Source organism: Macaca thibetana, chromosome 6 (assembly GCF_024542745.1).
Source record: "Macaca thibetana thibetana isolate TM-01 chromosome 6, ASM2454274v1, whole genome shotgun sequence".
Classification (NCBI taxonomy): domain Eukaryota; kingdom Metazoa; phylum Chordata; class Mammalia; order Primates; family Cercopithecidae; genus Macaca; species Macaca thibetana.
The window spans coordinates 64,155,567-64,227,655 of NC_065583.1; the positions used below are offsets into that span (position 1 = coordinate 64,155,567).

The 72,089-nt window shown below is 35.6% G+C and overlaps 1 long non-coding RNA gene across 1 annotated transcript; it reads right to left on the bottom strand.

The window, feature by feature from the left end:
* Window positions 1-6,717: 6,717 nt before the first annotated feature.
* Window positions 6,718-46,267, bottom strand: LOC126956425 (uncharacterized). Its single transcript, XR_007726332.1, has 3 exons — window positions 45,523-46,267; window positions 15,462-15,577; window positions 6,718-6,884 (listed from the first exon to the last, which is right to left on the bottom strand). It is a non-coding gene; the product is annotated as an uncharacterized LOC126956425 (long non-coding RNA).
* Window positions 46,268-72,089: the final 25,822 nt, after the last annotated feature.

Sequence of the window (72,089 nt, forward strand, 5' to 3'; positions counted from 1 at the left end):
GGGGGAGGGGCGCCCGCCATTGCTGAGGCTTAAGTAGGTAAACAAAGCTGCTGGGAAGCTCGAACTGGGTGGAGCTCACAGCAGCTCAAGGAAACCTGCCTGTCTCTGTAGACTCCACCTCTGGGGACAGGGTAATAACAAACGCAGCTGAAACCTCTGCAGACGCAAACGACTCTGTCTGACAGCTTTGAAGAGAGCAGTGGATCTCCCAGCATGGAGGTTGAGATCTGAGAAGGGACAGACTCCCTGCTCAAGTGGGTCCCTGACCCCTGAGTAGCCTAACTGGGAGACATCCTCCACTAGGGGCACTCTGACACCCCACACATCACAGGGTGGAGTACACCCCTGAGAGGAAGCTTCCAAAGCAAGAATCAGACAGGTACACTCGCTGTTGAGAAATATTCTATCTTCTGCAGCCTCTGCTGCTGATACCCAGGCAAACAGGGTCTGGAGTGGACCTCAAGCAATCTCCAACAGACCTACAGCTGAGGGTCCTGACTGTTAGAAGGAAAACTATCAAACAGGAAGGACACCTACACCAAAACCCCATCAGTACATCACCATCATCAAAGACCAGAGGCAGATAAAACCACAAAGATGGGGAAAAAGCAGGGCAGAAAAGCTGGAAATTAAAAAAATAAGAGCGCATCTCCCCCGGCAAAGGAGCGCAGCTCATCGCCAGCAACAGATCAAAGCTGGACGGAGAATGACTTTGACGAGATGAGAGAAGAAGGCTTCAGTCCATCAAATTTCTCAGAGCTAAAGGAGGAATTACGTACCCAGCACAAAGAAACTAAAAATCTTGAAAAAAAAGTGGAAGAATTGATGGCTAGAGTAATTAATGCAGAGAAGGTCATAAACGAAATGAAAGAGATGAAAACCATGACACGAGAAATACGTGACAAATGCACAAGCTTTAGTAACCGACTCGATCAACTGGAAGAAAGAGTATCTGCGATTGAGGATCAAATGAATGAAATGAAGCGAGAAGAGAAACCAAAACGAAAAAGAAGAAAAAGAAATGAACAAAGCCTGCAAGAAGTATGGGATTATGTAAAAAGACCAAATCTACGTCTGATTGGGGTGCCTGAAAGTGAGGGGGAAAATGGAACCAAGTTGGAAAACACTCTTCAGGATATCATCCAGGAGAACTTCCCCAACCTAGTAGGGCAGGCCAACATTCAAATCCAGGAAATACAGAGAACGCCACAAAGATACTCCTCGAGAAGAGCAACTCCAAGATACATAATTGCCAGATTCACCAAAGTTGAAATGAAGGAAAAAATCTTAAGGGCAGCCAGAGAGAAAGGTCGGGTTACCCACAAAGGGAAGCCCATCAGACTAACAGCAGATCTCTCGGCAGAAACTCTACAAGCCAGAAGAGAGTGGGGGCCAATATTCAACATTCTTAAAGAAAAGAATTTTAAATCCAGAATTTCATATCCAGCCAAACTAAGTTTCATAAGTGAAGGAGAAATAAAATCCTTTACAGATAAGCAAATGCTTAGAGATTTTGTCACCACTAGGCCTGCCTTACAAGAGACCCTGAAGGAAGCACTAAACATGGAAAGGAACAACCGGTACCAGCCATTGCAAAAACATGCCAAAATGTAAAGACCATCGAAGCTAGGAAGAAACTGCATCAACTAACGAGCAAAATAACCAGTTAATATCATAATGGCAGGATCAAGTTCACACATAACAATCTTAAACTTAAATGTAAATGGACTAAATGCTCCAATTAAAAGACACAGACTGGCAAACTGGATCAAGAGTCAAGACCCATCAGTCTGCTGTATTCAGGAGACCCATCTCACACACAGAGACATACATAGGCTCAACATAAAGGGATGGAGGAAGATTTACCAAGCAAATGGAGAACAAAAAAAAGCGGGGGTTGCAAAACTAGTCTCTGATAAAACAGACTTTAAACCATCAAAGATCAAAAGAGACAAAGAAGGCCATTACATAATGGTAAAGGGATCAATTCAACAGGAAGAGCTAACTATCCTAAATATATATGCACCCAATACAGGAGCACCCAGATTCATAAAGCAAGTCCTTAGAGACTTACAAAGAGACTTAGACTCCCATACAATATAATGAGAGACTTCAACACTCCACTGTCAACATTAGACAGATCAACGAGACAGAAAGTTAACAAGGATATCCAGGAATTGAACTCATCTCTGCAGCAAGCAGACCTAATAGACATCTATAGAACTCTCCACCCCAAATCAACAGAATATACATTCTTCTCAGCACCACATCATACTTACTCCAAAATCGACCACGTAATTGGAAGTAAAGCACTCCTCAGCAAATGTACAAGAACAGAAATTATAACAAACTGTCTCTCAGACCACAGTGCAATCAAACTAGAACTCAGGACTAAGAAACTCAATCAAAACCACTCAACTACATGGAAACTGAACAACCTGCTCCTGAATGACTACTGGGTACATAACGAAATGAAGGCAGAAATAAAGATGTTCTTTGAAACCAATAAGAACAAAGATACAACATACCAGAATCTCTGGGACACATTTAAAGCAGTGTGTAGAGGGAAATTTATAGCACTAAATGCCCACAAGAGAAAGCAGGAAAGATCTAAAATTGACACTCTAACATCGCAATTAAAAGAACTAGAGAAGCAAGAGCAAACACATTCGAAAGCTAGCAGAAGGCAAGAAATAACTAAGATCAGAGCAGAATTGAAGGAGATAGAGACACAAAAAAACTCTCCAAAAAATCAATGAATCCAGGAGTTGGTTTTTTGAAAAGATCAACAAAATTGACAGACCACTAGCAAGACTAATAAAGAAGAAAAGAGAGAAGAATCAAATCAATGCAATTAAAAATGATAAAGGGGATATCACCACCGACCCCACAGAAATACAAAGTACCATCAGAGAATACTATAAACACCTCTACGCAAATAAACTGGAAAATCTAGAAGAAATGGATAATTTCCTGGACACTTACACTCTTCCAAGACTAAACCAGGAAGAAGTTGAATCCCTGAATAGACCAATAGCAGGCTCTGAAATTGAGGCAATAATTAATAGCCTACCAACCAAAAAAAGTCCAGGACCAGATGGATTCACAGCTGAATTCTACCAGAGGTACAAGGAGGAGTTGGTACCATTCCTTCTGAAACTATTCCAATCAATAGAAAAAGAAGGAATCTTCCCTAACTCATTTTATGAGGCCAACATCATCCTGATACCAAAGACTGGCAGAAACACAACAAAAAAAGAGAATTTTAGACCAATATCCCTGATGAATATCAATGCAAAAATCCTCAATAAAATACTGGCAAACCAGATTCAGCAACACATCAAAAAGCTTATCCACCATGATCAAGTGGGCTTCATCCCTGGGATGCAAGGCTGGTTCAACATTCGCAAATCAATAAACATAATCCAGCATATAAACAGAACCAAAGACAAGAACCACATGATTATCTCAATAGATGCAGAAAAGGCTTTTGACAAAATTCAACAGCCCTTCATGCTAAAAACGCTCAATAAATTCGGTATTGATGGAACGTACCTCAAAATAATAAGAGCTATTTCTGACAAACCTACGGCCAATATCATACTGAATGGGCAAAAACTGGAAAAATTCCCTTTGAAAACTGGCACAAGACAGGGATGCCCTCTCTCACCACTCCTATTCAACATAGTGTTGGAAGTTCTGGCTAGGGCAATTAGGCAAGAGAAAGAAATCAAGGGTATTCAGTTAGGAAAAGAAGAAGTCAAATTGTCCCTGTTTGCAGATGACATGATTGTATATTTAGAAAACCCCATTGTCTCAGCCCAAAATCTCCTTAAGCTGATAAGTAACTTCAGCAAAGTCTCAGGATACAAAATTAATGTGCAAAAATCACAAGCATTCTTATACACCAGTAACAGACAAACAGAGAGCCAAATCAGGAATGAACTTCCATTCACAATTGCTTCAAAGAGAATCAAATACCTAGGAATCCAACTTACAAGGGATGTAAAGGACCTCTTCAACGAGAACTACAAACCACTGCTCAGTGAAATAAAAGAGGACACAAACAAATGGAAGAACATACCATGCTCATGGATAGGAAGAATCAATATAGTGAAAATGGCCATACTGCCCAAGGTAATTTATAGATTCAATGCCATCCCCATCAAGCTACCAATGAGTTTCTTCACAGAATTGGAAAAAACTGCTTTAAAGTTCATATGGAACCAAAAAAGAGCCCGCATCTCCAAGACAATCCTAAGTCAAAAGGACAAAGCTGGAGGCATCACGCTACCTGACTTCAAACTATACTACAAGGCTACAGTAACCAAAACAGCATGGTACTGGTACCAAAACAGAGATATAGACCAATGGAACAGAACAGAGTCCTCAGAAATAATACCACACATCTACAGCCATCTGATCTTTGACAAACCTGAGAGAAACAAGAAATGGGGGAAGGATTCCCTATTTAATAAATGGTGCTGGGAAAATTGGTTAGCCATAAGTAGAAAGCTGAAACTGGATCCTTTCCTTACTCCTTATACGAAAATTAATTCAAGATGGATTAGAGACTTAAATGTTAGACCTAATACCATAAAAATCCTAGAGGAAAACCTAGGTAGTACCATTCAGGACATAGGCATGTGCAAAGACTTCATGTCTAAAACACCAAAAGCAACGGCAGCAAAAGCCAAAATTGACAAATGGGATCTCATTAAACTAAAGAGCTTCTGCACAGCAAAAGAAACTACCATCAGAGTGAACAGGCAACCTACAGAATGGGAGAAAATTTTTGCAATCTACTCATCTGACAAAGGGCTAATATCCAGAACCTACAAAGAACTCAAACAAATTTACAAGAAAAAAACAAACAACCCCATCAAAAAGTGGGCAAAGGATATGAACAGACATTTCTCAAAACAAGACATTCATACAGCCAACAGACACATGAAAAAATGCTCATCATCACTGGCCATCAGAGAAATGCAAATCAAAACCACAATGAGATACCATCTCATACCAGTTAGAATGGCCATCATTAAAAAGTCAGGAAACCACAGGTGCTGGAGAGGATGTGGAGAAATAGGAACACTTTTACACTGTTGGTGGGATTGTAAACTAGTTCAACCATTATGGAAAACAGTATGGCGATTCCTCAAGGATCTAGAACTAGATGTACCATATGACCCAGCCATCCCATTACTGGGTATATACCCAAAGGATTATAAATTATGCTGCTATAAAGACACATGCACACGTATGTTTATTGCAGCACTATTCACAATAGCAAAGACTTGGAATCAACCCAAATGTCCATCAGTGACAGATTGGATTAAGAAAATGTGGCACATATACACCATGGAATACTATGCAGCCATCAAAAAGGATGAGTTTGTGTCCTTTGTAGGGACATGGATGCAGCTGGAAACCATCATTCCTAGCAAACTATCACAAGAACAGAAAACCAAACACCGCATGTTCTCACTCATAGGTGGGAACTGAACAATGAGATCACTTGGACTCAGGAAGGGGAACATCACACACCGGGGCCTATCATGGGGAGGCGGGCGGGGGGAGGGATTGCATTGGGAGTTATACCTGATGTAAATGACGAGTTGATGGGTGCAGCACACCAACATGGCACAAGTATACATATGTAACAAACCTGCACGTTATGCACATGTACCCTACAACTTAAAGTATAATAATAATAAATAAATTAAAAATAAATAAATAAATAAATAAATAAATTTATAAGAGAAATAGAAATAATTCAGTAGAAAAACTGATAATATGTATTGGCAACCTTACCTAAGAACAAATAGATACATAAAAAATTATCTCCAATTTTTAAAGAAATTCACGTTAAAATCATAATAAAATAACATTTGTACCTAACAAGTTGTGAAAAACACTAAAAGCCTGACAGTAGAGAATGCATATAAATTAGTTAGAATTCTCCCATCTTCATAAAATAATGTAAATTCCTAAAGCCAATTTGAGGGTTCTTTTTTTTTTTTTTTTTTTTTTTTTTTTTTTTTGAGACGGAGTCTTGCTCTGTCGCCCAGGCTGGAGTGCAGTGGCCGGATCTCTGCTCACTGCAAGCTCCGTCTCCCGGGTTTACGCCATTCTCCTGCGTCAGCCTCCCGAGTAGCTGGGACTACAGGCGCCTGCCACCTCGCCCGGCTAGTTTTTTGTATTTTTTTTTTAAGTAGAGACGGGGTTTCACCGTGTTAGCCAGGATGGTCTCGATCTCCTGACCTCGTGATCCGCCCGTCTCGGCCTCCCAAAGTGCTGGGATTACAGGCTTGAGCCACCACGCTCGGCCTAATTTGAGGGTTCTTTGGCAAAACTTGGAAAAGTGGAAAATGATGTAGCAACTTATTTTTATGTATTTAACTCTAGATAAATCTTCATACATGCAAAACATGTATATAAGAATATACATAGCAAAAGTGTTTAGAAAACCAAAAAGAAAGGTACAAATAACATAAATCTGTATGAGGAGAAGAATCAATAAATATATTGTGGTATATGCATATATTTGAATATTACATAGAAGTGTAAATTAAATTAATGCACCCATTCTACATATATCCATATAGGTAGATCTTAAACACTTCTTTTTAACTGAAAAGGCAAAGATGGGATACATACATATAATATAATATGATATAATATAAATATAATATAATACTATCTTAGTTCTGGCTGCCATAATAAAGTATCACAGACTGAGTGGCTTAAACAACAGAAATCTGTTTCTCATAGTTTTGGGAACTGGAAGTCCAAGATCAAGTCCAAGTGCCAGCATGGTCAAGTTTTGTGAGGGCTCTCTTCTGAGATGCAGACTGCCAACTTCTCATTGTATCTTCCTATGACTGAAAACAGAGAGAGAGAGAGAAAGAGAGCTCCTTTGTGTCTTTTCATAAGGGTAACAACCCCATTTATGAGAGTTCCAACCTCATAATCTATCTCCCAAAATCTCCACTTCCTAATACTATCACATTGGGGTTAAGATTTCAACCTATGAATTTGAGTGGACACAAACATTCAGATCATAGCAAATAGTCAAATAGACTGAATATTTTTAAAGAATATATACATATTTGGTAAAACTAAAAGCCTAAGTATATATGTAAAATGAACATGGCATTTATCTCTGGGAGTGAGAATTGGAATGGATTTGAGAAAAGATACTTAGGAAGATTCCACTCACACCTGTAATATTTTATATTATTTTATCTGAATGGTAATTAACAGGTATTATCATTAATACATTTTATATCTAATAGATTTTAATAGATTTTAAAAGAAAATATGAATTAGTTACTGAATTCATAGAAAAGTTAAGTGGAATTGGGTTATATAAAGTAGACAGCAGCAAAAGGTAAAATGTAGGTGCAATATTTTAAGTCAGGAGTCCTCCAACTGCAACACATAGGCTAAATCTAGCCCACCATTTGCTTTTGTAAATAAAGTTTTATTGGAACACAGTCATACTCACTTATTTATATATTGTCTATGGGTACTTTTACACTACATCAGAGTCCAGGAGTTACAACAGAGACAGTAGAGACATCACTTATTATCTGGCTCTTTACAGAGAAACGTTGTCAACCTCTGCTCTAAATAGCTGACATGGACTTTGCTTGGGGTATAATAACACATTTTTATTTGTTGTACACCTACTATAGACAGTTTAAATTTATTATCTCAATTAATTCTTATTATTTGAGAGAATGTTCATATCATCCTCATATTACAGATGAGAAAACTGAGTCCCAGAGAATTTAAATAACTTGTTTAACACCTTTCTGAATACTAAGAGACCAAAATAGATGTCTCTGACTTAAAGCAAAGTATAGTGACGTAAACCATGACAGATCAGTCAGAAATTGATTTTCAATTTCTTTATTTTTAGACTATACTTTATCACTCTGTCAAAATACAGGATGTTGAATCAATGATTTGGAAAAGGGTAAGACATAAGATGTAAAATATATGGAAATTAGAAGTTATAAAGAAACATAAATTTTGTTCCAAATTATTAGGAATAAAATTTTCCCCCAATAAAGGAATCACACAAACATATACATACACAACTTATTTATTCTGCCTTAGAAGATACAGAGAAACTGTGTTAGCTTAATGTATCAATTATATGACACTCTACAACTCAACAATTCTGTTTTTCATCTGTTTCCTACAAATCACTAACACAAATTATGTTTTCTATAATGAGGTAGAAGATACTAAAAAAACAGATCTTCCCCTGATAGACTATAAATGCCTTGAGGATTGGCACTGTGTAGGTACTCAGTACAAATGTCCAGAAGATGAATTCATGATATTTAAACAGGGTGTTCAACCAATATTTTTAGAAGTGCTATATCTAATATAAAGAGCCTTGTCCCAGTTCAAAGAAAAAGAAAGATTTAGCAAAATCAAGGGAGCTTCAAAAAAAAACATATCTCCTACTCAGAAATTATCCAAAGAGCGAGAGAAGAGAATATAAAGGAAAACATAAGAAAGATGCAGTCTGGGGATGAGCTGAATCTACCCATGAGTCTTAAAACTTCAAAGGGCTGAAGTATAGAAGAGGGAGAGGCAACAATGGGAAAGAGAAAGAAGTATTAAGGAATACACTGGATTATGGAATTTACTTGGCCGTCACATGACATTATCAGTCAAAGCCAATTTATACGGTTGTCTAAGAAAAGACATCAGAGGTACAGACAGAACACATTAGGTAAAACTGCTTTACTTATAAAATTAGCATGTTCTATATTTTATATTGAAACGATAAGCTCTTCTGAAAAATTACTTAATACCTTAAAATTAGAATTTCCGTTTTTTGTGTTTCTTAGTTTATAAATACTACAAGAAATAACTAAGCTTTATTTCAGAAGAATCTCATAAAATCTTAAATATAGAAGACATCAAAGTGACTATATTGGTCACATTGAAGAAGGCTTTTTTACCTTTCCAAATTTGTGTTACAGTTTGATTTATTTTGAACCAATCCCCATCACTTGCTAAAGAAAATGGAAGAGAAGTAATGAAAGTCTGCAAGCAAGTGGGATGTTTGAGGCCACTAAATTATTGGTGCTATATTATGAGAAGGATGGGATTTGGGAGAACCTGGAATTTCATTCCAGAAGAAACTTCCTGAGGGTCTTTGTATGTGTCGTGCAATAGAATGTTCCTTGTGCAAAGCGTCTCTTTGCTGCTGGAGTTGAAGAACACGGAAGCAGGGTCTAGTGTTACCGACATTCCTGTCTTCCACACATGGATTCAGGATGAACATCCAATTCACAGGCAATACAGTTCTTACTGTATTTTGAGTAATCTATCATGTCTCGTGTATGTATAAGAAGAGATATACTTAAGTCTCCAGAATGATTCCTTCTGATTTGGTGAATAATATATAAGAAATGTATAGGAAAAAATCATCTGGTTCAGGCAATCAGTGTTGGTTTTGGAAACTTGGGAGTTCTGAGGTAACACCCAGACATTAGTCATTGAGTACAGTGTAACTTGAGCTTCTGGGACTTTAGGATATTGAGCTATTACAATTTATTACACATTTTCTTTGATTTTCAAAACCTCTGAAAGAGGAAAAGTTCACCTAGTAATCAGTAGCTATGTGACCTTTAGGCGGTCACAATACTTGAGTGGGTATTGGTTTCCTAATCCGGAAGGTGAAGGAATTATAGATGATCTACATCTACAATCTTCTATTTCTATAAATTGAAGTAGCCTGCTAATAACACAGATAGATCTCAGCATAATTATAGAATAGTATAAAACTTCCGTAATGTGAAATCACCCCAGCCTACTCCCTCAGGGGAACTACTGGTTTGTCATTTAATTGCATGGGCACACAGTGCAAATATTTCAAAGCTGAACTCTGAAGGGCTATGGGGCAATGCTGTGCTAATGTGGACTCCAGGCATCAAATCCCTTTGAGCGATTATTTTAGAGAAATAGGAGATTTAACTAAAAGTGAAAATAAGATTACTTGAAGTGGAGGAGGACTGAAAATGTAGGAAAAAAAATACCTTAGGTGGAATTATTTTAACTTTTGGCAAAATCTGTGTGAGGGGATAAGAAAGGAAGGTGTGGGTGGCATGGCCCATAGCAAATAATTCATTCTCTTGAAAGGAGAAAGAGCAGGTCAAATACATTTTAATGTACTATTTTCCAAAGGAAAGGAGTGAAATAAAGTTCCAATGAGCATAAACATTAAAAGTATATTATGTAAAGCTACTTTTAGTCATAAAATCACCGTGTTTTATATATTTAATTTTGAACTCCACTTTATCTGGACAATACTTTTAAATTTAATAGTTGCATTTAGGTTTCAATGCTTTACTTTTTTTCCAATTGTCTCTAAGAATTGATTAAGTCTTGGTGAAACAAACTTTGTTACAGGATAATTAATTCGGTTATTAGGGGTAAAGGTAGACCTAGTTATCTTATCACTATGCAGTTCTTCCTCGTGACCCAAGGGCATGATGATGCTTCACTCCAGTATGTGTAATCAGATTCCAGTGCAAGGTTTGTTGAGCTAACCAGAAAATTTGCTGCTAAAATGCATCCTTTTAAACTAAAAAGATACTTTAAGCCAGGAAACAGCTTGCTTCTCAGATATAAATTAGACCTTTCCAGCAGGACTTGCACATACTTTAAACTAGCAAACAAAGCAAAACTTTGAACAAATTCTGTATTCTCCTTCAATTTTCATTGCTTCATTCTATCAGATAAATTGTTTGGTTTTCCAGATTCACTTTACCCCCTTACTGTCTGTCCTAGGGTGCTGACTCATGTAGAGTATATCAACACGTTCCCATTGCCTTGAGTCTCTAGTGGAATGTTGTGAAAGGAAGCTGAGGCAGAGAGAAAGCTGAGACAATATGCTCCATAGTGCTCTGAGGAATGGTAGCAATCCTGGCTTTGACTCTCGGTTACATGCAAACTCTCTGACATTGTTATACACAAAAAAAGAAGGCACAATTATAAATACAGAATGGAAATACATAAATTGCAGAGACAGGAAGAAACTGAAGCATATTTTTAATAAGAAGCAGAAGCAAGAGGCCACTAGCTCCACAAAGAATGGAGAAAGTAGTCTTGGCTCAGCTCTTTTGTGTTATCCAGTCATATTTTGCTTTTAATGCTTGGAGCTTTGTAAACTCTATAGCACCTCATATATTAGTTAAGACTTTAGGTTATAAGACATGACAAACTCTACTCTAACAAACTTGAACGAACAAATTAAGTAACATATTGGCACATACGAATATCTATGGAATGTCCAATGTTGGGTATGCCTTGAATTAAGAATTTAATGATGTCATTAGGAAATCTATCCAATTTTTTTTCTTTCTCTTAGCTCTCCTTTTTCCTAACAGGCCTCATTCTCAGCAATGATGATCCTTAATAGTCTTCAGTGGTCTGGATCTCTAGAGAAAGAATCTTAAATTTCAAGGTCCATATCAGTCCCTCAAAAAGAACTCTGGCTTGGCTGAGCCATTTTGTTACTGGTGACTTAATTAATAATTTTAGAGAGATAGGGTATTCTGGTTGGCTTAGCATCATTGCCATGCACCTTTGTACTACTGGTGAAGCTATGTGATTGGCAGTTCCGTCAGGGTAGAGAAAGAAAAATCTATAAATGAAAAAACTGCTGAGCAGACCAAGAAGGTAAAAGATCTACATTCCTTTATTCTGTTTTAGGGAATCAAACAATCACCACCCTTTTCTCACAGCCCCTGACATATTTAATTCTTAGACATGAATGAGTAAACAAAAATCAAAACACAAAACATTTTTGAGCACCTAGTAATTTTTGAGTTTAAGTTTATTGTTGAATTGGGGGAGTATATTAATAAACAGGTACAAAATTTAAAAATATATATAATGTGACAAGTGTGGTAGTAAGGTATATTGAAGATACACCAGAATATTTAGGTTGTCTCTAATTCCTTTAGTAAAACTTGCTTTCAAGTATATGCCACAAAAACCAACTTATATTATAAATGTATATTGAAATTGCTTAACAATCTTTATGTTGGGAGGCAACAAATCCTATCACATACATAAGGTAAACATAATATGGCTCATTTTATAAAATATGGTCTTGTTGGCATTTAGCAAGCATATGGGAAATGTCATTAACAGCTAGGTTCTTCCTATTCTTAAGAGTTATTTAACTTACAGGGTTTGTGTGTATGTGTGAGTATGTTTGAGTGTACATATATTATGTAAGATTTATTCTTTTAACTGTTATATTTTACTTTTGAAAAACAAAGTAGTTTAGATTTATTTTTATAGATTTGTTTTGTTTTGGGGAAAAGAAGTCACAGGAACGAAAGTAGCAATCTCATCATCTGTTAATATTTTGGAGACTATAACACAAGTATCTCTTTATGCATATACATCATTTTATGTCACAATTAATTTAATAATGAGTACTTTTATAATACGATTTTTTCCTTTCCTAACACACAAGGGTAAAGTACTGTATTAGGATTTATCTCTACCTTTTTACTTAGGCCAGTGTTTACATTTCATACCCAAATAACTCTTGAAAAGGCCACTAGCTCTGCATTCAGTTTATTCTTATCTTCACTTGAAAAATGTGAATGAGAGTGTATGTTTAATTTTTCCACAGCAACACCAATGGTGTGTTGAAATGCCTAGGCCTAGTAAAGAAAGCCATTTGATAGGAATACAAAAATTGTCAGATAAATGTCAATTTATGGCTCTATAAACATTCGATCTGTCCAGAAAGTGTGTACTGATTGAGTCAGTTTTGACAGATGAAGAGCACTCACTGAAGATCCTATCCTGAGAAACATCCTTCATTAATATTTACATTTCTCTTGACAGCGCAGTTGCTGTAAGCATAGGGTGGGTAAATATAGCCTGCATCTGGCTAATATACATAGTCATGGGGCTGCATTTATCTCAGAATCCAAATGCTTCGGGTAAGAATATGGAGCTGATTGTTTCTGTGGACCGCTTGGAAAGAATTAATTTAAGCAAGGAAAACTCCATGACAGTTATTTGAAGGAAGGGAGACATTTATAACCAGTTAACCTGTGGTTGTAAAAGAACAACAGATAGCTTTAATTCTCATCCCCCTCCCTCTCATTTTCTTTTCCTTCTTCATTTTTTATTCTGCTGTGAGCAGTCACTAAAAATATGCCTGGTCAATAAGGGGCAAGTAAAATTGGAGGGGTTGCTATAGGAACACACAAAGTGATGCAGAGCAATAACCACTCTAATTTATACTGTGTTTTCACGTTGTATTTCCATTGCAGTTAAACTCAACTTCAGAAGACTTTTCTTAAGAGAAAGGCTACTTGAAATGCAGGAGACTCTTTCTAAGACAATTTTATGTACTAACTTTGAAAATAATAAATCCTAAATCTGAGTAGTGTTACAAGCAGGAAACTGGTATTTCTCCTATTCATGCCATTATATTTTCAATGCATTTTGACCAAAATCATTTTTGCACAGTGAAAGACCGGGGAATGCATTTTAATAGTGATGAAAGCATGAGTAATGAGGAGTGCTGCCTGAAGCAGTCTGAGCTCGCATCTCCTCAGCTGCTCTCTTCCATTTTGACAGGCAGCATCTATATGCCAGCCCTGAGACCCTTCTCATTCCCAATTCTGTTGAATTATCCCACTCAGAAACTATGCTCTCCTCAAATCTTGTTTTTTTGAAAGGTGACAGACCCTACTGCCTTGTTTCTGACCTCCATTGGATAACTCCAAAGTAATCATGGGAGGCATTTCAGATCGACATATCAAAATAATTTCACATTCGCCAGACCCATGACTGAAAGGACAGGGTCACTTGCAACCATATCCACATGGAAATCTTCGAGAGAAGAGGGGAGCTTTCCTCATGATTAAATTTGAGGGAGTGATTAACTCAACTTCTGCTTGCTCATATCTGTTCATTTTCATGTGTCCAACTCATAAGCACAGTCAATTTTCTTTTTTCTCCCCACAGTTGTGGGGGTAGCCCACAAGCCATTTATTCTCAAAATGAGAGTGCAGGAGAAATTTCTAACCCAGTGATCAAAAAGCCCTGTGGATCAAGATAGCTCAGGAAACAAAATTTTCTACACAATCATGTAGATGACATGGATGGATGCGAGAGTAGTTTCCTTCCTTTTTTGGTTAAGTCCGAGACAAAGGTCAAAGGTTCATTCTTTCCTTGTATTAAAAAAAAAAAAAAAAAAAAGATTTTTTTTGTTTATAGCTGACAAGGGAGGAACTGTGGTTAATCTAACAGGGCTATTGCTCTATCTGATTTGGTTTCGGAAAATGTTTTTTATTCGTGGCATTTTGTTGAAGCATGGGGTTTGACAATGAGAGGGGGCAAACGAAAAACAAACCCCCAAAAGATAAAAGTCACATCAAAATTTTAAAAAGTGGAATGGGACTTATGTGAGAGGGCTCAGCAATTAATATCTAATCAAATTAAGCTATTTATTATGAAACAATCAAGCACAAGTAACTCACATGGGGTAAAACACTCAAACGTTGAATAGCCGTTTGTCCTTCCAGAGGGCTAGTTAATGTCTGTTAAAGAGCTTTTAATCAAGATTAGGTAAGTATGTGTCTGGAAATGGGCAGAAAAGGAGTATAAAAACACTTTCTATGCCATATATTCCTAACCAAATAGCAAGGCAGTAAAAGTCAAGGTTGTGTTTATCAAATATTCAGCGCTTGCTCTATTCAAGTACCTAATATATATTACAACATTGCTTACTTTCTGGTAAAATTATACATATAGTTCTGGAATATATTTTAGGGACTTTTCCAAGGGCTGAAGTAAAAAATTTATCTGAAACCCTGGACTGATAAATAATGTCACTTTCCAAAAAATAAATAAATAAATGTTTAGAGTCAAAACACTTCTTTTTAGCATCCCATAAGAAAATTGTAATCTACTATCGTAAAAAAGAAACAAGATGTATTATTCCAGAAAATATTTTTAATGTTTACAAGATACTATTTTAAGCTGAATAATCTTTTACTTTCACATAGACGTCAAGGAGAGTTGGGGGAAGGGATGGATTAGGGAATTTGAGCCTTCAAAGGCAAATGGGACCAGTTTACAAATGATACCTTTCATCTCCAGAGCTGTTTGCTGGAGGGCAATGCTGAATGTTTGGTCTGAAAAATGAATTCAAATCACTCTACAGAATAAAGGTTGCAGAGTTAACTAACAGCATTAGATACTGTGCTTTCCAAATGCAACCTGCTTTGTTTTTTTAACTACCCTGAATCTGTCTAATCATAAAAGAAACACATTTTTGTTGCTTTGAGAGAAGCGTTAGCATTTTTAACATCTATCACTGCATGCCCACGCAGAAAAAGAACTAATTTCAGAATTAATAAATTGGCTTATGTACATGTACAATTATTTACTATTTACGATTCCTTCTTAAGGACATTTCTGTGGGATGTTGCAGTTAGCGGAGTTTCCCTTTAGGCGAATGAGCATTTCTGGTTCCTTCAGCTTGGATATCTCTTCACTGCTACCACTGAGAAAGTAAAGACAGCTCTGTCAGGGTTTGATATTGTCCATAAATAACTACTCTTTCTCTGACTTGTCTGTATTTAGAACCAATATAAAGTCATAAGTGTCAGATAGATGTACATTGAAAATGCACCTCTATTCTTAAATTGATATTTGTTTATGTGGCTTAACTAAACAAAGCAAGTAAGATTCATGTTTGAATTATACAAATTCACCCTCCCCAGTCCCTGGCTGATTGGAATGACCACAGGCCTCACTGCAGAAGTACAGCCTTCACACTTGAAACTTCCAGCATGGTGGTTCCGAGAAGAATGTGAGTGCCCTGAGGAGAGTTGGCTCAAAAGAGAGAATACAAAGAGAGGCTGAACAGAACAGGCTTAACTCCTCCCAAACTCTCCATCAGATCACTCATTTCATCTGAAAGCTAAGTCAGTGGCTTAAAAGACCAGGTACGTTACTCGCACTGAGAACTTTTCACAGGGAAACATGAAGCCAAGGGAAAAGAGATTCCCTTTACCCCAGTGCAAGTTCCTTTCCCCACCTAATGTGCTAAACATTTTTTAAGTAAAAATGTTCTACGTGGAAACCCAACAGTCTGAAATAATTAACTTGCCTTGAAAAGTTTTTAAGTTAATACTAAGAAGTGATTTGAATATTAGAGAAATTTAGCTCATTAATTTCTTATGTTAAGCCATATTTCCAGCGGCATGGATCCTTTGAAATTAGCCTTATCTATATGGTAATCCAAAAGCTAAAAAGCAATACACACACACACTGTTAGATTGCTCAGTACATTTTATATGTATTAACATTATTTTAAAAAAATCTTTCTTAAGCATCCCACCCCCGTACAGTATCATAAAACTTGCTTTGTGTATACAGAGCTTTTCTTGTTCCTAGAATGTCCCCTATACCACCATGCAGGACCTCCTTAGGTCATGAGATCCTTTGTAGTCTATGCCAATATTCTGTGTCTAATTTTTTCTTTTATAAAATGAAATATTAAATGAATTAACAAGAGGTGCAGAATAATAAAAATGCTTAGAACCTTTAAATATTCTCCTCGCCATTGATTTCCAAATGCTTCAGTCCAGTCAAAGACAGTAAAAATAAAGGAACCATGACATACAGGATGTACTTTATGACTCTCAACTATTCTCATATCAACACAGAACAAATATTCAAACTACAGCAGAGCTGCACTGTCACACTCTTTCAGACATGATTCATCCAAAGTGATCTTCCATCAATTAGATGGATGATTATGTTGATCAGAATGAGCAATTCTCCCTTCCCTTGTATTACGAGCAATCGGGAAATAATCATTGAACACTATGTCAGGTGCTAAGGATACAAAAATAAATAACCTAAGGTCTTAAAGTTGATTATGAACTAGCAAAGAAGGGTAACTTACGCAAAATTGTCTTACTATTTGTTACAAGAGATACAAACATATTGTGGTTTTCTTTGTTGGGTGTAAAGATGGAGGTTCCTGAGAGAAAAAAATCACATGGGGCCAGGAACATTACAGCAAACAATCCTAGAACAAGTGGCACATTACTCTACCTTGAAGGAGGAGTAAAATTTGGGTGAATAGAGAGGAGGGGTCAGGTAATCCAGGTGGGGATATAAGGAAGAACTCCTTAAGCAAAAGATGAGACAAAGATGAATCTGGCATTTTAGCTGGCTTCCCCAGAAATCAGAGCCTGAGACTGAGGGCTCATGTGGTATTATTTTATAAGGTTCTACTACTCTAGGAAACAGGTGTAAAGGAGTAAGAAGAGGAGTGAAGCAGAGAAGAGAGAGTCACTATGATACATTTTGGAGCTAGCACTGCTAACTACAACCAATTACTCCATTCTTGGAAACATATCCCCATGGGCCAACTTGATTTCAGAACCACCTGTCAATGGGTGGAAAAAGGGGATAATAGTGGAGGAATTTCACTACTGACTTCCAGTTCCCATTGGTCAAAAGTTATCTTTATGAGGCATTAAGTCCCCCGCACTTCCAGATTAGATATGCCTGAGTATAAACCCCCAATAAGCTCCCATTACACCATCAACACAAAAGCCAAAGGTCAATTATCTTCCATATTAAATTCAAGTTTAGGAAGCTTACTCTATTGAAATGAGCAAGTAGAGGAAGGGTTGGAGAAGCAAACTAGAAACAGGAATGCAGGTTGTCATGTTTTTTTAGTTGATTCACCTGAGAGGTCACACTGACCAAGACTATTGCTATGGTAATAGGATTGATAAAGGCCGTGGGCCAGGAGCCAAAAGACCTGGGCTGTGGTCTATGTTCCACCCCTGCCTCACTTACTGACTTTAGACATGGGAGATCATTCCTCTGGCTCTCAGCTTCCTTGCCTATAAAATGGGAATAACTGAACTTGTACTGCTTACCTCATAAAGCTATGAAACTTAAAGATGATGTGTTAGAAAGTCTTTCATAGATCTCTACAAGGAGAACTACAAATCACTGCTCAAAGAAATCAGAAGTGACACAAACAAATGGAAAAACATTCCATGCTCATGGATAGGAACAATCAACATCATTAAAATGGCCATGCTGCCGAAAGCAATTTATAGATTCAATACTCTGCCTATTGAACTACTATTGGCATTCTTCACGGAACTAGGAAAAAAAAATATTTTAAAATTCATATGGAACCAAAAAGAGCCCTAATAGCCAAGGCAATCCTAAACAAAAAGAAGAAACTGAAGGCATCATGCTACCTGACTTTAAGCTATATAACAGGGCTACAGTAACCAAAACAGCACGGTATTGGTACAAAAACAGAAACATAGACAGAATAGAGGGACATAGAACAGAACAGATAAAACAGAAATAAGACTATATACCTACAACTATCTGATCTTTGACAAATCTGACAAAAAGCAATGGGGAAAGGCTTCCCTATTCAATAAGTGGTGCTGGGATAACTGGCTAGCCATATGCAAAAGGTTAAAACTGGACCCCTTCCTTATATTATATACAAAAATGAACTCAAGATGGATTAACCACTTAAATATAAAACCCAAAACTATAAAAACCCTGGATGGCAACCTAGGTAATACCATCCAGGACATAGGCACAGGCAAGGATTTCATGATGAAGATGCTGAAAGCGATGGCAACCAAAGCAAAAATTGACAAATAGGATCTAATTTAACTATAGAGCTTCTGCACAGCAAAAGAAACTATCAACAGAGTAAAAGTATAATCTACACAATGAGAGAAAACTTTTGCAAACTGTGCATCCAACAAAGATCTGATATCCAGCATCTAGAAGGAGCTTAAACAAACTTATAGGAAGAAACCAAACAGTCCCATAAAAAGTGGGCAAAGAAATATAAATTGTTCTATTATAAAGATGCATGCATTGCAGCACTATTCATAACAGTAAAAACATGGAATCAACCCAAATGCCCATCAGTGATGGACTGGATAAAGAAAATGTGGGTCGGGCGTGGTGGCACACACCTGTAATCCCAGCACTTTGGGAGCCCGAGGCAGGTGGATCACGAGGTTAGGAGTTCAAGACCAGCCTGGCCAAGATGGTGAACCTCTGCCTCTACTAAAAATACAAAAATTTAGCCAGGGGTGGTGGCAGGTGCCTGTAATCCCAGCTACTTGGGAGGCTGAGGCAGAGAATAGCTTGAACCCAGGAGGTGGAGGTTGCAGTGAGCCGAGACCACGCCACTGCACTGCAGCCTGGGCAACAGTGTGAGACTCTGTCTCAAAAGAAAGAAGGAAAGAAAGAAAGAAAGAAAGAAAGAAAGAAAGAAAGAAAGAAAGAAAGAAAGAAAGAAAGAAAGAAAGAAAGAAAAAAGAGAGAGAGAGAGAGAGAGAGAGAGAGAGAGAGAGAGAGAGAGAAAGAAAGAAAGAAAGAAAGAAAGAAAGAAAGAAAGAAAGAAAGAAAGAAAGAAAGAAAGAAAGAAAGAAAGAAAGAAAAGTTGGTACACAGACACCATGGAATACTATGCAGCCATAAAAAGAAATGAGATCATGTCCTTTGCAAGAACATGGATGGAACTGGAAGCCACTATCCTGAGCAAACTAATGCAGGAGCAGAAGACAAAACACTGCATGTTCTCTCTTATAAGTGGGAGCTGAACAATGTGAACACATGGACACACTAGGGGAAACAACACACACTAGGTCCTGTTGGGGGGTCGAGGGAGAGCATCAGGATAAATAGCTAATGCATGAGAGGCTTCATACTTAGGTGATGGTTTGATAGGTGTAGCAAACCACCATGGCACATGTAACAAACCCGCACATCCTGTACATGTATCCCAGAACCTAAAATTAAATTAAATTTTAACAGAGTAAATACTAGACAAACTAAAAGTGGGCAAATGACATGAACAGACACTTTGCAAAAGAAGACATACATGTGGCCAACAATCATATGAGAAAAAGCACAACAATACTGATCATTAAAATATGTAAATCAAAACCACAGTGAGATACCATCTCACACCAATTAGAATAGCTATTATTAAAAAGTCAAAAAATAACAGATGTTGGTAAGGTTGTGGAGAAGAAGGAACACTTACACAGTGTAAGTGGGAATGTAAATTAGTTCAACCACTGTGGAAGACAATGTGGTGATTCCTCAAAGATCTAAAGACAGAAATACCATTTGATCCAGCAATCCCATTACTGGGTATATACCCAAAGAAATATAAATGTTTATATTATAAAGACATGCATGCATATGTTCATTGCAGCACTATTCACAATAGCAAAGACATGTTATCAACCTAAATTTCCATCAGTGATGGACTGGATAAAGAAAATGTAGTACACATATATCATGGAATGCCATGCAGCCATAAAAATGTGAGTTCATGTATTTTGCAGGAACAAAGATGGAGCTGGAGGCCATTATCCCTAGCAAACTAACAGAGGAACAGAAAACAAAACACCACATGTTTTCACTTATAAGTTGAAGCTAAATGATGAGAATATATTAACACATAGAGGGGAATAAAACACACTGGGGCCTATTGGAGGGTGGATGGTGGGAGGAGGGAGAAGATCAGGAAAAATAACTAATGGGTACTAAGATTAATACCTGGGTGATGAAATAATTTGTACAACAAACTCCCATGACACAAGTTGACTATGTAACAAACCTGTACTGTTACCCCTGAACCTAAAAGTTAAAAAAAAAAAAAAAGGCTTTTGTAAAATAGGTGAGGTCATTATTATTATCAGAAGCGTGAACAAGAGAGAGTAGAACTGTTTTTACTGTTATTTCATGTAACAGATTTGTAGAGATTGAAGGTCAAACACCAGGAAGAATTATTGTGTCAGCTTCATGTAAATGTAGTCTTGATGACTGAAATAAAATAAATATAACTAGGGCCATCACCTGTATGATTAGAATCTCCAGCAATTACAACTCACAATGAAACAAAGAAATTCCTGTGCTATAGGAACAATATTATCCTCAACTGACCTCTCCAGATTGACTGGTTACAATAAACAAATTCCCAAAATTCTAACTTCTTAATCACAATTTGCTCTGTAAGTACAAAATGTTTTAATCTATAGCTGCAGAAATTTAATAGTTATTGCTTTGTCTACACTATCAAAAATAAATTTTTAAAAAATGAGATAATAAAATCCTTAAAACCATTTGACTCATTCATCTCAATTTTAGGCAAAACTATGGTTCTTTACTTAGATTATCAAGATAATTATTTCAATATACACTTAACGAGCAAGCACAGATCTACCTATATTTATATCCATTAGCTACTCAAATTACCAGAGCCATTCTGACATAGTTTTGTCATTTAACTGCCCTTATTGTCCTCTTCCCATGTTTCACCTTCAGCTCACCTCATCTTCAGATGCTGGAAACAGCATAGACCATGAATGGCACTTCCAAGTATCCTCTTATATCAGTAACCTCTTTCTCTGTTTTGACATCTGATAGATATTGAACTTGGCCTCTTTAAAGAAAATGGTGCAAAGCCCTCAACAGGAGGACTTGTAATAACTTTACATTCTGAGTTGTTGCTGGTCCATGGATCAAGTGATTTCTGTTCTAGTTCTGGTTCTTCCACTAATTGGTTGCAAGTAACTTGGGCAAGTAACATTACATTTCTGATCCCCAGTTTCAGCAATTATTAATAAACACATTAGACTGGATGTTCTCTAATTGATTTTCTGGCTTTTATATTCAATGTTTCCAATAGTAAATGAAATGCTTTCTCATGAATACAATCTACAGTAATTAAGGTTTAATTAGTCAAATTTGATATTACCAAATATCAAATGAACAGCAGTCATCACAATTAAAGCACTCAATGCTAAATTGGACCAAACTTGCTGTGGTTGGTTGTCTAATTCCTATCTGCCTGAGTCTGATACTGTCAACAGTAGGAATAATGTTTGTGAAGGAAACAGATAGCTGAAATTACAAAAGCCAAATGTGGAAAATATATGGGCCTATATTACAAGTGCTTACCAAAGTCCATTCTGTTACTTCAGTTTCTCCAAGCTCTCTTTTACCTCATTTTCTATTCCACCCCACTCTCACTAATGCCATCTCACTAATATTATTTTGATTATTCATTGTTATAGGTTGGAGCTTTTCAACTTAACCTTTAGTGATCACTTCTTACTTTAAAAATCAAAAACAAACAAACTTCAAAAAATTCACAACTGTAACTTGTCTTGTTTCGGAAATAATTTAGGACATCTTAAGAAATACATACAGTAGAAAAATAAAATATGTTTTTAGTTTGGAAGAAATTCGAGGCAACAAAAAATTAGGGGTAATAAAATGTGACATGGTGCCAGGACTAAGTACAGAACATACTTACCACAAGATTCTATGAACATAGTAAAGAGAAATCACAAATACGTCACTACCTGTTGATCAGTCAGCAGGAAAAGAAAAACATGACTAGTTATGTAATTCACTGTGTGTGTAAGATAAAGATACATCAATTTCTCAGAAGCACAGACAGAAATTCTCTCACAGACTCCTTCTCTGTCATGTGGTGAACCGAGAAACTTAATCCCTACAGTAAATATGTCACAAAGCCCCACAGGGTAGTTTCTGATGACATCCTTCAATATAAGCTGACAACATAAGCCAAAGTGACAGTATAATAAAATCAATAGTACAGGAATGTTGATAAAATGTAGTGATCTGGTTTAATCCAATGATGGATTTCTATATTATTGAGAATATTGTTGTAGTAAACTTCTCAATAGCCATGGGATGGTAGTGCAGTGAAGATGGTCCACTGGAATGAGTATCTGAAATTCAGGGTGACAGTTCAGTGACCAGCCAAATGTTTTATCAGTCTGCCAAGCCAGAAGTGTAAATGCCATTTTTTAATGAAACTGAGTTGTTTAACAGGGACAAGTGTCAACATGGAAGGTCAAGCCATTCATGCTATGTGGAGACTAAGGGAGAACCCACTGGCAAGGCAAGGGTCTCCTTGAAAAGACAGGTCATCCACACACAGACAACAGAGCAGGTGGGAGCCCCAGCTTCTATGCCACAAAACATAACTGTAATTTAAATATGTGAAAATTTTAAAGCAACTAAAACCAAACAATCTACCTCGCCTGTTAAATAATAAATCAAATCTCTAGAAAACATTCATTTGAAGTCTAGAACTTGGAGCAATAAAACTTCCTGCTATGCCCTAAAAAGATAAAAATCATTGCAATCTAGATTTCTAAGCATCAACCGGATGAGATAGCCTGTCATGGAGCAGCGTTATTATTTATATACCAATTTGAAACTGGAGGCTTGTGGAAACAAACATGACACCTTAGTTTTGGAAGAGTTGATATGTGATCTTTTCTGCTATGAAGACTGTTTCTAGTCTGGTATTAAAAAGTTGCTGTCTACACAGAAGAAAATGCTTTGTTTCTGGTACTTCAGAGTGAAGGGAAAGGCATAATCCTTGTTTACAACTAGTTGTTTTTCTGTATGTTGTCTGGCAATCCCTTACACCCAAATCTTCTTAATTCCTTTTCTCACCTTCATTTCCTCCACTACGAAAGCAGTCTAACACATAGTAAAATTGTCAATAAATATTTATTGAATGATAAATTCATGTCAAAATAAGACATTCACAATATATCCTACTGAAAGAAGTTATAACAGAGCCCACCTTTCTCGATCAGTGATACATTTTTTAAATTAACTGATTAAAATGTGTATTTCTTGGCTCACACTCAGAAATTAAGATTGCTTTAGTTTCTGGAAGGGTTACAATGTCCACTTTTTAACAATCATCCTAGATAATTCAGATGCAAAAGATCCAGAAATTAAGGTCTCAAAAGCACTGCAAATGTTAACTGTAGGTTCTATATGAATGTCACCAGCCCAAGGCCTCAGCCCCTATCTGCTTTCTATCCATGATGAATGGTGTATGGGGAAGGGAAGGTGTCTCAATTAAAGCTGTAAACTATCATGTTAATACCAACAATTACTCCTCAAGGTGGTAAAGTGTAAAATAGAGGTGAATAGTGGAATACCTGTGTCAAAAATCTATGCTTTTAAAAAAAAAATACTTGCTTGCTTGAAAAACTCAGGCTTATAATTTATCTAGCAAAGCGTTTTAGAAGGAATAGATGTTGAACTAGTAAGTCTATAATTTGGGATGAAAAAGGATATAATTATCTAAAAAGGAAGCTTAACTGCATTCTGGTTTTATAAGCAAGTGTTTTGATAGCCCAGCAAAAAGCCTGGGATCCACAAATTTCATGACATTAGCAGACCTTTTAGCCAAATACATCTCACATAGATGTATTTTACCCAATTTTTAATTTTGTTTTGTTTTGTTTCTTAATTTAATTCTCAAACAGTCCCTTTGGGTTATCTAATGGTTCTAATATATACTCTTTTCGGGCAGAAACTTGGACTTCTTTAATTTTAGGGGCCAGATACAAACACCTGGCAATGCTACAAGTTGTAGGTGGTTATTTATAAGAAGAGAATGACTGTCTCTGGATCTCTGGACAGGCCACTCAGATGCAATTGAGTTTTTCCTGCATAGCACCTATGTAAAGTTAAACTGTTTGCCTGGTGACATTATTTATTCCTTCAAATAATTTTTGAGCTTCTACTAAATGTCATGAAGTCTCACAGGTGTTTAGAAGGCAGAGGTAAATTAACCCAAGTGTCTACTTTCTAATGTTCACATTCTGTGACTTGGTTAATTATAATAATAACATAGTGATACAGGAAAACATAAGGCATTGTGGTAATACCTACCCAAGTGGGTCACTGTCTCAGGTTCAAAGAAAGGAAAGTATTGGGGGAACCAGCCCCAATATTTCAATGTAGGTTCTCTTCTATTTTCCCTAAATGTTGGCTGGTCTGAGAAATAAAGAGAAAGAGTACAAACAGAGAAATTTTACAGCTGGGCCTCTGAGGGTGACATCACATGTCGGCAGTTTCTGTGATGCCCCTTGAGCTGCAAAACCAGCCAGTTATTATTAGGGATTTCAAAAGGGACTGGGGGTATGAACAGGGAGTAAGTCACCAAGATCACATGCTTCAAAGGGCAATAAAAGATCACAAGGGCACAAGGGCAGAGCAAGATCATAAGGCCAGGGTGAAATTAGAATTACTGATGAGGTTCCATGTCCCACTGGGCAAGTATTCTCTTGATAAGCATCTTAACAGGAAACAGGGTGTGGGAGCAGACAACCAGTCCGACTAGAATTTACCAGCCTGGAATTTCCCAATCCTATTATGCCTGAGGGCACTGCAAGAGACCAGGGCATATTTCATCCCTTATCTTCAATCGCATAAGACAGACACTCCCAGAGCAGTTGTCAATAGACCTACTCCTGGGAATACACTCGTTTTCCAGAGTTATTCCTTGCTGGGAGAAGAATTCAGCGATATTTCTCCCATTCGCTTTCTGCAAGAAGAGAAATATGACTCTGTTCTGCTCAGCCCTACAGGAAGTCAGACCTTATGATTATCTCCCTTGTTCACTGAAAATCGCTGTTATCCTTTTCTTTTCTACGATGTCCAGATTTCATTTTGTTCAAACACACATGTTTTACAAACAATTTGTGCAGTTAGCGCAATCATCACAGGGTCCTGAGGCAACATACATCCTCAGCTGACGAAGATGACGGGATTAAGAGATTAAAGTAAAGACAGGCATAGGACATTATAAGAGTATTGATTGGGGAAGTGATAAATTGCTCATGAAATCTTCACAATTTGTGTTCTTCTGCCGTGGCTTCAGCCGGTACCTCTGTTTGAGGTCCCTGACTTCCCACGACAGGAAAGAAATGTTATAAAATATCTCAAGAAGAGGTGATGCCTCAATTAAGTCTTAAATAAGGAAAATAGAAGTTAGGAAGGCAGGGTCAGGAAGGCATCTCAAGGTATTCCAGAACATAACATGTGAGTAATTGAGTGATAGCACATGAAGCTGAAAAGTCATGAAGGATCCAGATCAGGGTATACTTTATCTTAAAAGCCATGTAGAGCTTTGAAATATTAGAGTCAGACAAGGGAATTCTCAATGGAACAGAGAATCACTATAAGGACATCATAGAGAGAACTAAGCCTTATTTTAATTAGAAAATTATTACTTATCTGCCAGGCGCGATTCCAGCACTTTCAGAGGCCTGTAATCCCAGCACTTTTGGAGCCCGAGGCAGGTGGATCACCTGAGGTCAGGAGTTCAAGATCAGCTTGGCCAACATGGTAAAACCCTGTCTCTACTAAAAATACAAAAACTAGCCAGGCTTGGTGGCAGGTGCCTGTAATCCCAGCTACTCAGGAGGCTGAGGCAGGAGAATTGAGGCAGAGGTTGCAGTGAGCTGAGATTGCACCACTGCACTCCAGCCCTGGCAACAGAGCGAGATTCCATGTCAAATTAAAAAAAAAAAAAGGAAAGTATTACTTATCATGAATGTTCTTTTCATTTAGGAATGCTGGGCCCCAAGAAAGGGAGAGCATTAAGCCAATAGATTTTATTACTACAGTGTGTAATTATGTTAGAAGAACACTGATCCTTAGTGGAATATGACAGTATCATAAGTGTGATGATCACTCTTGGTTATTTCTCATTCCTGTACTTCTTCATAACATGAATGAATATGTAGCTAAAATGAATGGATAATGGTCATCTTTTTCCTAAGGCTTCTCAGATCCAGGGGGGGGAAATCAGTAATATATCTTTAAAGTAACTTTTTTTGCAGGGTGATGAGGCATACCTAGGGAAAAAAATAAGTTTCCATAGTCATTGGAAGAATATTGGTAGTTCAAAATGTTACAACAACAGTATTTCAGGATCACATGGCCTTCCAGGCTCTTTCTTGACTGTTTGTTTGTGATTATATACTTCAACAACATCCTATGTTATTATTCCACCTATTCCCCCTGCTTTCCCATCATTTTAAACTAAACAGTCTTAAAGTGAAGAATATCTTTGCATAGCATCGTTCATTTTCACAGTAAATTAGGTGAAGACAACCCACATTTAGAGAAGCAGTAGGTAGGCATTAAAGGGCATTTGTCCTCTAGATTTATCTTTTACTCATGAATGACCTCATCATAGAAAGAAATTAGCACAATTTATATCAATAATTTGTTTCTGTGATGTGTGAAGAAGCCCACAATAAATTAAAGATATTTTATGACTGCATTTTATCAGCTTATTTACCCTTATTTATATTTAGAACTGCAAACTCACATTAATAGAGTTATGAAAATGGCCCATTGGCTGAAGTCCTGGTTATTTGATAGTCCAATAGGAATGAAGCTGTCTTATCTGAGTGATTAGAAAGGCCTTGCTGAATTTGACTTGTTAATTATAACACTTGCTTCATTGTTGAAGGGCTGCCTCTGACCCTCTAGCTTCCCAAGCTAAGAGGTCACCTAAGTAGAGTTGCTATCTTTGGTGTAAACTGGTCAATCACTTTGTCAAACAGATTCATTTGATTTCTCTTTTAAAGCAACCTTTTGACTTGTAATCATCCACATTCTCTTCATGCTTTATTTCACTTTATTTTACTGGAGCGCATTTTAGAATGTTTGTCATGAAAAGAGCTACATAAATATTAATGTATTGATAGTGTTATGGCTTTTCAAACCTATATTTCATTTCATGGGTTTTAAGAGCTACAAAATTTACTGACTGCACAGAAAATATAGGTATAATGGACTTACTGAAATGCCCCAAATGCGATAAAACATATGAATTATTAATCCCATGAAAGTCAGTATGATCCTGTTTAAAGGCCAAATTTTCTGAACCAATCTTGGATTTTTTTTCACTAAGAGATAAAATTTCAGTTGACAGATAAATATAATGTGCCCTATAATTTTTGAATTTTAGAGTTAATTTGGAGGTATATATTATAAAGTAAACCAAAACATAAATTAAAACACATCTAGATTGAAAAGGGTACTCTAACTTAAAGCTACATGGTCACACCTCAAATTTCCTGACTATGCTATGAACCCTACATGAAGTCATGAAGTCAAGAGTCAACAAAGTCAATAACTGCCTTACAATTTGGAAATTTAACAATTTCCAACTAAATGTTTTGGATAAAAAAAATTAATTGACTCTTAAGGAGCATTCCATATAGCCAAAAAGGGATGAAAATAACTCACCCTGAGATATTCTTTACCTGTTGTGGCACAGAGAGAAATTTAACGAAAGGGAGATTCTGAACAGCACAGATGCTATATAAAACTACTGAATGTTCTGTCTTTAACTGTATATATATATTAAAAAAAAAAAAAACTACATAAAAATGCTAATTTACTCAGTGCCTTATTATCATGTAGCTAGTGAGAGGGCAAAATCTGTGGGAAAGAAAGTGGCGGAACTGGGTATTCCTTCTTCCAGAAGCATTTGACAAATACTAACAATACAGACTGCATTGTACTAGGCACTTGAGGGATACAAAATGAGAATACAGAGTTTCTAGTCTTAAAGAACTTAAAATATTTTCAGGAAGAGAAAGCAAGCATGAAAACATACACCTAGATAATAGAAACAAATTAGAATTCTGCCAGGTAATACAAGCTGCATTGACAAAGGTGAGTCGTGAAGATTGCTGTGTGTAGGGATGTCTTGACTTTAATTTTGATAGAAATGATTTTAGCACATTAACAAAGAAGAGATTGCATAGTATGCTTAGCAGGAAAATGCAACATGAGGCAAAACAAAGAAACAGTGAGTGATATGTGAGATGCCAAGTGACCACTTTTAGTTAAATGAATAATTGAATAAGGCTATATTTTCATCTCACATGAAAAGAATATGCATTAGTCTTAGAGTAGTGATATGCCAATATTTCAATAGCATTTCCCTCCTCCACACTTTCATATTATAATAGTTTTTATAGAACCCTAATTATAGGTTATGTCTTATGCTAATAAAATAATATATACTATTCCAGGTAGAATCACATGAAATATATGAAATAAGTTTTATAAATCCTTTTTTAGAAGATAAAGGAAGTGAAAATTTGTTAATTGCAAATTGTGCAACAAACAACATAGTATACTTCATCTAAATTTTCCAAATGTTTTCCTCAAAGTGTGTGTCATTGGTTCAATCACTTAAATTTTTAATTTCAGTGTTCTGCTTTGAAAATTAAAAGCATCAAACCAGATTTCCAAAGCTTTTCAACTTTGAGGTTAAGAATCATTTAAGTTTCAATATCTCCCTCTCACTTTACCTTTCTCATCTCCTCTTCACAACAACAACAAATTAACAAACAAAAAGAATAAATGGGCAATGAACTTTTCTCTCTCTTGGACCAAATCCTTGGATAAGGAGGACAAAGTTGGTTGAACATCAACAGGATCAGTGGTTCTTCAGAAAACAACTGATATGGAAAATGAAAAATTAGAATGGAATAATGGAATAGGCAAAGATAGACTAGAATAAAATTTGCCAATAATCCAAATCACTAATTTAAAAAGAAATAAACAAAATTCCATACAACAGGAAAAACAAAAGATACAAGATGATCACACAAGATATATTTCTGGGTTTCAAAATCAAGGAAAAAAATTTAAATTTTAAAGCAAAAAAAATTCAGGAACTTAAAAAAGATGGGATGGAAAGAGGAAGAGGGAGGTTGCTATGATACACTAGCTCAAACTTCTTAACAACAGCATCAACAACATTCTGAAGGAAAAAATAGTAGTAACTGAAACCTATTTATACAGTTTGATATTCAAATTTAAGGGAAACATCTTTAAAAATGAAGATGTAATTAGAAATTATTATTCCTTTTTGAAAATAACATGACATCAAAATTTTGTCATAAACAATAGATGTAAAAGACAAAAGGAAGAAGAACAAGATTAAGAACAGGAGAAGCGGGCCGGGTGTGGTGGCTCACACCTGTAATCCCAGCACTTTGAGAGGCCAAGGCAGGCAGATCACGAGGTCAAGAGATTGAGACCATGTTGGCCAACATGGTGAAACCCCGTCTCTACTAAAAATACAAAAATTAGCTGGGTGTGGTGGCGCATGCCTGTAATCCCAGCTACTCGGGAGGCTGAGGTAGGAGAATCACATGAACCTGGGAGGCAAAGGTTGCAGTGAGCCAAGATCGTGCCATTGCACTCCAGCCTGGGCAACAAGAGTGAAACTCCGTCAAAAAAAAAAAAAAAATGAACAGGAGAAGCAGATTGAACACTGGAAAAAACGTATATTTGTATATCTGAAGATGAATTTACATGGAAATAAAATTTTAATTGGCAAATGTTTGAAAACTTGATGCTAAAGCATAATCACATAAAAACCTGAAGGCAAAAAGGCAAAAAACATCCTAACTTAATATAAAAAGATTTAAATTGGTTCAAAAATGTCTAATTTGTCCTATATTGTATATAAAACATGTAAAGATAAAAACTGCTTAACTGCTTAATTTGTCCTATATTGTATATAAAACATGTAAAGACAAAAACTGCTTAAGAAAGCTTAAAAGTAAAAAGATGGACAGATTTACAGCAAAGGAATTATTTTAAGAAAAAAGTTATAGAAATATTATTGATTTCAAAGAAAGTTTAATACAAAAAAAGTTAATGAGGCCAAAAGAACATACGATGAGGTTACAACTCTAATAATAAATCTTTATCCAACAAATAACAAAGCATCACAGTACCTAAATAATGAAATGTAGAAAATACATTAAAAATCAATAGAAAACAGATATTAATTTACATCTAAAAAGTGCTAGAAAACAAAACAACAAAAAATATGTAGCATTTCTAAATGTATATATTTATTTATATATAGTATGCTATATTTATATTCATTTATAGATTTATTTTATTTAAATATATTTATAATAATGTTCAAATCAAGTTCTACATCTTTCAAAGAGAGAAGCTTTATGTTATTTTACGGTATCCATAAAATATTTTGTTAATTGATCATACTTTAGGACATAATGTAAATGTTCATATATTTCCCAAAATGTGGGTACTGCAGACACTTTCATTATAAAAATTCTTAAAATTAATAACAAAAGTATAAACAAAAACAATCTGTCAAGATACATTTCAAGCAATCCCAAGGTTAAAGAAGAAATCAAAACCCAAATTGCAAAATTAGTATAAATTAATTAAGCATATCGAAACCTACATAGTATAGCTAAAGCTATACCACAGAAGAAAATGTATTACAGAACCAGACAAATTACAGTGAATCAATTCAGTGACTGAATCAAGAAGATAGCCTTAAAAATTACCTATAGAATGCAGTTATAATTCTGTAGAAAGAAGTTGATGATAAATTTATAAATCTATTCATTAAGAAACAGAAAAAATAGCATTAAGAATAGGTCGTTTAAAAAATATTTTTTAGTTTATTTTTTTTATTAGAGATGGGGTCTTTCTATGTTGGCTAGGCTGGACTCAAACTCCTGGGATCAAGTAATCCTTCCAACTCAGTCTCCCAGTAGTTGGAACTAGAGGAAGAGTTAATTATTTGGAAAGAAACTATAATAGATCATAAAAGATACTAATTAAGAATAAAGGGCAAAACAAAAAATTTCTAAATTAGAAATAATAGAATACTAATCATAGATCTTGAGAAAAGTTAAAAAATAACAATGGAATTATTTTAAAGCTCTGCATAAATTTTTAAACTAAATTTTATTATTTTCTGTGAAAATAAAAATAAACTACAATTAAACACTAAAACATATGCACAAAATTTCCAAATAAGTGGTTTAACACAAAAATTTCTTTGTAGTTTTACTTGATAAACAAATTTCACACTGTATTATATTACAGTGAAATAATTATATCTTTTTTTTTTTTGAAGTCAGGTAAACACTGATATAATATGTGACAAATACAACACAGATAATACCGACCAATCTCTCAAATGAATATTTATTTTTAATCCGACATTTTCAAATGGAAATATGGGTGTCAGTGGTAGATGAAAACAATAGCTCCTTAGGATGATAGGAAGTTTATAACAAAAATATAAGAATTACTCAATAATAGGAAATCAATTAATGCAATACATAATTGATAAGTCTATATATATTTTATATATACGTGTGTGTGTGTATATATATACCCATATATATATGTCATCTTAAGTTAGCATGATTTTTCATGATAAAAATTTAACTACTCTATTGGAGCCAAGAACCAAAAACAATCAAAGAGTAGGGGGAGGGAGGTAGCTCATAACACCCCCTATTAGCACATTTAGTTAACCTTGATCTGGAAGTACTAATGTAATAGTCACTTACCATTTTTGTCCAGAGCTCTGGCATCCGATTATGCAGAGCTCATCTCACTGGTAGAGCCAGTTTCTCACTTTCTGGGTCCTTATGGCCCATAGAAAAAAGGCATATGACTTTGACTGAAGCTTTGCCATGCAAAGAAGTCAGGAGTGTTGAAAATCAAGGAAGGAGGGTGTGCAGGCAGTGGCAGCAAACTAGCCATGCCAGGCTCAGAGGTGCTTTATCAAGTGCTGGCAGGATAGGTGATGCTTGTCTTGGCATTTATGTAGAGGACTGGCAGCAAGGTTGTCACCAAAAAGATTGCAGGACATGATTTTGCTTTGGTTTTTGCTGACAGTCTTCTGTTACTCTTCCAGGTATTTTATCATCTAAAATCGTTTTCTGATTAAAGAAACCAGAATAAGCCACTATTGCTTCACTTAAAAATACCAATTGATATAACAAGCCAGCACAAATTGACAATAGAAAATATTAAAGTGATCAATATTGAATTGGGTGATCAAAACATCTAAGATGATGTAATTGTCTATCTAGAAATCTCCAGTCAACTAAAAAATGTTAGAAATAATAATAGAAGTCATTAAATGTAATCATATTCATGTAAAAAAAGGAAACATATATGGGGTGCAATAGAAGAGAAAAATCCCATTTGCACTGCTCCTCACACACAGAGTAATAATACATTCAAATAAACATAACAATATTCAAGACATATAGGGAAATCTACACAAAAATATATGAAATGATGTAAAATTGTATTTAAGTAAATGCAAAAATAGAATGCATTCTTGGATAGGAAGTTTATAAATATTAATTCATTCCAAACTCATATGTATATGAAATGTGATTATAATTAAATAACAAAAGCAAATGTTATCAAGTCCCCATTTGAAAAGGAGATGGAAATATCTAAAACAATTCTGAGAAGATTGGTGAAAAGGGAATAATCTGGCTAGATATTGAAATATCATACAAATTTCAAAACTTTTGACATATTAATATATTAAACTCACATTGTGTCAACATATTAAAGTACTTTGGAGCTGCATAAATACAAAGTGGTTTAATGGAGCACAATAGAGGCCAAAATAAATGATAATAAATATGGGATTTTGATTTACTACAAGGATGCAAACCAGTGGGGAAAGAAGGTGATATAGCTAGACTTTATGTCCCCACCCAAATCTCATCTTGAATTATAATTTCCAGGTGTTTAGGGAGAGATCTGTTGGAAAGTGATTGGATTATTGGAGTGGTTTCCCCCATGCTGTTCTTGTGATACCGAGTGAAATTCTCAGAAGATCTGATGGTTTTATAAATTGCACTTTTTCCGTAGCTGACACACACTTGCTCTCTCATCTGCTGCCATGTAAGACATGCCTCTTCCTTTTCTACCATGATTGTGAAGTTTCCTGAGGCCTTCCCAGCCATGCAGAACTATAAGTCAATTAAACCTCTTTCCTTTAATTATTTTGTTTTATTTTTTTTGTTGTACTTTACGTTCTAGGGCATATGTGTACAAAGGGCAGGTTTGTTACATATATATATACATGTGCCATGTTGGTGTGCTGCACCCATTAACTCGTCATTTGTATTAGGGATATCATCTAATGCTATCCCTCCTCCCTACCCCCAACCCCACAACAGGCCCCGGTGTGTGATGTTTCCCTTCCAGTGTCCAAGTGTTCTCATTGTTCAATTCCCACCTGTGAGTGAGAACATGCGGTGTTTGGTTTTTTTGTCCTTGTGATAGTTTCCTGAGAATGGTGGTTTCCAGCTTCATCCATGTCCCTACAAAAGACATGAACTCATGCTTTTTATGGCTGCATAGTATTCCATGGTGTATGTGTGCCACATTTTCTTAATCCAGTCTGTCAGTGATGGACATTTGGGTTGGTTCCAAGTCTTTGCTATTGTGAATAGTGCTGCAATAAACATACGTGTGCATGTGTCTTTATAGCAGCATGATTTATAATCCTTTGGGTATATATCCAGTAATGGGATGGCTGGGTCAAATGGTATTTCTACTTCTAGATCCTTGAGGAATCGCCACAACGTCTTCCACAATGGTTGAAGTAGTTTACAGTCCCACCAACAGTGTAAAAGTGTTCCCGTTTCTCCACATCCTCTCCAGCACCTGTGGTTTCCTGACTTTTTACTGATCACCATTCTAACTGGTGTGAGATGGTATCTCATTGTGGTTTTGATTTGCATTTCTTTGATGGCCAGTGATGATGACCAATTTTTCATGTGTCCTTTGGCTACAAAAATGTCTTCTTTTGAGAAGTGTCTGTTCATATCCTTTGCCCACTTTTTGATGGAGTTGTTTATTTTTTTCTTGTAAATTTGTTTGAGTTCTTTGTAGGTTCTGGATATTAACCCTTTGTCAGATGACTAGACTGCAAAAATTTTCTCACATTCTGTAAGTTGCCTGTTCACTCTGATGGTAGTTTCTTTTGCTGTGCAGAAGCTCTTTAGTTTAATTAGATCCCATTTGTCAATTTTGGCTTTTGTTGCTATTGCTTTTGGTGTTTTAGACACGAAGTCCTTGCCCGTGCCTATGTCCTGAATTGTATTCCTTAGGTTTTCTTCCAGGGCTTTTATGGTTTTTAGGTCTAACATTTAAGACTTCAATCCATCTTGAATTAATTTTTGTGTAAGGTGTAACGAAGGGATACAGTTTCAGTTTTCTGCATATGGTTAGCCAGTTTTCCCAGCATCATTTATTAAATAGGGAATCCTTTCCCCATTTCTTGTTTTTGTCAGGTTTGTCAAAGATCAGATGGTTGTAGATGTGTGGTATTATTTCTGAGGGCTCTGTTCTGTTCCATTGGTCTACATCTCTGTTTTGGTACCAGTACCAAGCTGTTTTGGTTACTGTAGCCTTGTACTATAGTTTGAAGTCAGGTAGCGTGATGCCTTCAGCTTTGTTCTTTTGACTTAGGATTGTCTTGGCCATGCAGGCTCATTTTTGGTTCCATATGAACTTTAAAGTAGCTTTTTCCAATTCTGTGAAAAAAGTCATTGGTAGCTTAATGGGGATGGCATTAAATCTATACATTACCTTGGGTAGTATGGCCATTTTCATGATATTGATTCTTCCTATCCATGAACATGGAATGTTCTTCCACTTGTTTGTGTCCTCTTTTATTTCATTGAGCAGTGGTTTGTAGTTCTTGAAGAGGTCCTTCACATCCCTTGTAAGTTGTATCCCTAGGGATTTTATTTTCTTTGAAGCAATTGTGAATGGGAGTTCACTCATGATTTGGCGCTCTGTTTGTCTCTTATTGGTGTATAAGAATGCTGGTGATTTTTGCACATTGATTTTGTATCCTGAGACTTTGCTGACACTGCTTATCAGTGTAAGGAGATTTGGAGCTGAGACAAGGGGTTTTCTAAATATACAATCATATCATCTGCAAACAGGGACAATTTGATGTCCTCTTTTCCTAATTGAATACCCTTTATTTCTTTCTCCTGCCTGTTTGCCCTGGCCAGAACTTCCAGCACTATGTTGAACAGGAGTGGTGAGACAGGGCATCCCTGTCTTGTGCCAGTTTTCAAAGGGAATGCTTCCAGTTTTTGCCCATTCAGTATGATATTGGCTGTGGGTTTGTCATAAATAGCTCTCATTATTTTGAGATGCATCCCATCAATACCTAATTTATTGAGAGTTTTTAGCATGAAAGGCTGTTGAATTTTGTCAAATGCCTTTTCTGCATCTATTGAGATAATCATGTGCTTTTTGACTTTGGTTCTATTTATATGATGGATTGCGTTTATTGATTTGCGTATGTTGAACCAACCTTGCATCCCAGGGATGAAGCTCACTTGGTCATGGTGGATAAGCTTTTTGATGTGCTGCTGGATTTGGTTTGCCAGTATTTTATTGAGGATTTTTGCATCAATGTTCATCAGGGATATTGCTCTAAAATTATCTTTTTTTGTTGTGTCTCTGCCAGACTTTAGTATCAGGATGATGCTGGCCTCATAAAATGAGTTAGGGAGGAATTCCTCTTTTTCTACAGATTGGGAGAGTTTCAGAAGGAATGATAAGAACTCCTCCTTGTACCTCTGGTAGAATTTGGCTGTGAATCCATCTGGCCCTGGATTTTTTTTGGTTGGTGGGCTATTAATTATTGCTTCAATTTCAGAGCCTGTTATTGGTCTATTCAGGGATTCAACTTCTTCCTGGTTTAGTCTTGGAAGGGTGTATGTGTCCAGGAATTTATCCATTTCTTCTAGATTTTCTAGTTCATTTGCGTAGAGGTGTTTATAGTATTCTCTGACAGTAGTTTGTATTTCTGTGGGATTAGTGGTGATATTCCCTTTAACAATTTTTATTTCATCCATTTAATTCTTCTCTCTTTTCTTCTTTATTAGTCTTGCTAGCGTTCTATCAATTTTGTTGATCATTTCATAAAACCATGTCCCGGATTCATGACTTTTTTGAAGGGATTTTTGTGTCTCTATCTCCTTCAGTTCTGCTCTGATCTTAGTTATTCCTTGCCTTCTGCTAGCTTTTGAATGTGTTTGCTTTTGCTTCTCTAGTTCTTTTAATTGTGATGTTAGGGTGTCAATTTTAGATCTTTCCTGCTTTCTTGTGTGGGCATTTAGTGCTATAAATTTCCCTCTACACACTGCTTTAAATGTGTCCCAGAGATTCTGGTATGTTGTGTCTTTATTTTCGTTGGTTTCAAAGAACATCTTTATTTCTGCCTTCATTTTGTTATGTACCCAGTAGTCATTCAGGAGCAGGTTGTTCAGTTTCCATGTAGTTGAGTGGTTTTGAGTGAGTTTCTTAATCCTGAGTTCTAGTTTGATTGCACTGTGGTCTGAGAGACAGTTTGTCATAATTTCTGTTCTTTTACATTTGCTGAGGAGTGCTTTACTTCCAACTATGTGGTCAATTTTGGAATAAGTGTGATGTGGTGCTGAGAAGAATGTATATTCTGTTGATTTGAGGTGGAGAGTTTTGTAGATGTCTAATAGATCTGCTTGCTGCAGAGCTGAGTTCAGTTCCTGGATATCCTTTTTAAGTTTCTGTCTTGTTGATCTGTCTAATATTGGCAGTGGGGTGTTAAAGTCTCCCATTATTATTGTGTGGGAGTCTAAGTCTCTTTGTAGGTCTTTAAGGACTTGCTTTATGAATCTGGGTGCTCCTGTATTGAGTGTATTTATTTTTAGGATAGTTAGCTCTTTTTCTTTAATTGATCCCATTACCATTATGTAATGGCTTTTTTTGTCTTTTTTGATCTTTGATGGTTTAAAGTCTGTTTTATCAGAGACTAGGATTACACCCCTTTCCTTTTTTTGTTTTCCATTTGCTTCGTAGATCTTCCTCCATCCCTTGTTTTTTGAGCCTATGTGTGTCTCTGCACATGAGATGGATCTCCTGAATACAGCACACTGATGGGTCTTGACTCTTTATCCAGTTTGCCAGTCTGTGTCTTTTAATTGGAACATTTAGCCCATTTACATTTAAGGTTAATATTGTTATATGTGAATTTGATGCTGTCCTTGTTATGTTAGCCAGTTATTTTGCTCGTTAGTTGATGCAGTTTCTTCCTAGCATCGATGATCTTTACAATTTGGCATGTTTTTGCAGTGGCTGGTACTGGTTGTTCCTTTCCATGTTTAGTGCTTCCTTCAGAAGCTCTTGTAGGGCAGGCCTGATGTTGACAAAGTCTCTCAGCATTTTCTTGTCTGTAAAGGATTTTACTTCTCCTTCACTTATGACGTTTAGTTTGGCTGGAAATGAAATTCTGGGTTGAAAATTCTTTTCTTTAAGAATGTTGAATATTGGCTTCCCACTCACTTCTGGCTTGTAGACTTTCAGCCGAGAGATCCATTGTTAGTCTGATGAGCATTAGTCTGATGGGCTTCCCTTTGTGGGTAACCCGACTTTTCTCTCTGGCTGCCCATAACATTTTTTCCTTCTTTCAACTTTGGTGAATCTGACAATTGTGTGTCTTGGGGTTGCTCTTCTCGAGGAGCATCTTTGTGGCCTTCTCTGTATTTCCTGAATTTGAATGTTGGCCTGCCTTCTTAGATTGGGGAAGTTCTCATGGATAATATCCTGCAGAGTGTTTTCCAACTTGGTTCCATTCTCCCCATCACTTTCATGTACACCAATCAGACGTAGATTTGGTCTTTTCACATAGTCCCATATTTCTTGGAGGCTTTGCTCATTTCTTTTTACTCTTTTTTCTCTAAACTTCTCTTCTTGCTTCATTTCATTCATTTGATTTTCAATCACTGATACCCTTTCTTCCAGTTGATTGAATCTGCTACTGAAGCTTGTGCATGCATCACGTATTTCTCATGCCATGGTTTTCAGCTCTATTAGGTCATTTACGGTCTTCTCTACACTGTTTATTCTAGTTAGCCATTCGTCTGATCTTTTTTCGAGGTTTTTAGCTTCTTTGCAGTGGGTTCAGACATCCTCCTTTAGCTCTGAGAAGTGTGTTATTACCAATCATCTGAAACTTTCTTCTCTCAACTCATCAAAGTTATTCTCTGTCAACTTTGTTCCATTGCTGGCAAGGAGCTGCATTCCTTTGGAGGAGAAGAGGTGCTCTTATTTTTAGAATTTTCAGCTTTTCTGCTCTGGTTTCTCACCATCTTTGTGGTTTTATCTACCTTTGGTATTTGATGATGATGATGTACAGATGGGGTTTTGGTGTGGATGTCCTTTCTGTTTGTTAGTTTTCCTTCTAACAGTCAGGACCCTCAGCTGTAGGTCTGTTGGAGTTTGCTGGAGGTCCACTCCAGACCCTGTTTGCCTGGGTATCACCAGTGGAGGCTGCATAACAGCAAATATTGCAGAAAGGCAAATGTTGCTGCCTGATCCTTCCCTTGTGGAAGCTTCATCTTGGAGGGGCACCCAGTCATATGAGGTGTCACTCGGCCCCTACTGGGAAGTGCCTTTCTGTTAGGCTACTCAGGAGTCAGTGATCCACTTGAGGAGGCAGTCTGTCCATTCTCAGATCCCAAACTCCATGCTGGGAGGACCACTACTCTCTGCAAAGCTGTGAGACTGGGATGTTTAAGTCTGCAGAAGTTTCTGCTTTCTTTTATTCGGCTATTCCCTGCCCCAAGAGGTGGAGTCTGCAGAGGCAGGCAGGCCTCCTTGAACTGCGGTGGGCTCCAACCAGTTTGAGCTTTCCAGCCAGTTTTTTTACCTACTCAAGCCTCAGCAATGGAGGATGCCCCTCCCCCAGCCTCAGTGCCACCTTGCAGTTCGATCTCAGACTGCTGTGCTAGCAGTGAGTGAGGCTCCATGGGTGTTTGACCCTCTGAGCCAGGCATGGGATATAATCTCCTGGTGTGCCATTTGCTAAGACCATTGGAAAAGCACAGTATTAGGGTGAGAGTGTCCTGATTTTTCAGGTACCATCTGTCACATCTTCCCTTGGCTATGAAAGGGAATTCCCCGACCCCTTGTGCTTCCCGGGTGAGGCGATGCCCCACCCTGCTTTGGCTCATGCTCCATGGGCTGCACCCACTGTCCGACAAGCCCCAGTGAGATGAAACTGGTACCTCAGTTGGAAATGCAGAAATCACCCATCTTCTGCGTCACTCACACTGGGAAGTGTAGACTGGAGCTATTCCTATTCGGCCATCTTTGAACTGCAGAACTAAACCTCGTTCCTTTATACATTACCCAGTCTCAGGTATTCCTTTATAGCAATGTGAAAATGGACTTACAATTCTGGAGTCTAGAAGTCCAAGATTAAGATGTCAGCAGGGACGGTTTCTTCTGCAGCTACTCTCAAAGGCTTGTGGATGGCTGTCTTCTGGTTTTTCCTCATGGTCTTCCCCAATATCCTAATCTTTTCTCTTATCAGACAAGACATCAGCCATTTTAGGTTAGGGCCCACCCTAATGACTTCATTTTACCTTCATTACCTCTTTAAAGGTTCTGTTTCCAAATACAGTCCCTCTCTGCGTACTGGAGATTAGGACTTCAATATCTGAATTCTGACAGGACATATTAATCTCATTAGGAATTGGGCTCCCAGACCACCAGCAATCTTAAATCTCAACCTAGAATCAGAAACTCTGGGTGTGGGGCCCAATTATGTGTATCTTAACAAGTCCTCCAGGTGATTCTGAAGCATGTTAAAGTTTGAAAACTACTCCTTAAACAAAAATAATTTCCAAATTATTAAGTAAAAAAATAAAACTAAGAATTAGCACTGGGTTGAATAGTGAGCCCCTAGAAATTCATGTCCACTCTGAAGCTTAGAATGTAACCTTATATGAAAAAAGGGATTTGCAGATATAATTAGCTTAATTAAAATAAGGTTATCTTCGATTAGGATGGGTAATAATCCAATGACTAGTGTTCTTCAAGTAAAGCAAAGGAACGTAGACAGATATGCAAAGAGAATGTCCATATAATGATGGAGGTGGAAATTAGAGTAATGTATCCACCAGCAAAATACATCAAAACTTGTGGGCAACTACCAGAAGCTGGGAGAAACAAGGAAGGATCCTCCCCTAGGGTAAGGACTTCACACAGGGCAAGACCCTGCCAATGCCATGATTTCAGATGTCTGTGCTCTAGAGCTGTGTGAAAATACATTTTTGTTGTTTTAGGGGACCAAGTTTGTGGTGCTTTGTTACAGCAGCCCTGCAAAACTAATACAGAGTATTAAGAAATGAACTTAATTATTTTTTAGTGGAATGGACTTTTATAAACAGAATATAAAACTTAGAAAATAAAAAGCTCCACATGGTAAGAAAAGTGCAATGTCAAAAAACAAACAACAACAACAACAAAATGATAAACTAGAAAGGGTATTAGTAATACTTAAAAGAGGTCACTTTTTAAAAAAATTTATTAAATGTTCATAAAAACAAATAAGAAAAGATGGTTAATAGGAATAAAATGTGAAAATGTGAGAGGACACTTTGAGGAAAAATGCCTAAATGCCAAAAAATTTGTTAAAATATAGTCAATGGCTTTATTACATTAATGTAAATTAAATCAGCAGGACACAATTCTTTTCATCTATCCGAATAACACATTAAGTTATAATGTTTAATGGTGGTAAGTTTAGAAATATAGGCAATCCCTTACATTCTTGGAGGAAAATAAATTTCACCCTTTTCATAAAGCAATTTGACCATATTGTAGGTTTTTAAATGCACACGGCAATGCGATGCCTGAAAATTTACATACAAAATTATTTCAAGATATATGTAAAACAATATTTCTGGCAGGATTTTTTTGCTACCAAAAAAAAAAAAAAAAACCTGCAAACAGTCTACATATCCACCTATGTGATATAAACCAATTTAATTATGAGGTATCTGAATTAAGAAATAATAAGGCATTAATAAAATGGAATGAGATCATGTTCTTTGCAGGGACATGGATGGAGCTCGAAGCCATTATCCTCGCAAACAGACACAGGAACAGAAAACCAAACACCGCATGTTCTCATTTGTAGGTGGAGCTGAACAATGAGAACACATGGACACAGGGAGGGGAACATCACACTCTGGGGTGTGTCAGGGGGATGCAGTGGAAGGACAACATCAGAATAAATAGCTAATGGATGCTGAACTTAATACCTAGGTGATGGGCTGATAGTTGCAGCGAACCACCATATGTTTACCCATGAAACAAACCTGCACATCCCACACATGTATCCTGGAACTTAAATAAATTAAGTTTTTTAAAAAAGAAATAATAAGGCATTAAAAGATTGAGGTAGATTTCTATGTATTAATATGGGAAAATATTTGGTATGTTAAACAAAGATATTCAGGGGCAGAAAATGGAAGCTTGTTTAAATTTTTTTGTGTAAATAAAATAAGATGTGCTCACAAAAAATGTATTTCTAGAAGTAATCACAAGGAATGATTAACAGTAGATATCTTTGATAAGGGATTTGAGGGTATAAGAAAGGAGGCTTCACATGTTGCTCATCTTTATGGTTTAACTACTCTAAGCATAACTATTTAGAGATACAGATAAGAAAACCTGCATAAATACTGTGCCAATTTATTTTATCTGGATGTCGAGATTATGGACTATTTTAATGTTTTTTAATTATAATTTTATGTGCAAAAACCTCTCATATTGTATAGTTGCAAAAAGGCCTGAGATAACTTTCCACTTAATTGCTTTACAAACTAATATATATATATATATATAGACAAGCTTTCCATACTGTTTCCTAGTACTCTCACCAGCATGGATGACAGGGTTTTAGGGGTTGGTAATCCCCCTGAATTCCTATGTAATGTTTTATGTGTATATACATCACTTTCATTACATATTTAGACAAGTCTTTTATCTAAAAATTCTTCATTTCTACAGGGCAACAAATCCCAAAATATTTTAGAACTTTCAACCAAATGAAGTTTGGTAGACCTATCACTCAATTGCTGAGAGATTGAGAGAGAAGTAACGACTAAGGTCAGCTTGGAAGCATACTGTTTGTGATTAACAGGAATAATTTGGTGTTCTACTTGGAGAGAGTAATAAAATCTACATTTTAAGTCTAGCTAACTGTGAGTCTATTTGTAGAATGCCAAGGTCTTGGTTTTTCCCTATTCACATAGTGTGTAAAACATGGTCACTGAATAAGCATATTCTAATTAAAGTTGAGTGTTGTTTTATAGTTTTATTTTACCTATTTTTCCTTTAGTTTAGTACACAGAAAAACATTTTTGTAAACCTAAGCTGTAAAGTCTTTTCTACTGCTTTTTAGGAGAATCTAAATTGAGTTTTAAATAAGGGAAGGGAAATTGGAGTATAAATATCCTTGTGTTTATAATACCTTTGCCCTTGTAGTTGGATGTATATGTCTTTTACACATGGGGAGAATTGGGTTCAATATGTTTTTTAAAGCAAAACAAATATCACAATCTAAAGTATAAGTCGACGTATATATTTTTGACCCAAATTATATTCATACTGATATATGATAGAAAAAGACAATGAAGAAGTCAAACTTTCATTCCAGTGTTGTAAAAGTATATCATGAAGAAAGCATTTGTGGGTTGTCTCTAAGAAATTTGGGGGGTTATTGACAACGTTTTATTCTCTATAATAAGGACTTGGAATCATCATTCAAGTTGTTATGGGATTTGAGAGCATATTCAGAACTTTTCTCTGAGGGTCTACTATGGAACACAGTTAGAGAACTCCATCTAGTCAGGTTTAAATTATGAATGTTTTGACCCTATTTGGGGCATGTGAGACAAATTATACATCCTGGTCAGCACACTCCTTTTGGGATGGAGCTGCCTGTTTCTATAATCATTGATGCACTCATAAACAAAGGAAGACATCTTTTCCAATAAAAGATTTTAAGTATACAATTTGCAGCCCTGAGTGTAAAATGCCCCAAAATAATATGAATAGACAAAGCAGCTTAAATTCCTTCCAATTGGAGGTCATAAAATACAAACATGCTTTTTAAATACAACTCAAGAAGAAAAATGAAAAACAGACTACATTTTCTTATGGCAAAAACGCTCAGCCTTACACACATTTGCAGAGAAAAAAATTGAAAGCATGCATCTTGATACATGCCATAATACGAATGCATGCTAGAACCAGGTTCTTGTGAATTATACCCTCTTCTCCGACACACATGCACAATCTTCCATTTCTTGGTTGTCTGTGATTAGAAAGAGCACAAATCTGATTTTTCTTTCAAAGGTATCTTTCTTTTTGTCTTGGCTTTATCTCAGTTGATTTTCCTCTTAGTGTTCATTTGACAAGCATTTTTTGTTGTCACCCACATGTCACCCATATACGTATATTCATATTCAATCCACTTAGTAAAGTAAGGTCAGAAATGGCTTAAAATAACCATCAGTATATTGATTACCTAGCTAGTAATTTGTGAGATAAAATTTAAGTTCGCTGATATCAAAGCTCATAATATCCAAAAATGTCTTCTTTTTAACTTAAAGCTGGCACTTTTCAGTGGAGAGCTAATAAATTCTGGTTAAATAGTCACCTCTGCAGAATATGAGATGTAAAACATCCCTCCCACAAATAATCAACCTGAGTGCCAACAATAAAGAAGAATGAGTCACATCTAGAGAATTAACAAACAATAAGAACTCAACCAAAAGCCAGTCGCTTTTTATCACCATGAGCCAGACATTTAAATGCTATCAGTGATAAAGTATTTTCCTGAAAAAATATTTTATTGGCCAAATTCTAAACAGTTGCTTTGTTTACTGCTGAATTTCAATAATATTTAGTTAACCTTCAAAATAGCACGTTTTTATCATTTGCTTTATAGAAAAAAGTGTATTCCACAGGGATGTTAATTTGGACGATTACTCTTGTCTCATCAGGTCTGATACCATGACATCTGTGAACTCACTTACACATCTGCATTAGAACTAAGATTATAACAATTCAACATTGTTCAACCTTGTGTTGGCCACAGTACCTCCAACCTCTGTAGCACTACATATTCCTTTGTTTAAACAATTGATTCTAAGTTAAAAATATTGGCACCGTTATGGGAAAGATGAAGAGACAGAACTTGAGTTGCATCAATTCTATCATTCTTTGTAACCATCTAGAGTTTTTAATGGCGTTTGAAATTTAAACCAGTGAACTAGAATATGAACCATGAAGTATAATATTTTTGTTTGAGATGTGTAAATCTTAGTTCCCACATTAAATCTTTCACTTAATTTGAAAGCCTTTAAAATTGATATTTATATCTTCTATAATTGTTATAAAATGTATAATAAATCCAGAAAACTATTATAATTATTGTTTTACATAATTATTATTGAAAATATTTTTTCATACAGAGGAGGGAAGTGTTGACATATATGTTAATTATGCCACTTATTGCAAGCTTAATCCCATATTAATTATAAAATAGTATCTAATAAACTATTTGGTGACTCTTATGATTAATCTAATGTCATGTAAAATAGCTGTTAGTACAGCCAAAACTGTATGTCTCTCAGAATTCAGGTGCCTAGACGTTTTTGATATACATAGCTCTTAGAGGCTGTTGAGTTCAGAGGTAGAAACTTAATAAGAAATGAGACTGAGGGGGAATATCGGAAAATCTTACTCCCAAAAGCCGTTTACTCGCGCTCATGTGCACATGCACACACAGAACCTCACACACACACACAAAACAAGTAGAATGACGCAGACAGAGAAGTACATACTTCTCAGACTCACATGTTTTGAAGCTTTCACTCTTGTTTCTCTGGAACGTGTTTAATAAAAGAATTCAGTTTTACCTCTCTGTCCAAATTCCCTTACACAGGATTTTTATCTCTCATCTCCAGGTAATCTCCATTTTTCTCCTGTCCTCCAACATATACATCCCCCCTACCCTAAAAGTATCACAGTGGTAGTAATTAATACTAGTTTGAATCTGAAAGCAGTTCACACCTCATTTCAAAAAAGCCCATATGTAGACTACTCAGAAAACTGACTTTCAGAGAGAACTGTTTATTTTGAGCTGAAGAAGTTCTGTCTATCTTTCTTCGCTACAAGCAAGTGGCACAAAGGTCACTCTGCCCTGAAAAATGATTTAATCAGAAGTTACATGCTTTTCTGAGTCCCGGTATCTTGATACCTGCAAGTGACCAGGTATCAAGTTTACTTGCATAACCTAGGAAATAAGAAAGAATAAATGTGTCCTAATTATAACCTGTATTAAGATTAGAAACTTTCTGATGTGACAAGTCTGCATAGCATCCCAAGGAATTGTTATGCTTCCATCTAAACTATGTCTTATATATAATGTGTAATCTGCTGTTGGTAATGGCCTATATGACAAAAAGATATACTTTCTTTGATGGTATAGCTTATCACACCCATAAAAGGCCACACATAACTATTCTCCTAAACATGCAGATATTTTCCTAAAATTTGGACTATTTAGCCAAAGCTATTTTAACACTGGGCATGGTCCATGCCCAAGTAAAGAACTTAGAAGAGAATGCATAGCTTTTGGAATCTGTTAAAATGTCATTACTGCTAAGAATGTGACATATGGGGATAATTAGCTATTGTAGTCACCATGGACGCTATAGACTGTATTCCAGAATGTTACTGGACCAAGTCTTCTCAGCATATTTTACATAATTTGGCAGCCTTCTTTATGAGCAATTCTAAAAAGAGTGGGCCACAAATTAGCACAACAAAAATTATATTTAAAATAATTTATCTCATTTTTCAATTTGTTCAGTCTCTACCAGCTTTAGACCAGGATTTCTTTTTTAATGATCCTGAATAGAATACAACCTTGCTCTTCTCAAGAAATGGATTGGGGTTCACTCTCAGTGCTTGTGGATCTTCTCTGTTTCTATTTATCATTAATTTAGGAAACTGGCTCTGAATGAACAAAATATACCTCATTGGATTCTGAGGCTATCATTTCAGACAACTGTAGCATCTCTGTATGACTACATTATATCTTTATCTTTTTCTTGATTAAACCTCAAGTATTATCAAATAATCCTTCTAATAACACAAACATGATTTTTTTCTTCTCGAAATTAAGGAACTGTTTTTGTTACCAATAATTTATTCATTCAGACGTTCTTTAAACCAGCAGTTGGTAAATTACAACTCATTGGTCAACCTCACCCATATTTGTAAAGATTTCTCGAAACACAGATATTCTCAATTGTTCATGTATTGTCTTTGGCTGTTTTCTCACTACAAAAGCAGAATTGAGTAACTATGACAAAGCCCAGGCATAACCTAAAATATTTATAATATAAACTTTATAGAAAAAGTTTACGAACCTTAGGTTAAACAGATATTTATTGAACACATATTTTATACTAACCACTGTGCTGAGCATCAAAAATGTAATGGTGATGAATATTCCAAAATTCCGTAGTTAAATCATGATGGATTTGGTAGCAGAAAATATCAGTAGGAAGAATAAAGACACAAACTAGACATATTATTCAAATAGATAATATAAGCTCTGAAGAGGAAGGCGTTCTCCATTAATTAAAATAATATTGAAGAAACCTATCATGTATTCTTAAATACAGTGAGAAAGAACACAAAAATTTTAACCTACTCTCTAATGCTCATGACTCCTAATATTATTTCTTCAAGGACCACATCATGAGGAAGCTATCAATCAATATTCTACCAGAGGATTATATTTCAAAGTGAGATATCTGCAGATGGAGAAAAAAATCAATTTTATGTGATTTTTAAACGTTTTCATTATACCTGATAATTATTTTATATATTTCTTCTCCAGTGGGAAATCAGAATATCATTTTTTTTTGTACTGTGAAGGTTGAGCACAAAGATGGTGATGACATTGCAGACACTTATGTACAATTTATTTTTATTTGGTTTCTTTGAAGCAGCAACACTTAAGTTAACTTTATTCTATGACATCAAGCCAGTCATCTTCTAAGTGGCCTGCCCTAACCACTTTAGACCTTGGCTTTGATGTGCCCACCCATAGATAAATATAAAACACAAAACAAGTATCTTTCAATTAAGCTGTGAATGACATTCTAATTTCAGAAATATAAATTTGAAATACATGTAAATATCTCAATGTGTCTAAAGGCACAACATGCATTCTAATTACTCTCCTTGACGTTTTTCTTCTGACCTCTAATGTATTAAACAGATAGTCTTTCTTCTGAACCTGAAATCACTCTCCTCTGTGCTGTAGAAAATTATATGGGCATTCTTCAACGCAAAGGTAAACTTAACTTTGTTCATCTTAATAAGGCTGCATTTTTGCTTTATTGTTTATTTCTTTTATGTATTTGTTTATTTATTTATTTTGAGACATATATATTATTTATTTATTTATTCTGAGACAGAGTCTCAGTCTGTCGTCCAGGCTGGCGTACTGTGGCACCATCTTGGCTTGAACCTCTGCCTCCTGGGTTCAAACGATTCTCCTGCCTCAGCCTCCCGAGTAGCTGGGAATACAGTAATGTGCCACCACATCCAGCTAATTTTTTTATTTTTTTGTATTTTTAGTAGAGGCAGGGTTTCACTGTGTTGACCAGGCTGGTCTCGAACTCCTGACCTCAGGTCATCCACCCACCTCAGCCTCCCAAAATGCTGGTATTACAGGCATGAGCCACCTCACCTGGCCTATTGTTTATTTCTTTAATCATGACTCAGGTATTAAATTGAAGTTTTGAGAAAAGCCTTCCAAGGGGTCCGGAGATCTACTGTTTTAATATGTGTCAGTGATTTTTATGCGAATCAGAATCATTAAATAATATTTCAGTTATAACTTTGTTATACTCTCCCTTCCTTCAAAACTGTTGTGAAGTAACTTATAATAAAAACATGGCTACAAGATGTCTGCAAACAATTAATGGAAGACTAAAGGCAGGGATTCATAAATAATGTGGAAGAGATGGAGATAGCCAATGACTGCAAATCTAGTTACACTTTGGTGAGTAAGTGCAACAGAAGAAATACATGGAAATACAAATTCAGATGTATTGAAGTGATGTCATTTCTATTAAAAAAAGTTATTTATAATTATTTTAGAATAATATAAGATTTGTGATTGAGTTTATAATATAATACCCAGCATACTGTGGGTACTTACATATTTGTCAAATAAAAGGACAGATTGGTTTAATCTAGTTTTGATAGAGTTTATAGCAGAAGTTAAACACTAGTTGACTTGCATGTGGGTCACTAGGTGAGAACATAATTTTGATAAAGCAATCTTGTATGGATTTTAGTCCATACTAGGTTCAATTGTCTTTTACTCATTGTCATAGCATTATAGCATTTATTTTCCATTTTCTTATCCCACTTCGATAATAATATCATAAGAAGTATTTAAGAGGGTTAGTTTGCTCAACATCAAAGAACTAAAGTTACTGTGACTGTAAAAATGATGACCTCATGTTTAAGGAAATTGTGGAGGTATCCTTATCCATCCAGACTTTTTGGGTCCCACTCCTTCCATGGTATTCTAACTTTAAATAAGATATACTGCAAGGGTGAGGAGTGAGTTTACATTGTAATTCAGCCATTTGTAGCAACAGACTTTGTGTTAAAATTTTTTGAAATCTCAAATCTAAGAAAACGGTTTCTTTCAGGGAACTCATTATATTCAATTTAGTATCTACTTTCATCTGGTTTTACATTTGATATTAATGGACTCACACAATATGTATTCTGTTTTTGTTTTTATTATTTTTGAGATGGAGTCTCGCTCTGTCGCCCAGGCTGGAGTGCAGTGGCATTATCTCGGCTCACTGCCAGCTCCGCCTCCCAGGTTCACACCATTCTCCTGCCTCAGCCTCCCGTGTAGCTGGGACTACAGGCACCTGCCACCATGCCTGGCTAAATTTTTTTGTATTTTTTAGTAGAGAAGGGGTTTCACGGCGTTAGCCAGGATGGTCTCTATCTCCTGACCTCGGGATCCGCCCACCTCAGCCTCCCAAAGGGCTGAGATTACAGGCGTGAGCCACCGCGCCCGGCCACAATATGTATTCTATTATAATTTGCTTTTTTAGCTCAATATAACTCTAGCATTTTCGTATGACTACATTATATTTATATCTTTTTCTTGATTAAACCTCAAGTATTTCTTGATTAAACCTCCTAATAACATAAACATGATTTTTTCTTTCTCGAGATTAGGGAACTGTTTTTGTTACCAACAATTTATTCATTCAGACATTCTTTAAACCAGCAGTTGGTAAATTACAACTCATGGGTCAACCCAGCCCATGTCTATATTACATTTTAAGATTCATTCTTATTGATGTGTGCAATGATAGTTATACCATTTTGATTGATTTATAATAATCCATTTTATAAATATCTCACATTTATTTATACACGTGTTTATTGACTGACATTTTGATTTTTTGCATATTTTTGTTATTTTGATAGATGGTGCTAATAGTAATTTGCACATCTATTGTTCATTTGTAAAAGTTTCTCTAGGGTAGAGTTATTCAAAATGAGATTTGAGAACCATTAGTAGAATATGATATCAACTTAGCCATACTTAACCACAATTTTATTAAAATGTGAAGAAATAGAATTAAACATATTGAAAACATTAGACATAAAAAGAGTAACGATTGCTGATTGATATTTTATCTCCATGTATGTGTATGTGTGTGCCTAGTCACAATGTAAAGTTAGTGAAAAGATTTTAAGCAGCTCTACTTAGGATATATAGCTAGGAATGTAATTCTACATATTCAGATTTTGCAAAATGAATATATTGGTGTATACTTTCAGTAGCAGTATATACTGGTTTCCATTCTTTTTGTATCATTACCAGCACTTGTCAGAATTAAACTTTGGTGTCAAGATTATACTGGTCTTATAGAATGAACAGGGTGTATGCCCTCTGTTAATACTTATAGAAAAATTGCTATAAGATTGTTTGCTGAGAATTTTACAAACTTGTTCTTAAAATATTTAGATCCTTGGTTTCCTTATGGGAAATTTTTTAATAAGTCATGAAGAATTTTTAATTATTTTGCAATTAGCTTTAATAAGTTATATTCTCCTAGAAATATATTAATCTCATTTGCATTTTCAAATTTCTTGTCATAAAGGCATTAATAATTTTCATTCATTTTCTTTATGATTTCAGCATCATCTATACCTATGGGTTTTTATCATTCTTAATTTTTATTTATAAATTCTCTTTTTCTTTGGTTAATATTTCTGGGGCTATGTCTATTTTATTAGGAGTTTTAGTAACCAATTTTTACTTAATTCATCATCTCTATTGCATTATTGGTTTATGTTTTATTAATGTTTTTGTATTTTTATTGCCCGATGGTTAATTCTCTGCCCATGCCAACTTTATGGCTTGGTGACTGTGACAACATTCTGCTCATAATGAGCAGCTCAGGTCACATAATAAGGTGAAGGTAGTTACAAGGTAAAGTAGATAGTAAAAACAGCTATTCTAATGAGAAGGAGCCAAAAAGCAGAAGAAATATTAAAAATAGGGGCATGTGTAAGATAAGGTTAAATGTATAAGATCTCAAAGAAAATTGAATAAGTTGAGACACACTTTTTTTTCTAAAGTTACACACTAATATTGGTTGAATACATGCACTGTGTTTTGCTTCATGAAACAGGGAATAGTCATACAGAGCAAAGAGCTCCGATCTTCAATTAAGTTTTAGTTTAATTTGAAGCTACATCTTCTGTTAATAGAAGTCTATTATATTGGGAGGACTTACCCACTAAGGACAACTGTAAAAGTTAAGCACTATTAAAAATAATTTATTTGAGGCTTCAGGAAGCTACCAGGATTGCAAAGAATTGCTGGCCCAGAACTAGGAGAGAATTTCTGCCAAAAAACATGAGCCATGTTTTCAAGGTTACTTTTCCCCCTGCTTTACTAAGATACTAGATGTCACTTTTGAGAGTCGCAGCTAAATAGAGCTGACAGAAAAGGCATATAGTCTAGAGCCAATTAGGAATAACGGACTACTAAACCTTCTCTATAAGGTGGGAACCAAAAGTACTCTTTTCAGGAGTAAGAGTAAACCAAAAGTAGACAGGTACACACAAACAATGCAGCTCAGCTCAAAAAATGTCAGTCTCTAAATTTTATTCAGGTAACCCCAATAAGTTAGGACTCCCAGTTAACTGGCAGAAACAAATGAAAATTATTCCTATTGGAAGATAATATTGTCCTAAGCTCAAATTATTTCTACAAACAATTTTGAAAATAAAATATTAAGAATAAAACGACATAAGAAAATATGGAAAAAAGAAAAACTCAGAAAACATACCAGACAGTAGAGAAAGACTTTCAGAGAAAAATGTATATGAATTATCTGACAGTATTTTAGTTTACTTGCTCTATGCAGGAAGAGAAAAGACAATATTGAAAATTCTTTGAAGAAAACCCTTAAAAATATAGTAGAATTGAAAGATGCAGTATCCGAAATTACAAAGTCATTAGATGAGTTTAAGAGTGGGTTAGACATAGCTGCAGAGAGTATTAAGACATTGGAGAACTGGTCAGAAGAAACTATCTAGAATGACGAATAAAGAGCTAAAGTAATGAAAACTGCATTAGAAAGTAAAAGACATAAATAATACAGTAAAAGCATTTAAAAATATTTATAATTCAGCTTCTTAAAAATTGAGAGAGAATGTAGCAGGAGTTCTCTTTCAGGAGATACTGACTGAGAACTTTCAAAACTAGTGAACAATCTGTCTACACATTCAAGAGGCCTCATGAACTCTAAATACCCAGGAACATCCTAGAATAACTACAAAAACATGAAAGAAAAAAAATCCTTAAAATGTCCAGAGTAGGAAAAAAAAAATGAAATTTCAAAGATCTTGACTGGGCACAGTGGCTCACACCTGTATTCTCAGTACTTTGGGAGGCCAAAGTGGGTGGATCACTTGAGGCCAGGAGTTTGAGACCAGCCTGGCCAACATGACAAAACCCCATCTCTAATAAAATGATGAAAATTAGTCAGGCATGGTGGTGCATGCCTGTAATCCCAGCTACTTGGGAGGCTGAGACATGAGAATAGCTTGAATTCAAAAGGCGGAGGTTGCAGTGAGCCAAGATCATGCCCCTCCACTACAGCCTGGGCAACAAAGTGAGAATTTGTCTCCAAAAAAAAAAAAAAGAAAGAAAGAAAGAGAAAGAAAAAAGAAAACAACAAAAAAAAAGTGATCTCCAATTGGAACAACAAATATTCTACTTTTCAACAGAAACAATGAAAGCCAGAGGACAATGAAAGAATAGCTTTAAATTGAAGCAAGGAAATTACTGTTCATCTAGAATATTCTTTTCCCAAGATAATACATTTTAGCAATGAAGGTACAATAATATTATAAGACCAAGATCATACGACAGAATTCTTTAAAGAAAATATTGAGAGATGATTTTCAAGTAAAATGAAAATAGTCGTAGAATTTAGGAGAAGCATTAAGAAACAAAAAAATGCTAAGTATAGATTTTGAAATGAGTCATTACTGAGATACCTGGTGAATAACAAAAGTATTGCTATTTGGATGATTGTTTATAGAGTAAGTATACATTTGGTTCTTTGTGACTGTTATGGAGCATGCTGGCTCTTGTCTAGTTATTATCACACTTTTGACCTCCCCTTTTTGTCCCTCTGACTTTTGTATGAGAACTGCTCAATTTTATGTTGTGGGCACAAGAGCCAAATCTCACATAGTTCAGCTCTAAGTAGCCTACAGGTAGTCCTTGAGCAGTTTAGAATCAAAATTTCCAAATAGCCTGCATACTCCATAGGGTAAAAGCATTCACTAAGTGCAAACTAAGAAGATCTGAAACACGAGAATAAAAAGAATTAGCATCCATCCTTTTCCTGCTGATTCAGAAACTATAGAATGGTAACTTGATTTTATTTATTTAAAGGCTATTGTGTAATTTGTTTAGAGATAGTCTCTGGTCATAGGCCAGAATTTGTGTCTCTAGGATTCAGAGTCACCAGCTATTCTCTAAAAGTGCTTTGTTGTCAATATCCACATTCTGGATAAAGGAGCCATTAGCAGGCTGCATTTATTTATGCTATATGGGGCAATCAATATTTTCCTGAATCACCAATGATGCAGTTGGCTTAGTTCAGGCCCTGCAGGACTAGTGATGGATGGCAAGTTCTACTCCCAAACCACCTACAAGCATTCCATGTAGCAAAGATAGGATTGGGAAAGGGAATTGTAGAAACCACTTGGGATAAAAAGAGAAAAGGATATAAAAGTAACCAGGATAGTTCAGCATAGAGAAATTTCACTTACTGGAGTGAATTAGTAGTACTATGATTTAAATTATAAAATGTGAAACATTTAAAATATAAAATATTTTTTAGAGAAATGGCCTTACTATTTTCTAAATATACAGTAAAATAAGCTGCCAATCAGAGATGTGGCACATCACTCGAAGATAATGAATAAATTATTTGTCATTAGCATGTGAAATAAAGATGGTTGATTTGTCCTGAGTTCTGAAAAAATTGTACATTATCTATTTTCCCTAAAATTTGTTTATACAAATAAGTTACTTAGCAAACTGGTTTTATATTTTTAGTGAAAACTTAAAACGTTATTCTATTCCTTGTCAATAAAAATAATACTCATTATCAGTAAGCTATAAATAAATGGACTTTTACTATAATTTTAAAGTTGTCTTAAATGTATCTCTATGTCTGATAGATGCTATGTTTAAACTATAATGTCCTTAAGTTTAGTAGTCAAATATTTTAAGTAAGTTATTTGCATAACATTATGAATAAAAATATAGCAAAATCCAACGAGGATCAGATATTCTAGTATAAGATGTCTTATTTTATTTTTAGAAATATTTTTTTTTTCCGCTGGCTTACTATTTACATTGCAGGACAATTCCATCCCCTAGAATATTCCATATTTTTTCAATGACTCTCTAGGCAAATGACCAAACTGCTTTGGAAAAAATACTTTTTATTCCTGGCCAATTTCTCTCTATAGCATTGCTCACAGCTAACATTCACAAAGGAGAAACACTGCCAAATATTTTCCAACTTTGGAGGACATCTGAAACTTATTGTTGTGTGCTTTCTTGGAACATCTTTATGAATACTTGATTCCATTGTAAGACACACTGCTTGCAGTGTCTGAGTTGCAAACAAAGAATGATTGCCCACTGCCCAAACTTGAAAGAGATTTTTATTCTCATTTACTCAGCAAAATTGTCATAGAGGTACTCAGAAAGGAATCTGGGAGTATTTTATGCATCAGAGCCAGCAAACATCAAAATATTCCTCATTTATTATCCTCCTAAAATTGTTGTCATAATGCAATTATGTAAATGAGGACCTGCAATCACACTGAGTATTTGTTCCGGTTTTGAGGCAAATACTTATTAGATCAGAGCAGTTTAAAGAAAACAAGAACTCACCACCAACAGAATTCAGGGAACGTGAAGGAGCATGAGAAATTCTCGTTGGAACTGTTCCCAACGTGTTGCACAAATAAAGGTAGGGTTTGTTGAAGCTCCCCTCCCACCCTCTTCATTTTTTGAAAAAGAAGCATGCTTAACTGGAGGAATGAAGCTTGGCTCAGGCAGTCATCACAGCTCTTCTGTCCTGAGTTCTGGTGTATAAGGATTTTTTTTTTCCTCTCTCTTTTATATCCACCAGCTTTCTCTAGCTTTCTCCCACTCCTCATACCCTCCACAAAGGATTTCCAGCAGAGAGCAGCTGGTGCCCCATATTGGCTGCTTTCCCCAGACTCGGGGGGGCTTTCACAGGAAATCAATGGCTGCTTATTTTCCCCTGCACTGCAGTTTTATGTGTGGACTGACATGGCCCCAACCATACCGATCCATTCTGCAGAGCTATTTCCATTCAGATGTGCCTCTTTACAAATAGCGGAAATTAGTGGAGGGCCAGTGTCAAACTGCTTGTCACATCTTGTTTTCAATCTGTTGAAATCAGGTTTACAGTGTCCTATTCAGAAGTCTGGGCTCCTTCTGAGTTGCACAATACATTTCAGGAGTTTCATCAGGCGATAAATGCAGAACTTCACATTGCTATTAAAAAATGATCAAAATGATTAGCCTTTTGAATTTTTTGAAGGAACTTACTTGCATGGAATAGTTTGTTTTAATTGCCCAGCGTCTTTTATTTCTGGGTATTCATCTCTCTTACGTGTAAAAAGTATTCCTCCTTAATTTGTCAGTATTAGAGCTGCAATATGTGACTATGTTCTGGTGATTTAGTTGCACAGAATGAATGACTAATCAAGTGTTGTGAGCTGGAATACAGTCAATACCATAGCATACCATGCTAGTATTCCTCAAACCTTGAAATACTAATTGCTATTTATTGACCGGGTGTGGTGGCTCACGTCTGTAATCCCAGAACTTTGGGAGGCCGAGGTGGGCGGATCACCTGAGGTCGGGAGTTCGAGTCCAGCCTGACCAACATGGAGAAACCCCATCTCTACTAAAAATACAAAATTAGCTGGGTGTGGTGGCACATGCCTGTAATTCCAGCTACTCAGGAGGATAAGGCAGGAGAATTGCTTGAATCCTGGAGGCGGAGGTTGTGGTGAGCTGAGATCACACGATTGCACTCCAGCCTGGGCAATGAGAATGAAACTCTGTCTCAAAATAAATAAATAAATAAATAGTATTTATTGAATGCATATCATACACCAAGACCATCACTAAATGCTCTATAACTCATTTCATTCTCACAACAACCCTTTGAGTTGTTCTTATGATCCCTATTTTGCAAATGGTTAACTGAGGTTTAAAGTGATTAAATAACTTACTCAAAATGTCATCATGTTTGAGAGACTAAGCCAAACAGTCTAACTCCTGAATTCACAAGGTAACCCCTATGCAATACTTACTCCTTGTAAACCATAGGTGTGCAATGTACTCAGAAAGCTAAGCAAAACCTAGTTTTGAGCCTGGTTCTAGAACTGATATAGTCTATGGATAGAAATGTAAAGTGAAACACGCATTTCACTAGCCCCTTAGGTGCTGCAGTTTAAGGAATACCATGAGAAAATGACAGGTTTAGGAGGGTTCTAAACTCTAACGAGGAGAGGAGAAGGTCAGGCTTAAAATAAAAAGATAATGAGATAAAAAAGACATATTCTCTACAATAAGGGAAACAGAAGTACTTGGGAACAAACCAGGTATGGTCCAGGGTGCCAATTCAGAGATTTCATGCCTTCTCCATGCAGTATTTCTAATGAATGTGATTGACAGTTAATGCGAACTCATGCTTCCAGATAAAATATCTATCCACTGGAACACTCATTTGATAGGATGGAGAGGGTTGACTTCTCTGTAATTTGAGGCTGGCCCTTGCATCAAATGTGAAACAATTTTTCCATTTTTTAAATTAAAAAAAAACCTAAAGAATACTCACTCAAAAAGTAATGTAAAGACAAAACATTAGCTAAAGATTCCTTTTGTCGTTTTGGAGGAGTAGAGAACAAAATATTATAGACAAAATCAAAATCTCCTATGCTCTCCTCCCTTACTTACCAGAGACAACCACTAGTATAAGGAACGTAAATAACTGTTACATTTTTTATACTTTCACTACCAACATTTGTATACAGGAACATTATACAAACTTATGTGTTTTTTAAAATTTACAAGTAATGTCATATTATATGTAAAATGCACTTTACTTGTTTTATTCTATTTTATATTTTGGAAATCCAGATTGACTATTATTCATCTATTCTAGAATATTTATCTTAACTGCTATATATGGGGTCACATTAATGAATATACTATTATTTATTATTTTGTTGGCAGATAGAAATTCCATTTCTCTATTACAGATAATGCTAGACTGTAGTGGTTTGCACATCTCCTTCCACAAATGTATGGGAATTTCTCTGAGTAATGTACTTAGAAATGGTGATACTAGGTCATGAGATGTGTACATTTTCCATTTCAGTACATTTTGTCATAGTGCTTTATTAAATAGCTTCAGCAATTTATAAAACTTCTAATAGTTATTGAGTTCTTATTTTCCAATGGCTTCTTCAACATGTAGTTTTGTAATTTTCATTATTTTGCCAATATAATACAAAAATATATACGTTTTATTATTTTAACCTCTGAATTGTTGGTGATGTTATAGATATTTTACCAGAATTGTAGTCATTCAGGTTCAACTTCTTTACCCATCTTTTTAAATCAGCATATTATGTTGCTTTACTTATTTGTGAAATTCTTCATACTAATTTATTTTTATTTCTACCCATGAACTAATACATTCTTCCAGTCAGTTGCTTGGCCGCTTTCTGTATTTTCTCTTAATTATATAGTGATTTCCAATTAAAGTATTGTCTATTTTATTAAATTTTCCATTTTTGATGTTTTTCCTATGTCTCATTTAAGAAATGTTTGTTTAATCAAAATTATGACAGTCTCCTCTAATACACTGAGCAACTCAGTAGTCATTCATCATTATTACTACATTTGTACTTTAATGTAGTGATTGGTGAGAGGCACGTAATTCTGAAAGTTTCATATAGGGAAAAAAAATTTTAAGCCATCCCAATAAAAGCCACCAAATCAATCTATACAAAAGCCTCGCCAGAGAAGTGAATTTCATTCTAGCCTTGGAATTCATGAAGGCACCTAAGTGTGCTCTAAGATGACCAGCACAAATCTTATGTTCTCCGTAAAGCTTTTTCCAACTCTAGAATCCAGTCCCATCATGCCCTATTTAGTCTCCCATCACTGTCAAAAGCTGAGCATTACTTTCCCATGTTATTACCTCATGTGAGTAAATTACATTTTTCTCTGTCTCTTCTCTGGAGTGGGGTTGGGATAGCAACAAAATTGTAATAAAACAGTGAATTGATAGCAAATAATGGTTCTAGCACAAATGCTTCCACTGACAAGCTATTTAACCTTGGGCAAGTCAATTAACCTCTTTGAAAAAGTCATAGTTGTACCTTGCCCTGACTGACTAACAAACTTGCAGTAGGAACAAAATAAATCTTTTAAAAGTCTAGGCCAAAAGTAAGGTAATAATATTAATAATTTATTCTAGTAATCAGTACCTTTTATTAATCATTCCCATACCATGACTGATTCTAACTACCACGTATATGTACATGTACATATATAAAAGTAGGTTTTCTCAATTGTTCTGCCATGAATAAAGATTATAGAACATATTACAATCTGCTTTCTACTCTGACCATTAACATTTATTTCTCCATAGTGTACTTGGGCTTTCTGACTTCCTACCTCATTTTTTTTGACTGAATACCAACAACATTTCTTTCATTTTATTCTTTTTAGTAGCCCACACACATACCAACTGAAAATGGATCTATTTGACTTTCTCTTTTTAAATTACTTCCAGCTACAAAATAGTAAATACTCATTTTCTCTGGCCAACTGTGAATTTTCAATGCATATAATTGGAAAAAGTTCTATTGCCTAGATTTTTATTCTTCATTTCCTTATTTAGAATAGGACATAAAAGAAGGACGTTCAGGCAGAACAAAATGACCTAGCAAAATAAATTATTTTGTTTCTTTAACTTAGAATTATCAGATATATCCAAATAGCTTTCTGAAATGGTATAGTATAATCTTGACCGAAAAAACAGAATAAATCAGATGACCATCTTATGTCATAAACCCCGTAACTTTGATTATAAAAAGGGTTTATTTTTAATTCCATTCCTATCAAGTTCACTTATCAACATCCATTTTTCCCTGAACAGAGAGAAATTTTCGTTGTAGAGAACTGTGGAAGAACCATTTTCTCTCCTTCTGCAGAAGCTGAAATATTTTATGTACCATGTAATTTCATGTAATTCTATTTGCACAGACCATGGAAATACAGAACAAAAACCAAAAATATCTAATAATTCCTCAGGAGTCAATAGAGTTTCTCAGTGAGCTTAACAATTGGCATGTCCTACCTTGGTTTCAGAATTCCTTGCAGACTTAACAAGATAATTTACTAGAAAGACAAGAAAAGCATATCTTTGGTCTTTCCTTATCAATAGAATCACGTCAACTACTATGACAACCACCAAATGAGAGGGCTTGCCAAATGAGGAAGTATTGAGACTGGATATAATTTAAGCCATTGGAAAAGAAATGCATAGGAATACTAGAACTGGGGTCGGGGCGGCAGGCATCAGCAAGATTAGATGTTAGAATAAAACACAATGAAAATGATAAATTCTAATAGAAATGTTTGGATCTAGAATCCCATTTTTACTCTAATATTTAACCAAGTATGAGGAAAAAATTACTTCACATACAGAAACTCAGAAAACCTACCACTCCAAAATCCTTTATAAAATAATTTCATGACAATAGTTTGCAGAAAATGAAAAAGGAATACAAAGGGGAAGAAGAAATAGAATTGGTTTTAAAAGTAAAATAAAGAAGGTACTCTCAGGAATAAAAGAAAGTAATCTTAGGATGTGAGTCACACACCATGCCAGTAAATAATAATTTAGAATAGAAAGTCATAGATTATCTAGAATAACATTAAGACAGATAACCCCATAAATTTATATTAACTATATTCTACATTAGTAGAAATAGGTCAATGACAAAGGAATATGTGTCCAGCACTTTAAGTCATTCACATACTTCTATAATTAATATTTATATGATCATAATATTATAAATGTTGATTCTTGGATTCAATTTTAGACCCAAACTATAAGCAAAGCTTGGAAGACTAAAGTGTGCGTGTCTGTGTGTGTATGTATGTTTTATAATTATAGATTATTATTATTATTATTTTAAGACAGGGTCTCACTCTGTCACCCAGGTTGGAATGCAAGGACATGATTATAACTCACCGTAACCTCGACCTCCCAAGCTCATGCAACACTTCCACCTCAGCCTCACAAGTAGCTAGGGCTACAGGTAGACATCTAGCTGATTTTTAAAACATTTTTATGGAGATAGGATCTTGCTTTGTTGTCCATTGGTCTCAAACTCCTGGCCTCAAGTGATCCTCCTGCTTTGGCCTCCCAAAGCCCTGGGTTTCCTAATTGTAGATTATTTAAAATAATCATATGGCAGATTAATTTGGAAAAGTATTGAGAGAAGAAGAGGCGAGGAAAATGGAGGGGCATATGTTTTCTTATCATAAAGTAGGCAGATAATAACATCTTAAGTAATCAAAATGATTATTGCATTAGAATATTATGTTACTTTATAATGACTACCAGTAGAAGTGAAAATTAGAAAATGGATCTGGCAGGCCTGGGAAATAATTATAGAGAAATGTTTAAGTGTGTTCCAAATGTGTAATATTCTATGTCAGGGAGTCTGTAAATACCAATTGAAATTGACAGATCAAGAAATATATGTACAAGTGGATTATGTAGAATTATGGAGGTTGCTGACCCCACCCAAGGTATTAAAAACAAATGATAATAGAGTAGAGGCAAGAGGATTTGCTTTCTATTATATCAGTTAGTACTGTTTTAGTTTTCATCATTCTATTAATTATTTAATTTTATAGTAAAAATATGGATACAGAGAAAATAGATGTATGTAATTTTTATGTTTTAAGAAACTTAGATCTACACAAAAGTGTTTGTGTTTAGTGTTATCCAACAGAATTTCTGAAATATTCTGTCTCTATATTGCTCAATATAATCACCACAAGCCACATGTGACTTTTGAGCATTTGGAATTTGGTTAGTATAACTGAGAAACAAAATTTTTAAATTTGCTGATTGTAATTAATTTCAATGAATATACCAACACATGTCTCATGACTACCACATTGGTCATTACAGCTCTAGATAAATAGTTTCTAATCTTTTACTATCAAAAACGCTTTTTTACTTTTTTTCTCCCAGAGATCTTTATGCTTAAAGGATTTTGCCAGCCACATTTCAATAACAGTGTACTTGTTTACTGATCTTAATCAGAGACATACGACTTAATCAAAGACATACAAATAGGGCTTTCATGAGCCACAAGCACATCACCTTACTAAGCCTAACCAAAATCAAAGCAACTAGATGCTTTGGAGAAGAGGGGCTCATTTAGAATTTGGGCACAATTTTTATTAGTCTTTTTGAAATAGCAAAGTGATTCAAGACCCTCTGCTTGTGTTGTAAGAATCCCAAAATATCTGGAAATTTCTGTTGGATTTCAAGATTCTTCTAAAATCTTGTCACTCTGTTCCCTTTCAAGTACCTCATGAAATTGTGAAGGATATTGAATCAGTAATAAGCCTTCTCAACCTCTTTCCAGCTGTAAATTCTCTGCTTCTCCTTGGAGGGCTCAGTTGTTCTTTGGCGTTCCAGAAATCAATGAAGTCTGCTAAGGTATTGGGAGTTTTTCCTTCTTGAGGCATGCTGGTCATTAGCAGGTCCTAGAAGCCACACCCTGCAAGTAGTTAAGACACTGGAGGCATTGTTACCCCTTGCCCCAGACCCATCCCAAAGCACCATTTCCAATGTTCAGTTCCACTAGGAAGGGAAAAACTACTATGCTTTCTTTTTTTGTTGCTGTCACTGAGAGAAGAAAGGCATTCTCTGGAGCGAAGTTCTGGCACTGTTCCATTTACATTCAGCTCTATAGAGGCATCAAGAGGTCAGTCAGCGAAACTAATAATCAGTGCAGAGCAAATAGGAGTAACACTCTTGCACAGCTTTTCAGTCTCCTGGGGAAGCTGAATTCAGCAGGCCAAAGATTCAAAGGCTGGATTTTAAGCTGACGACATCATTTTATGGTTGATATTATTAATGATCACCACATAATGCAAAAGTCAAGGACATTGTCCACCCTTTCACTGTTACACGCAGGAGTTGAAGAGTTCCTCTCTTTTCAAGCAAAGTCTATAGGGTGAGTACTTTTAAGAACAGGTTTACATTAAAGGAGAATGGGCCACTTGACAATCACCTACACCTCCTTAGTGGTGACAGCAGCTTGTGGAAAGAGCATGCATGCACTTACTTGTGAATTAATTATTTAAAATAATTGATTTTTACTCAGAAAAAAGGGATTATTTGCTGTGATTTGACATGTTAAACAATGCTTTTGTCGTCAAGTAAGAAAAGGAGAAAAAAATAGACACTCTTCTCATCTCTGGTTATGATGCAATACATCCTTGCCTGTTACCACTTTGAAATAACTGGAATCTTATCAGCTTATTCTTTGCAGTCAGATATAGCAAAGTCCTAATGCATAGCTCTGAAGGAAGAAAATAGCAAAAAATAATTGACAATTAGAAACCTGTATTTAGCACCTAAATTCTAAGTCACATGAGAGGTGGAGGAGAAGGGGTTATTACCTTGATTCTTACCTCCCTATTCCACAAGAAGAAATTTAGGAATTGTGCCCTCTCATTTTTACATTACTAGCACTTACTTCGGTTAGCAGCATCAGGTAAATTCTTATAAATTCATTTGAATATTTATTGAAAGAATTAACTAATGAATAACCATGGTCCTTATTCTAAAAAAGCTTCAAAACATGCTGAAAAATGTAATTTTATTTTCGTATTTTATTCCAAACTAATACTAAGATACTACCTTCCTCTTTCATGACTGGTTTCACTGCTGTCCCCAGTTAGCCCCACATTCTATAGATTCTGTCCCTGAATAGCATTTTCTACTCTCCTTTCATTTCTAATCTCATTGCCGCTAATTTCATACGGGTTCATTCTATCTCATGGGGATCATTTTAAGAATTTTTGGCTGGGAGCAGTGACTGATGCCTGTGATTCCAACACTCTGGAGTCCAAGACATGGAAATAACTTTGTTTATGAGAGCAACACCTAATTCATGAGCCCAGGAGTTTACCACCAGCCTAGGCAACATAGTGAGAGACCTTGTCTCTACAAAAAATGAATTAATAGTTAGCCAGGGCATCCAGTTCCTTGAGAGGCTGAGGTGGGAGGATCACTTGGGCTCAAGAGGTCGAGGATGCAGTGACCCATGTTTGTGCCACTGCACTCCAGCCTGGGTGAGAGAGCAAGACCCGATTTATTATATTAAAAAAAAAAATTGGACTGATTTCTATCACCAAACTTTCATTCATCTGTCTCTCAATGCAACCTGTGCACTGTGACCAGATGAGTGTTTCTGGTCACTGATCAAGACAGAGCTGACAATGCATCTCAGTGACGCAAACAATAATGCAGTTCATTCTTAGAGCAAAATGAGGAAATCTTGTCACCATTTTAATACTCTTACTTATTTTTAAAATACTGAGTATAAAAAAGGAGAAAATGCAAAACTAAATCATTAAATATGAAAATATTACATTATTACAAAAAGCATAAGAATTTCTTCAAAGAATGTTATGATATCACTTCTGAGGTGATATAAACATATTTGTCTGATCATTTGAGGTTATTAAATTTTCTGACCCTAAATTCATTGTAAGATTGTTGAATTTTCTGACCCTAAATTCATTGTAAGATTATCTCATGCTTATTTGGTTCATTTATTGTGCCTGATCAATATTAGATGTTTACTCTATATGAGATTATTTATTATTGTACAGAAAAGAATGACAATTCAAAAGATAAAGCTAGCAGGAAAAACACTTTATTGTGGCCATTGTTTAATCTGGAATACTAGAGGTTTCATAGACCTAAGATCAATGAATTCATTTCCCCCCCCCCCAGGTAAAAGACTATGGACAATATTTTAAAAGCGTCTGTTGGTAGTCATAAGAGTAACTTTATTTTGTGATAACTAGAGTTAATTCGTTCTGCTTGTTAACATGACTAGAGCCAAATCAACAATCAATATTTGTCAGAAATGTTAAGGGAGTCTGCAAAAGTCGGAAGGAGAGCTGATTTTTATTTAGTATTTCCTCACAGAACATAAATAATTCCCTATTTGACTCCCAAGCCGATGAGGTAAAGAAAAAAAATGGAAGAAGTAGCATATTTCAGTGGAAAGTGGGGGAGTGAAGAATATTGAGCTCAGTTTCCTGCTTGCTAAATAGCTGTTAAAATAGACGATTTCTCCATGAAACTGTTGTCATAAATAAATCTGCATATGAACCAGCATGTTGAATCAGCTTTAAAATATTGAGAAGCAAATCAAGTTTCAATTTCTGTCTAATCAGTATGGCTATGTTAGTATTTTTTAAATTAATGTATTTTTATTATTTTATTTTTATATGATTTAAATATTAAAATAATATAAAACAGTACAAGATAAAAATTTTGATTCTCATTCTTGTAGCCATCTGCTCATTACTCATCTCCATCACATGTAATCTCTTTCCTTAATCTTAAAACAATTCTTCCAGAGTTTCTTTATCGGAATGCCTAAAAACAAAAACATGTATTTTAATTTTTTCCCTTTCTTACAAAATGGAAGTATTGTTAGTTAAATTAAGTTTGGCCTACAGCTGCCTCCCTATGTAGTGAACTGCAACCTTATTTAGTATGTAAACAAACTGCAACCTAACTTAAGAATATATTCTTGTATCAAGTAGCTGAGTCTCCCTGGACAATTAGAGAAGCTGAGTTGTCATCCAATTACAGGCTGCAAACTGTTCAAACATACCTAAATAAGGCAAATGCTGAGCTTTAACTAATCAGGCTACTTATGGAAGTCACTTCCTTTTTCTATCTATTAATGCTGCCTGCCCACGTTGCTGCATGGAGTTCTCTGAACTTTTACTAGTTCAGGGTGCTGCCCAATTCATAAACTATTTCTTTTCTCAAACTCCGCTAAATTTAATTTGTCTAAAGTTATACTTTTAACAATGAACCATTCTGCATTTTTTTCATTTAACAATTTTTTTTAGAAATCTTTTCACATCAGTACATAAATAGCTTCTTCAATATTTTTTTCCAGCAACAAAGTAGTCCATTGCATATGCATATATACAAATTATTTAACCAATCCTTATCAGTGAACATCTGGGACATTTTAAACATTTTCATATTGCAAAGATGATAAATAATCTGAAATATGCCTTGTTTTGCACATATGCAGGAAGCAAAGTGGGAAAATTTCAAAGCATCTACATGGGAAATATGAAGCATTGACAAAGGATAAAAATTGAGACAGCTCTCAAGTTTGTAGATAGCAACTGTCACTGGCAGGAGAGAGTGCAAATTGTCTCATCAGCCAAAATCATTACACCCAAACATGTTCAAGCCAGGCAACAGGCAGAAAACCTCAAATGTATACAACTCAAACATACGTAACCTTGAACCCTTCCTGAAATGATCATTTCAAAACTAAATGCAATCATCAATTCAGGAACAGATTTTAAAAAACACTTGAGAAATTATAGTGGTGAGATTTTAATATCTTAAAGTATGAAACTATTGAAATAATAAATGTTATATGATTTGTGTTTACCACAACAAAATATAAATACTGATTATATGAAAATAATTATAAAACTAACAAAATAAGAATATAGAAGAAAGTGGAGAGGTACTTTTGTATTTTAATGTTTACATTTGCAGAGCAAGAACTCAGTCAGAATTATCTAAAATTAATGTGTAAAGTTTTTTAAAAAGATTCTAATTTTAATGTTTCTTTCACAGTTTCCTTTCATAGAATTGTCTTTTTAGAAAATAAATTCATGTGGTAAATACTTACCTAAAATTTAGTAACTCTTAATGTGGGAAAAGGGAGATGCAAAAAAAAAATTAGTAACCTACTTTCTCTTAGAGTTTTCCAATAATTAAAATAAGAAAATTTTAATGTAATTATTTTATTACACATTAGCTGTAAATACTAAATTGCTATATAATAAAATCAAATAATCTAATATAATAAAAATAGAAATGTATAGATCTACCTATATTTCTATTTATATTATGCACAAAAGTAGAAAATGACAATATCTGGCATTGAGGTCTCATAAGTAATGGTTAGTTATGAATAGTGGCATGTCATTGTTTTGTTGTTATTGTTTTGTTTGTTAGCATATTTCTTATAAATTCTATATCATTCTTGAGTTATTTAAATTAATAACAAAAGGCAAGTATTCTACAAAAAGTACAGTGTTAAAATAAAAACAATTATATATATAGTTTTTTGAGACAGAATCTCACTCTGCTTCTCAAGCTGGAGTGAAGTGGTGTGATCTCGGCTCACTGCAACCTCCGCTTCCCGGGTTCAAGCAATTCTCCTGCCTCAGCCTCCTGAGTAGCTGGGACTACAGGTGCGCCACCACGTCTGGCTAATTTTTTTGTATTTCAGTAAAGACAGGGTTTCACTGTGTTGCCCAGGCTGGTCTCGAACTACTGAGCTCAGGCAATTCACCCACCTTGGTTTCCCAAAGTACTAGGATTACAGGCGTGAGCCACTGCGGCTGGCCCAATAAATATTTTAAATAAAATAAGGTAAATATATTCAGTGTAGCTTTTTCAATTATTATCATACTAAGAACCAATGAATAGCCCAATAATTAGGACATGATTACATAAATAAAGCATCATCAAGCAAATTGAATGCTATGCAAAAACTTAAATGATAATTTGGAAGCCCATGGGCCAGCAAGGAACAATATTCATTATGTGATATTAAATGAAAAAAGTCAGAAATAAAGTTCTTTATGAAATGATTTAAAATATCAATTGATATTTATGCAACAGGCAGAAAATCAGTTGATTAATAGATAGAAATAGAGTGCAATGAATTAAATTTGTTTGAACCAGGGTGGTGGTAATGTGAATAACTATTTTCTTCTTCCTAATGTTTTGGTAAAGTTGCAATAGGTATGTTGGTTCTTTAACAGTTTAAGAGAGTTTATATTAGTATGCAAATACCTGAACTAACCCATATTCATGTATGGCTTTCACGGAATTAATGTTGTGAATTTATAGATCTACTTCTGATAGAACAGTTCTGATATAAATAGATGCAAAAAGCATCTCTGAAATCATTTAGAGTAGGTCAAGTATTGGCTCAAAGGAATCTACTCAGCCAATATGCTGTTTTTACTTCTTTATTTAACTTATAAACATATCATCCTAGAGTGATAAGACCATATTAAAAATCATGGTCAAGCAGAGTGGCTCACACCTGTACTCCCAACACTTTGTGAGGCTGAGGTGGGTAGATCATGAGGTCAGGAGTTTAAGGCCAGCCTGACCAACATGGTGAAACCCCGTCTCTACTAAGAAAACAAAAATTAGCCAGGCCTGGTAGCGCACACCTGTAGTCCCAGCTATTAGGGAGGCTGAGGCAAGAGAATTGCCTGAACCTGGGAGGCAGAGGTAGTAGTGAGCTGAGATCGGCCATTGCACTCCAGCCTGGGTGACAAAGTAAGACTCTGTCTCAAAAAAAAAAAAAAAAAAAATTGTTATCCAGTTTTCTCTAAACTTAAGATAATGTGAACAACATTGGAAATAGTGAGAACATATGCTTTTGATTTGGAATAGCTTCTAATTTTGGATTTTTATTTATAATATCTTGAGAATTTAGTATGTATTCTATTCAAATGGATTTTTCATTCAAGATTTTGAAAAACCACAGGTAATTTAAAACGACTTTTTTTTTTTTCAGATTGTAATCAGTAGGAAGGAGAGGTAGAAATCTAAGAATTTCTATCACCTGCACAATGCTTGCAAAAAAACACGTAACTGCATAGCAAGTTATTATCTACTCAGCCTTGAATCGTGAATTCTGTTTTGTTAAAGTTGAATAAAATCTATTATTTTCCATAGAACAGTGAAGCTGTTAGCTACATACTATACTTGATTTTTTTGTTTAATCTCTTGTGTGTGGGCTCTCTTTCACCAGCAAAAACAATGCAACCAATGGTGCCATGTGAACAATGGAAGCTATTGACTTCGCTCTTCTACTGTGGGTTACTATATACTAAAGGGTTGCTGAGACATTTACTCCGTCTTATGAACACCCCACAAGGAAATGTGTTGAAATCTGTCATAATTTTTCAGGCTTTCTAGGTGGGCAGCTTGATACCTACGCAGACCATAAGTTTACAACTTGAAAGGTAAGAGAATAAAAGTGGACTGAAAGTGACTGCTTTGCATCCATTGTATTTACCTTTAGAGGGAAGCAAAGAAGGAAACTAAGCCACTGGTTAAAAGTTTTATCAGCTCTAGCACATCCATGTTGGTGTCCCTTATAGGCCTTGTTATTGCACAATCCTGGCAGAAGTGAGAAATGCATCCGCATTAGATGTTTTTCTTTAGTGGATTGCCTCCAGGCTATATTCCTATAGAATTTAGCAAATCAAAAATAGCATTTTTCAGCAAGCCCTTTGTGTATCACTTCCCTGCTTCACAAAGATAGCATTGATAAATCACACCAGCACAAGAGAAAGCGGGGAGAAGAGGGAATGGGTGTGAACTCTTATAGTTCATATTTAAAAGAAAACTTCTTAGTGTACGTCCTATTTAGGTCATTGTTTTATTTTTTAAAAAATTAACAAGCATGGGGTGGTAGATACCAATTTTTTATATCATGTGATCTAATTACTGTCTTTCCACAGAAGAAAGAACAGAACTCCTGCAAACAATTTCCCCAGGATGAAGCACAACCATGCAGCAAGAAGGAATCTAAGACTATTTTATATAATAGGGAAAGGAGGTTTTCAGTGAAGTGATAATTTCATGCCTGTTTCCCCAAAATTTTATTAAAACAGGAAACTCTGACTCATAGTGAACCTCTTACTAAGAAGTATTCTGAGCAATAAGAGAGGCTCCTGAATAATGCAGAGTAACTCTTTAATTAATTTTAGAAATGAAAAAGAATACTTCGTAAACTGGCCTTGAGTATCCAAATACTCAAGGTACATTTAAAACAGTAATTTTGTCTTAGAACAGAAAATCCCCTTAGACCAGAACCAAAGTAACAGAAAACCCAATTAACCAGGATTTCACATACATGCACACACAGAATTTCACTTTTGCCAAGAACAAATACATAAAGACATAGCTGGCTTAAATAAATCAGAGAAACCAACAAAAATATTATCACAACTTTATGAGTAAGATAGGCAGCAAAGTGTAGTACCACAGTTGAAATCATTTTACTCAGAGCTTGGAGACATGGTTTCAGCCCGTAGCTCTGTCATTAATACATGGGGTGGTTTTGGGTAAACAATTAATTTCAGGGCCAGACAACGTTCATCTTTAAAAAATGTGGGAGATCACAAAATCTTCTTGCCACCCTAACAGCGTGCTTCTCTAGCCTAGAGCCAAGTCACACTGAGCATAACCCCTACCCAGCATATGTAAAGTAGGCGACTTGTTCTACTTCACCAGGATAATGTGCTTAAAAAATTATTTCTTTGAAACTGTGATCCTTAAATTAGCAGGTTGGCTGCCCCTGGGAGCTTGCTAAAAATGCAGAATCCTAGGCTCTATCCCAGAACTACTGAATTAGCACGTAAAACTTGAACAAGATCAGCAGGTGACTTCTGTGCACTGAACAGTTTGAGAAGTGGTGATACATTTGATTGGAGGTCTTACTACTTTCCACCCATCACATTAATTTACCTGCATGGCCCAAATAGGCATTCCAGTTTTGATATCCTACATCTTTTAGTGTGTAAAGATTAAAAGTAGGCTTTGAAATCAATCAGACCTGGGGTAGGAATCTAGCTCTGACACTAAGGCACTGTGTCATTGGCAATTTACATAGCCTGACTGAACTTTTTGTCTAGAAAATGGGAATGAAAACCACCTGCCATGGCTAATGTGGGAAATACACTGAATTATTCATTTAGAACATGTATATAGAGCCTGGCATATAGAAGGTCTTCAGTAAGTAGTAGATGACTATCATCACTATCACCATCATCTTCATCCTTATTATTATGATTGCCATACAGTGATAGCCAGAGACAACAGCATCAAATGTATAACAGGTTCCCCATCATCAAACAAATGGTATTTACTTTACTTCTCCAAAATATTCCTGGTACAGTCTAGAGGAACAAGTTGTAATAGCATTTGAATTGATACCGAGAAACCATTTGACTAACATATTTTTACTCATCTCTCTCAGACATGACGGAGATTTGTAAGTGAGGTGAATACATGACAGCATCTTCTAATAGAACCCAATTGTTGGAGAATCTATTTAAGAACCAATCAAATGGTTCTTTGTCAAGGGCAGGGCAGCAAGTTTGGAAAAATTGACATCTCGACCAGATTCATCCAGAAAATGGCTTTTGGTCATAAAGGCAAAACTCCAAATTCAGAGAAACCCCCAATAAATTAGTCACTGAAGAAAAATTCCTCTATGAGGAATGATTTCAGCTAGTAATTCTGGGAAAAAAAAAATGACAATAAGGTTCTTGATACACAGTATGATATCATTAGCTACAGTTAGCTGATATACTGTTGATTACTTCAGTGAAATCATATACAAAAACTTTGCCTCCTAAAAGATGTAAATGAAAAACAGACATGTATTTTCAAAGAATTCATTCAACTGTACCTATTGAGGCTGCTTTAGGGAAATTAGTTTACTCATGAGAATTCAAAGGTAAATGAGCCATATAAAGCAGGCATCTCTGTTTCAGATTTTAGAACGTGATGGAGATCACAGGATGTCATTCCAGACACTAATGCCCATGAATGTCCATATTAATTAAATGTCATTTTAAAATTAATCATGATCAGTGCCCTAGCTCATCCTTCTCATGTGACACACCATTGGCTTGTTTAGCAGAAGATCCTGTGTTACATCTGTTATTGTCATTTGCAATCCTAACCAATTGTGAACCAGCTATGAGAAGCTCATAAATACTTCACAATCAGACTCTGCAAACACAGGAGGCTCCAGGCAGGGTGGGAGTAAGTCTTAAAGATCAACAAATCAATCAATTGAATGCTCTGAAGTTGCCCAAACCCTTCCTATTAAGCCTCAGGCAAACAGCAGCTCAGGAAAGAAAGAAAACTAAAGGGAGAGATCAGAGACAATACATATCAACAAGAGAGAATAGGCTGAGGCAGCTACAATGCCTGTCCCTGCTGCAGACGGTCCAGTTCTGAAACCCCTAACTAACATGGGAAACTCTGGGTTCTCTTTGACAGCAAATGTTTCTGGTTCTTACTATGCTCTGTGCCTTCTGAATGCCTGCTGTTGCACACTAGAGGAAAGTCATTTATTGAATCCACAAATATATCAGTCCAAAATCCAGAAAAGTTTCCTCATCCTTTCTGTATTTTATCTTGAGTATAAATTCCTTAGGCCATTTTTTTCTGCTTAATTCCTGTTACCTTAGAATTTGAGTACATTGAACATAAAACACTCTTTTCCACATTCACCCTACTACATGAAGACCATTAATGAAAAAGTTATTATGC